The 72089-nt window shown below is 41.4% G+C and overlaps 2 protein-coding genes across 4 annotated transcripts; one reads left to right on the forward strand and one right to left on the reverse strand.

Moving 5' to 3' along the window:
- Window positions 1–1538: 1538 nt before the first annotated feature.
- Window positions 1539–44062, reverse strand: LOC147205526 (protein crumbs homolog 2-like). The gene is made up of 13 exons (XM_086111798.1): window positions 43701–44062; window positions 30330–31025; window positions 27318–27513; window positions 26326–26465; window positions 24939–25124; window positions 24749–24862; window positions 13801–14754; window positions 13026–13567; window positions 12554–12719; window positions 10953–11814; window positions 9096–9212; window positions 8549–8675; window positions 1539–6482 (listed from the first exon to the last, which is right to left on the reverse strand). Exons 1-13 carry the CDS (start codon window positions 43768–43770, stop codon window positions 6261–6263), a joined length of 4392 nt encoding a protein of 1463 aa, XP_085967924.1. The 5' UTR covers window positions 43771–44062; the 3' UTR covers window positions 1539–6260.
- A 16454-nt stretch (window positions 44063–60516) lies between these two features.
- LOC147205527 (Golgi-associated plant pathogenesis-related protein 1-like) lies at window positions 60517–66731 on the forward strand. Of its 3 annotated transcripts, none has more exons than XM_086112130.1 (6): window positions 60517–60742; window positions 60904–60930; window positions 61019–61228; window positions 61408–61485; window positions 63756–63920; window positions 66235–66731. In XM_086112130.1, the coding sequence occupies exons 2-6, from the start codon at window positions 60924–60926 to the stop codon at window positions 66291–66293; spliced, it is 519 nt and encodes a 172-aa protein (XP_085968256.1). In that variant the 5' UTR covers window positions 60517–60742; window positions 60904–60923; the 3' UTR covers window positions 66294–66731. The 3 variants fall into 3 exon arrangements, with proteins under 3 accessions (XP_085968256.1, XP_085968255.1, XP_085968257.1); XM_086112129.1 differs by having other exon boundaries at window positions 60525–60770; XM_086112131.1 differs by having other exon boundaries at window positions 60541–60770; window positions 63771–63920.
- Window positions 66732–72089: the final 5358 nt, after the last annotated feature.

Genomic DNA, 72089 nt, shown 5'->3' on the forward strand with positions numbered 1-72089 from the left:
TATTAAAAATAACTTGTCAGGAACTGCTCCCACGGCCAACACTGATTTCATGAAAATAATTGTACATTGCAAAACACACACACAACAGGAAAACCCCATGAGCACATTTGATTCCTCCTATGTGTACATTCTGTGCAACTAAGGGGTCTAGTCCCACCTCTGATTGATTAATGAACTACTTTATTATGTTGATATTCCTAATCATTTGTTTTCCTATCAGTGAAATTAGAAGACTTAAATCAATCAGCTGTCTATTTGTGGTCAATGTTGACCTCTGGAGGCATTATTGTTATGGCAGCAGGAAGTCTGTCTGAGTTTGCCAAAATTGTGGAATCACCAGTCTCAGAGGATGTTCATTCAGTGAATTCAATTTGTAGAAAAATAGCAGATCACAGACGTGACACAAGGCTCAAGTCATTTCAACTTTCTGACATCAAGAAACACAAAAAGAAATTAAGGGGGGAAATGTCGTAGTCAATAACATTTACATTTTAAAACCAAGCAGATGAAAAAAAATATGGAATCACTCAATTCTGAGGGAAAAATTTGCAAAACACCCTGTAATTTTCCATCCATCCATTTTCCGAACCGCTTGATCCTCACTAGGGTCGCGGGGGGTGCTGGAGCCTATCCCAGCCATCTTCGGGCAGTAGGCGGGGGACACCCTGAATCAGTTGCCAGCCAATCGCAGGGCACACAGAGACGAACAACCATCCACGCCCACACTCACACCTAGGGACAATTTAGAGCGTCCAATCAGCCTGCCATGCATGTTTTTGGAATGTGGGAGGAAACCGGAGCACCCGGAGAAAACCCACGCAGGCCCGGGGAGAACATGCAAACTCCACACAGGGAGGGCGGAGCTGGAATCGAACCCGGTACCTCTGCACTGTGAAGCCGACGTGCTAACCACTGGACTACACCGGGCCGCCCCCTGTAATTTTCTATTTCCAAAATTAATGCCTGCAGCAGATTAGATCTGCTCATTAGTTTGGAGTTAAACAGGATTGCGCACACCTTGGAGAGCTGTTGCACCAAGTGGATTGACAAGACTTGTGGCTCCAACACGAGAGATGTCAATTGAAACAAAGGAGAAGATTATCAAACGTATTATCAAAGTAAATTGTCGTGGAATGTTGCAAAAGATGTTGGTTGTTCACAGTCAGCCTTGTCTGAATTCTGGACCGAGCGCCAACAACATGGGAAGGTTGTTAAAGGCAAAGAATACTGCTCAACCAGGAAAGACATCTGAGCATCAAGAATGAAAACTAAAAGCAATACTGTATGTCTTGCAAACAGAAAATGCCCAGAAAAACAAATGAGGAACACGTAAGAGGAAACTGGAGTCAATCTCTGTGATCGAACTGTAAGAAACCGCCTATAGGAAATGGGATTGACATGCAGTAAAGATAATAGAAAGCCAGCATTAACACCTAAACAGAAAAAAATGAAGTTACAACAGGCTGTGCCCTGCGATTGGCTGGCAACCAGTTCAGTGTGTCCCCGGCCTACTGCCCGAAGACAGCTGGGATCGGCTTCAGCACCCCCTGCGACCCTTGTGAGGATAAAGTGGATTAGAAAATGGATGGATGGATGGATACAATGGGCTAAAGAATTGCGATTGTGGATTGTGGGTGACTGGATGAAAGTCATATTCAGTGATGAATCGCGAATCTGCATTGGGCAAGATGCTGAAAGTTTCGTTTAGTGCCATTCCAATGAGATTTATAAAAATGAATGAAGAAAATGTCCACAGTTGTTGATAGCTACGGGAAAATGGCTGTCATTACATCTTCAATAAATGCACAAGTTTACATTGGCATTTTGGACACTTTTCTTCTGCCATGAATTGAGAGAACATTTAGGGATGATGAAATCATTTTTCAAGATGACAATGCATCTATCCATAGAGCAAAAACTGTGAAAACATTCCTTGAAAAAAAGACACAAAAAGGTCAATGTCAGGGCCTGCAGATACTTGCAGTTGGGATCTCAATTTCGATTGAAACTGGTCCGTGACAAGGCTCCAAACTCCAAAGCTGATCTAGCAAAAGCAATCAGAGAAATTTGGAGGCAGATTGAAGATGAGTCGCATTCACTCATAATGTCCATGCCCCTAAGACTGTGTGAGCTGTTATAACAGCCAGCGACGGTGCAACAAAGTACAAGTGGCATATTAAAGTGTTCTTTTGTCGTTGTTGTTGTTTCATGAGTCCAGACTTTTTTTCCTCAGAATTGAGTAATTCCATAATTGTTTCCCTCCGCTTGGTCTAAATACAAGTACATAACTGTTACAACCACATTTTCCCCCTGTTGTTAAAGCCAGAAAGTTGCCATTTGAAATGGTTTTAGTTTTGTGTCATGTCTGTTAAGTGCTTTTTTTTTCATTCATTCATTCATTTTCCAAACTGCTTTATCCTAATTAGGGTCGCGGGGTGCTTTTTTTTTTTTTCCGACAAAATTAAACAACTGCATGAGCATCCTCCGAAACTAGTGATTCCACAATTTTTTGCGAGGGGTTGTTTACATGTTTCATTAGGCCAAACAATAACTGACAATCAAACAGCTGTTTGGTTTCAAATTACGTTTTTTCCTATTTGAATTAAGCGTATATTTTTGCTAAAAACAATAGATTTCACATATCACCCCTGATTTTTTTTTCTTTTAAGTACCGGTATGTACTTTTGGTCGGCAATAAATAAATTACTCCAGACTGAGTTGCAACTAAGTATTAGTAAACCAAGCCAGGACTGTGGTACAGTATGCTAACACTAACTCTTAACTTCCGATCTGTATAACGCCAGAAAACAGTTTCTGAAGAAAATCAATGCACTCTAATGTGTTCTTTCTCATGAAGGAAAGTGGCAGTGAGATGTGACGACGTTAAATTTCTGCGATGAGTCTTTCAATTAAATACCATCCCCTTTGAATGTTACAAAAATCAGTAAACACAGGAATTGCGGCATATGACAAAAAAAAAACACCCAAAACACAAAATTTTCACATCATACAGTATATACATACATTATTGAGACCACATAAGGCTGCCCCCCGTAGTCATGTTACAGCAGTTCTTTACACATCAGTATGTCAAGTGTGTGTATCAAAAAAACCCTCCTTCATGAGTTTCACAAATTCCTGTTTTAAGACACATTAGACGATGAAAAACAGCTAAATGTGTTCTGAGGGATCATTTTGAGGTTTAAGTCAAGCACAAGTGATTTTTCAGACAATATACAGCTGTCTATGTCAGTCACACAGTTTTGTTTTGTTTTGTTTTTAGTTTGACAAAGTCAAAACACCCTTTCTGTTGGTTGTGGCATATTTGAACATTAAAAAAAAGAGTGGAGGGAGAATCTGTACTTTGCATCCGACAATTCTCATTGAGCGTAACGCACGACAAACAAACCAAGTGACATTGAATAAAGTGGAAATGTTGAGGCAGCCATGTCATTCCGACGAGCCACAACGTTATGACCAGTGACAAATGACATGTATCCATATAACAAAGAGCTGTCTTAAATATTCTGCCTTAACAAAGTTAATGATGCTCAACTTTGATATAGACACTGCCCTATGTCGGGTATTCGTTTCAAAATTATTCTCGTGAACTGACCATGTGATCTTTGTAAATATTTGGTGTTGCCCCGATTGTGAATCATATATTTCCAATGGTCATAACGTTACACCTGGTTGGTGCAAACAAGTATGTGTCTGTGCAAGTCTTCTCATATTTTCATGCCATACCATGTAAAAGGTAACCATAATGATACATTGGTTGGAACAAGGAAATGCCACTTTGGGTGTGATGACCTCTAAAACTACACATCCTTGATTTTCGAGCATATTGCTCTTTGCTCAATGGTCGTACAAATACAAAAATCCCACATAAAGGACACATATTAAACAAAAATCCAGTGTCACTTCAGTCGTAGTTCAAACAATGGCCTGGTCAGACCTGGTATAATTATCCATCCTGAGTCATCCGATCTCAACTGGAATTTTCAAACTTGTCAACATACGCCTTAAAAAAATAATGCCATTGTCGGTTTTCTGTTTTTCGTTTGTTTGTTTTACATTTGTTTGTTTTAAATGCCACGTACTAAAGATAAAAATAGAAAAAACAATGGGCCCTATTTTTGTAGACAGGTGGACATGCGTTCAGCATCGAAACTGATGCATCTTCGCTTCAGGCCACGTTGTGCCTCAGTGGGCATAGAAGCGGACAGAGGGTAGTTTTTATTTGACACCTTGGCGCAACTGACGATTTAGTGACAGAAAGTAGATCACAATTTAGACCAGCTGAAAGCAAGTCTAAGTTGTGGTGCAGGTGGTGAAACATGATTTTGATGGATTTCATTGAGGTGCAGGCAGACAGATTCAGAGCTCTGCGGACATGTGTGGTAGATATGATTCATAAATATGCCATCAGCGTGGGACCATCCCTCTGAATCATTGTAGAAATCAATTAATTGAATGAATTTATCTTTGTTACCCTCTTAAAATTATTTTTGAAAGCACCCCGCTGACGGCGGCATAACTATGGTTAGGGGGGCATTTTTCACGGATGCACGATCAAAGGGTAGTAGGCAGTCTCCGAGTGCCAATTTTACATAATCCGCCAGTGGAAATGTTCTGGTAGTTCTTTTTAAATGTACTTTGTGCGTGCCTAGCTACATGCAACATGGACCGCATATCTCTCCCAGCACTGAATTTCAAGGGAATGAAGGGAGCTGCTCCCACTGGATGGCAAACAAGTCAGCTATGTTTCCTCCCACTACGGCACAGATGCCCGCTTCTCTCTGCACCCGTCTAAGAAAATACCAAAATAAAGAAAAGTCCACCCACATGCACAATTAGCCTGCGCTTTGCCCTGGGCACGAAAATAGGGCCCATAATCCGTCAAAATCATATGAAAATTTCTCAGTACATATTTACAGAGTCGCGAATCTGTGCCTAATAGAAGCTATAATGGGTACATTCAGTGCTTACGAGAAAAATCTAAATAACCTTAGTAATTAAATCCTTATTCGCTAATACTGATCTCTCACTTGTAACTTGTTTTTTTTTCCTTTCATAATGTGGTAATATGAATAATATTTAGGCCAAACATATGGCAGGTGGCATACTGATGCCAGATATATTAGTTATTGTTCATAGCAGTGTAGCATTAAAAATTTTTTGAAGATGCTTGCTATCATTTCCTATGTACAGTATTTATACTTGGTGGTTAATTCTATACTAAATTGCCTTCATTTGATATTTCTGGAGTACAAAAATCTCAATACTCTTCATCTACAAATAATCACAGTGGAAGTCATTCATTTTATTTAAATTATAAACTGGGCCCGAGTTAATAATTTAAACTCGCGTGACAAGAAAGAGTCAACAATCTCAAATCAAAGTCTATTAGTTTGAAAGTCAACGGTCATGGTTTACAATCCAAAATGAAGTAGCATACTCACTGTATGTATTATATAGCTTTTAAAAAATATTGTGGAAAAATATAGTATAGTAACACTGATATCGCGTAATAAATAACATAAGACAGCTATCCACTTGTGATCGGATTGTTCAGGACAAGTTTGAACCAGATGGAAAAATGTAAAATATCTGGAAGCAATTCATTCAGTCTTTCTTTGACAGCAGGTCATTTTCTTTCTTGCTGATGCCACCACTTTTGTATCTACAGCATGTGGGCCATTTTCATATCATTCGATCAATCACATTGAAGGCATTTTCATGAAGCAGTTTATGTCTTTCTGAAGAAGCGAATTTCAGTGTGTCGCCAAGATTTGATCTGGCAGTTAGGATTGCCTTTATTATGAATGCCTGAAATTTGAAATCATCAATACAGTTTTCAAAATAGGACTTTAATAGTGGCTGTTTCATAATGGAAGACAATTTCAAAATTTGAAAAAGTGTCTCAAATTATATGAAAATGACCCACGAAGAAAGTGGTTTAATCAGCTGATGAATGAATTGCGTTCTAAAATGAGATTGTCTTTGCAACTTTTCACATCTTTGCAAACACATCTTTGTCATGTCCTCTCTTCTGATTGGATTTTACCTTATCCCAAAGCTTCAATATCAGTAGTTTTCCCAAGGTGGAGCCATCAGTCTAGAAGATCCATTGGGCATTTCCATGTTTTTTTTTGTTTGGGTTTTTTTGTGCTTTTTTTTGGGGGGGGGGGGGCAGTAAGTCCCTTCAGAGTCTGCTCTACTAGTTCCACACAACTTTGAATATGAGGCTGCAGGCCTCAGATTAGCCTCTCCTCAGGAGGCACTTTGAGGACACTGCCCATCTCCAACCTGGCTCCAGCCACCTCCTGTGAGCTGGGACTGTAGGTGCCCTCTGACTGACGCTTCTTCCGGGCTGTCATGACAAGGAAAAATATAACTAAGATGGCGAGTAATAAACATAATGTGGTGAGGGGGATGGTCACCGCCAGCCAAGGGATCCGCTCCTTTTGCTGATTTTTCTGCAAGGGGACATGAGAGCAACTGTTATTCATTCATACCTTTTCGATCACAACCCACAAAGCATTCAATTTTCTCAAAAGCCGACAGTGTGTCCTTATAATTCGATGCGCCTTAAATATGGATCAATATTCTGATTTCTTGGATGTAGCATTTTAAATGTTCTGGAAAGCGCTTTGTTACAGCTGCAGCAGTTGTGAAAGCTCTATAAATAAAGCTGTATGATAATGTATTATATTCCCTTTAGTGTAGCTCGATCTAATGGCTGCATAATGCAACCGGAGCCACTATTGTAGCTTGTATTCTATGCACCTTATAATGCGGTGCATGCTATGTATGAAAACAATTTTAAAATAGGCCATTCATTGAAGGTGCACCTTAATGGTCACCTTATAAGTGCCTTATAGTGAGGAAAATGTGGTACTTTCGGGCAGGATCTCATCCCAGGACAATGGTCTCAAATTTGGAGGTGCTGATTTTCATCCCAACCGTTTTACACTCAGCTGTGAACTGCTCCAGTGAGAGTTGGTGTCATGTTTCAGTTTGTGACCAACAGGCGGCACTGTGGGGCTTTTCCCTGCAGCTGCACACCTGTTGGTCGTTAGATAATTAGTGGCTTTAAACTCTGCTTTTAAAAGGACTCCCAGCCCGAACACTCAGTGTCGGGTCATTGTTTGCTCTTGGCTTCTGTCATGTTTGTTTCAGTCATGTTTAGTTCATTGTTATGTTTTAGCTTCAGTCATGTTTTGGTCATGTGTTTGTTATTGAGAGTTTTTAGTTTCTGCCATGGTGTTTGTTTGTTACTTTGGATTCGTTTTGTTTTCATGACTTTGTTTTGGATTTAGTTTTCTGTGTTTTATCAATACACTTCTTCAAATACACCCTGCTCCTCCCTCCTGCCTGGTTTTGGGGTCCACCACCACCTTGCTACGTGACAGTTGGAGATTGCGGGTTGATGAAGCCAACACTACCACATCATCTGCAAAAAGCAGAGATTACAATATGAGACCACCAAACTGGAACCTCTCAAACTCCTTTGCTGCGCCAAAAAATTCTGTCCATAAAGGTTATGAACAGAATCGTTGACAAAGGGCACTCCAACCATCCCCGGAAATGAATCAGACTTAGTGCTGACGATGCAGTTCAAAGATCGGTTGTGCAGGGACCAAACAGTCTGTATCGGTACTCCGTACACCCAAAGCAGCCTCCACAGAACTCTCTGAGGAACTTAACTAGTTGTGCGACCTTGCATTCACCCTCAAGGATCCTGTCAAGGGTGTAGAGCTGGTGCATTGTTCTACAGCCAGGACAAAAACCACACTGCTCCTCCTGAATATGAGAACCCATGAACAGGGGGCCCTGGTGACCCACAACAAGGCATGAGAGAACATAACCCAATTTTCATCAACATCAAAAGGAATTTTGGAACTTTTTTCTGGACCCTCACCTCGGACTTGTTTGCCATGGAGGACACCGGCAGGGGCATAAAGCCCCAGACAACTTAGCTCCTAGGATCATTGGGATACGCAAATCCCTCCACCACGATAAGGTAATGCCTCAGGGAGGGATACAGTAGTTTTAAAACATATACTAGGAAAATCTATCATTTATGTAATATGTTTATGTTCAAAGATCAATTGATTTTTTTTTTTTTTTAATGGACCGGGACCGGGACAAATATATTTCTTGACTCCTTTTAAACCAATTATACCAAATGTGCTGTATTTCTTTTCTTGACATTTGTCATTTCTTTACACGTGTGTATTAGATTATTATTAATGATCACAAGAAAATGAAAGTATTACATTCATGAGGAACAAAGCATATATTTATTCTACCCACTGTGTGTAGTCATAGAATGAATTAATTTAAACAAAGTGCCAGTGTGTGTGTGTGAGTGAGTGTGTGTACAAATATATACATATATACATGATTCATATACCGGTATATATATATATATATATATATATATGGGGGTGGTGGGCGGGCGGTGTCCCACCTGCCCCCCATGCCATCTGCGCCCATGCTCAGGTTGATGAATTGGTGCAAAGATTTCATTATCACTTACATTGCTTTCACACAGGGAGCCACTATAGCCTGGCACACATGCACACTTGAAGTGGTTGAGTCTGTCTAGACAGGTGGCACCATTAAGACAAGGACTGGACTCACATTCGTCTATTTCTGTCTCACACCTGAAAGACATCAGCAGGGCTTTAATACTACATGAAGTGACACACCTTCACAAGCAGGTCTCACCAACAAACACTCTCCTGACCTGACATGTTGAGACAGTCTAAGCCTGTCTCAACAGCATGTTTGGAGAATTTTCTTTGTATTGAGAAAAAGAAAAAAAATGACAACAATTGTAAAATACATCATGTCACATTTTTTTTTTTTTTTAATGATGAACCTTTTCTCTATTTTTGCTGACCTTCAGATTTTCTCTGCATGAATTCTACCAAATTAAGATGAAATACATTCTGGGAAGTGTTACTATATAAAATCCAGTGTAATCTGAAATGGAACCTTGATTGGACAGGTGACTTTCTACAAGAATATCAGTTCAGCTTTCAGACTAAGCAAGTGTCGGATGTTGAATATGTGAGACTCACCTGGCACCAGTGTACCCTGGCTTGCAGGTGCAGTTGCCGCCAGTGTCTCCTCCTATGCAAACCCCTCCATGAAGGCACTCTGTTTTGGCATCGCATGCCACTGGAGGGAATCGCCGCCTGTTGGGCACAAAAATAGGATGCCAAAGTCACTCGCTGGTGACTTTATGCTTCGTGCTTTTAATTCGTGAAGTTTTGCTTACAATATTTAAAAATCAGTTAGCAGGCGAAGAAATGCACTGGCATTGATATTAATGATTTTTTAAAAATTGACCAAAGGTCCCTATGCAGTCTGTAAAGGTCACATGGAGTGATTATAATTAACATGTTTGAGGTATCACAGTACTGTAAGTTCAAATTTGAACACTAACAAAAAAGAAATTGAGGAAGAAATGTACATCGCAGCTTCCACAAAATCCGTTTGGGTTTATGTGCCACCACAGAGAGGGTACCGGTGGCAAGGAGACAATTCTAAAGGAGGAAATCAAACTAATTCCTGGCAGAGCAGAGGCTAAAAATGATCTCTACCTTTGACGGTTATTTTGACTGGTATAATATGGTAAAATCAGGAAAATAAGTTACATTTATGGATCCCACCCCGGCCCATTCGGACACAACACTAGCGCAATTCCCGGCAATAAAGTCACGCGATGTCGAGGTGGTTTGTTTTCAAATGTCACGAAACAAGTTGTTCTTCACACACATCTCTATGTAGGCTGCTCGGTGCAAAATGATAATAATAATAATGAACTAATAATAAAAAGACAAAAAGTAACACTTGGAAGTGAGACACTGTACATGTAGGCCTTCTGTGGAGCGTCGTATAGCGATCATCTGTTTATACACAAAGACATGGGTGAGTACATAATATATTGTTTTTATGTCTCATTATTAACATTACACAATCCTATACATTTTAGAGTTCTTTTTAAGATCCTATTATTCGTTTTCAAATCTTTAAATGACCTCGCTCCACCTTACCTCTCTGAGCCCCTCCGCCCCAACACACCTGTTTCTCAGGTCTGCGGACCAGACATTATTAGAGGTACCAAGAACTAAGCAGAGGCTCAGAGAGGATCGAGCCTTTTCCGTTCCTGCTCCCTCTCACTGGAATGACCTCCCACTGAACATTCGGCAAGCCCCCTTGCTGCCCATCTTTAAAACTCGTCTTAAAACTCATTGTTATTCTTTGGCTTTTGACTGAACATGTGACTTGATTTTTAGTTTTTACTGTTTTTGTGTTATCTACTGTCTTCGTGATTAATTTCTTGTTTTATTGTTTGTTGTTATATATATAATATTTGCTCCATGTACAGCACTTTGTATACAGCGGTGGTTGTTTTAAAGTGCTCTATAAAGTCAGTTGAGTTGAGAATTAAGTGCAGAATTATTAGATGGCTTGCAAAAAGACTGGTATATGTAACTGGTATATGTCTACTTAAAGAGTAAAAAGGAGGGATGTCCCGATCACATTCTTTTGCAGCCGAGTCCAAGTCACTTGATTTTAAGTATCTGCCGATATCCAGTCCTGATCCAATATGTCTGCAATGCACCGGGGAAGAAAAAGAAGACAATATTCAAATTATCTTTTTATTCTTATTTTTACAAAAAATTTTAAGTATCCCAAGATGATACCTTTGTAATCGGCAGTAGTTCAAATCAAGTGAACTTTCAAAATTAAGAATCCAATTATTTTTCTGCCGATACCGATCAGCTGAAGATTATGTGTCCCACCCTGATTTGCGATCCTGTTGATCGGCTCGGGACAACCCTACTGAAAACGGGTTTAAGAAGTACGATAAGCTATATTAAGTCTCACATGCTCTAAAATTATACGTAAGAGAGAGATGAACAACTTACTGACAGCGTTTGCCCACGTATCCAGAAGGACATACACAGGTATGAGTTGCCTTTGTTTCCACACAAGTCCCCTCATTTAAGCAGCTAAACTCCAAACAGTTATCCACCTCTTGCTGACAGTTTCTCCCTATATATCCAGGCTCGCAGTCACATTGGTAGTCTGCCAGAAGGTCTTCACATGTCCCATAGACACAGGGTCCAGAGGAGCACTCATTTATTTCGGCCTCGCAAAGTTCTCCCTCCCACCCTGGGTTGCAGCTGCAGTTAAACTCATTGAAGTGGTCCTGGCACACACCCTCATTGAAACACGGCTGAGAGTCACAAACCGGGGCACCCTGGCATCCCAAGTTTGGCTCACGTCCACTCAGTCTGGAGAAATGACTTGACTGAGGGGCATCTGGGACACTGAAAATTGGAAGGTAGATTCCACCGACTCGCACTTCCCCCAAACATCCGGAATATTTTTCCGCCAGCCAAATTTGGGTATCATTCAGGAAATTGAGGTTGCCGCCAACTCCAAGGCTACAACCTGCTATCTGCCCATCGACAGTTAGACGCCATCGGGACACTGACTGTGCAGGGTCCATCATGGTCAACTGGATGCGATGCCACGCTCCATCTGCGACGGTCCTGTCACTGGTAAAAGCCAGCAGCTCTGCACTCGTCCCGGTGTCCATTTTGACCAGAAGTGTAGAATTAAGGAGGCCCAGACAGAATACCTCAGCTCGGTTCTCAGCCCTCAACAAGATTCCGTTGTCGTCCCGTGTTCTAATGTCCATCGTGATGTTTGTTACTGGACTCAACAGGGAGTTGTTGGCAAAATACTCAAGAGCATTGTCCTGGAAAATGGCTTCAGTCAGACCTGTGGGAGGCAAAGATAATGAGTTTAAGATGCTATTTTTTTTTTACCTTGAGTGGAGATCAGCAATTTTAAACACTGTACAGTCTTCATTTTGTGGCCTTTATGGAAGAGCTATTTTCGCATGTATTTTTTTCTACTCAGGTATCATTGACGGGTGGCCTGGTGGTTGACTGGTTAGCATGCCGGCCTCACAGTACAGAGGTGCGGGGTTCGATTCCAGCTCCGGCCTTCCTGTGTGGAGTTTGCATGTTCTCCCTGTGCCTCCGGGTACTCCGGTTTCCTCCCACATTCCAAAAACATGCATGGCAGGTTAATGGAACACTCTAAATTGTCCCTAGGTGTGAGTGTGAGCGCAGATGGTTGTTTGTCTCTGTGTGCCCTGCAATTGGCTGGCAACCAGTTCAGGGTGTCCCCCGCCTACTGCCCGAAGACGGCTGGGATAGGCTCCAGCACGCCCCGTGACCCTTGTGAGGATAAGCGGATCAGAAAATGGATGAATGGTATCATTGACCAGTAGTTATTTTTCATAGTGACGCTAGTTGCGTCGAGAATCTTTGACATTACAGAATGTCTTTCACCTGGAAGGTAAAAGAAACACAATGTCAATTTCTTCCTTGGATGTAAATCATATCCGATCGGTGGGTTGTCTAAACCACTGAATGCTGATTTGACCCTTTTCTAACACTTGCCCTCAAATGACTTTTATCTTGAATGAAGGTAGTGACAAAAGATTACTTACATTCATAACCATCCCATACGTCGACACACTGGCCTCCTTCAAAGCAAGGGTTTTCGACACACCACAAACGTCTCTCACACAGTCGTCCAGAGAAGTTAATGGGGCAGTCACACTTGAAATCATTCCAGGTGATCTGACACTTTCCACCGTTGACACATGGCTCATGCTGTGTACAGACAAACACAGGTGCATAGATTAGATGCTCACTTGTAAAATCTCTAACCCAAGACGACTGCAGGGGTTCAGAACGAGCCGCAGAGGAGATTAGGACGTAAGAAACAGATCAAAGGGATTCACAACCAGATCAACGTCAGTTAGGTTGAGGCAGCACAGCATAGCACAGCCCAACTGTCAGAGTGCACGGAAACATTGCAACACAGTTCCCTCAGTTTAGAAATAAAAGCACCGGTAAAATGGGGGGATTTGTCCTAAAACTGCTTTGTGGGGATCAGGTGTAGTGTTTATGCCATACCTTGCATGTATTGTCACTTTGACATCCTGGGAGAATATTCTTCACATCAGTTGCCTGATAAATGTCCGCCTCTCCTTCATGGTCCATGATGGACAAATGCTTGTCATCCAGTCGAATGTCTTGTAGGCAGCCCTTAAATTTTCCACCCCAGTTATTGAAATTTTCACCTCCAGGAAGTCCTCCGACATACACAACATCCCCTGCTTCTATGCTCACATTCCCTATGGCGCGATGGTTCCTCGCTATGGGGAAGAACACATGGCCATAGTTTACTTTTAACGTCACCAAATTATTTTTCCCATCTGTGACAAACTTAGCTTCCGACAAGAGTGTGGTGTAAGGGCTGTAGATGGCGACTGTAGCTTCCTTCAGGTAAATTGTCAGGTAGGACTTTTGCCCTCGGCGAAACTGCAGAAGAAGGCCATTTTTTTTAAGAGAGCGCATTATAAAGGAGATGGTAAAATTTTCTCCGTGGGTTTCTGTGATGTTGAAGGCAGCGTAGCTTGTAGTGTTCTCATGACCAAAGGTCCAGGATGGGTACTCTACAAAGACAATGTTGAAACGGATTCATTATACAGTATCAGGTACATGCAGTGTCTGAATGACTTGTTTTTCAAATTCCTGCAGTTTTACGAATCTAAAGCTGTAGCTTGTCTGTTTTAGCAACTAAGTAAACTGCCTGAAGTTGCATTACCAGAGCTATTCAGGCAGATAGTTTGTGGGAATTCAGACAGCTTCAAATGCAGCGTAATACCACAATTCAAAGAACTCTCACCTCTTTCACACGTTTCTCCAAAGTATGGGCGGTGACACTGACATTTGGCCACAACCCACATGTCCAGGCAAAACCCAAATTGTTTGCAAGGGTCGTCGTGGCACACATCTTCTTTGACACAGCCCAATTCCAAGCCTATGTTCTCCTCCCTCATGAGGTCCTGAGGCAGCAGCAATTTATTGTCAACTCGAAGGTCTTCCATGCAGCCAATGAAACTTCTCCCACTTATCGTGAGTGTCAAATATTCCTTTGGTGCTCCTCCTACATACAACTGTTGAAATGAATTTGACTGGAAGAAGATCAGATGGTTGTACACTTGATTTTTCACTTGACATCCTTCATCACAGCCAGGTCCCTCGACGGCCATAATCAACCGCTCATCCATAGTCACAGTGACTTGGTACCATTCTCCGTCATTCACTGGACCTGGATAAATGACCTGCAGCAATCGCCCAAATTTTAACTTGGCCTGGAGAGAACCCCGCACTAACTCCAGGGAGATGAAGTGTTCCATGGTACCGCGATGGTACAACAACATGTCAGGTAGAGTGCTCCTGAATCTCAGCTGCATATGGAGTCCATACATGTGGTCATCAGTAACTTGTCTAGCTCTGTTTTTCGAAACAGGCAGCTGCATGTGGACGTAGCCCTGGGAGTTGAAGGAAAAGGTGGTAGAGGTGTTGCAGAGTCCTCCTGTCCAGCCCGGCCCACAGAGGCACGTGTAGCTATGCTCGCCATACGCTGTCAGCAGTGGCATGCAGATGCCGTCATGTTGACATTGGTGCTGCTGACAGCCAATCAGGAAAACATCACAGTTGCGCCCACCCAATGGCTCTTTATCAGGTTCTGGTTCAGGACACTGACATATATAAGAGTTGGCAGCATCTTCACATGTGGCACCATTCTGGCAGGGATTGCTGTCACACTCGTCAATATCCACTTCGCAATGCACACCTGCATGGAAAGAACCACCATTGTAGTCATTCGTACCGAAACACTGATCCATCATCACATCCTCTCATAATGACCACAAGCGACATTGGCAGATATCATCAACTGATTTAATCATATTAAGCAAGTTGATAACTAAACAACGTTGGCCACTGTGCTGGACACTGGTTGTTCTGACTTCCTTAATTAGATGCAGACACAAGTGCGCCTGCATGCAGCCTTCTCAGTAGATTTGATTGAGGCAGTGAATTATTTTGTCATTTGGCAGATGAGGAAGCTGGGAGAGGAAATTGTGACTGGGTCAATTAAATTTACAATATTCCTCAACTTTGAAGGAAGGCCAGTGCCTTTGACTTTAAGGGCATTGACTGTCATACAACTATTACGGTACGTGCTGGCTGCTTAATGATGGAACATTCGCAGCTGTAAAAACTCTAGAAAAAGGAGGAGAAAAGCAGTCACGTACTGTATTTGAAAACCTTCTAAATCACGAAGCTATTTGTAGAATTGTATGTCAAGGCTATGTCGTCTAATGCAAGCACATATTTTTAGAGCTACAACACATACAGTACATTAAAAAAGTGCTGTACCATGCTGTACCTGTCAGCTGCCATGGCCCACCGCAGAAACAGAGCAGCAGCAGTAACCTCCTTCCTCTCATGTTCCAATGAGTTTACAGCCAACACAATCACTCTCTCACTGCCGGATGACACAAGTGGCACAACCGTGTCTTCTCTGTCTTTGTACTCCACAAGCTTAAAAAAGCACAAGTGTCTTTACTCCTCCACTATGCTCCATGCGGGCAGACAGGAGTGATTACAAGGCAGCCCTGCCCACCTTTTCTTTTTTTTCTCGCCTCCTCCATCCCTCCCTCCCTCTCACACATCCTGTGCTCCTGACCGTCTACAGCCCATCCCGAGCTAAGTAATAAGCCTCCAGCTTCCAGCTGGCTCCTGTCAGAATTTGACAAGAGGAATGTGTTCCTGATCCCTGCACTGGCCTGTGGGTGTTGGGTAGTGGCAGGTGCTTCTGAAATCAACCTGTAGGTGGCACTACAGGCCTATGGCTCCTGAGGCTCCAATTGAGCCAACAGAACTGAAGTAAACGCACTTCAACACACACAAGCACACACATATTCAGTTGAATGTAGACAAGTGTTGCGGGGCTGCGGACGCCAATTGAACTATTCACATAATATAATAACATTAAAGATACACTGTGTCGAATTTAGTGCCATCTACTGGTCAACAAAAAAAATGCAATGACCTAAGATTGAAGCACAGGCACTCCGGTGCCTCAGGGAGACCATACTTTACAAGCCTCCCACGAATTTTTTTCAGTTGAGATGCGAGCAAAATGTTATCCCAAACGACTTCTAGTATACCCTCAAGTGACGGAGCAAGCCATGGCATTTATTACACATTCTGTAGTCATGATTTTGAGGAACGGTCACTAAGTTTGTTTCCTTCAGGTATCCGTAGCAGAAAGATGGTGGCGAAACACGGCAGTCTCCTGTCGGGAAGGAGCGCCTTTTGTAATATAATTAGCAATTATTTCACCTACAATTCCAGAAAATAATACCTAGAACATATATTTTGCATATTATTGAAATTAATAGTGGGTTTTTGAAATTATGAACATGTAAAAATGTTTCCGCACTGTCCCTTCAAATGCAACAGACCAAGAAAAAAAAAAAACAGGCATGAATTTGGCGCTGTGGTCAAGATGCAAAAATGTGTTTCTTTGCAAATTCGTTTGAGTTCAAATTTTGCAACTCATGCCACACGTTTGCATCACGCTGCATCGCAACAGCCAGTCGGTGTCAAAAATGTTCTGCGAGTACATTATGTGTCACATACAACGTCCTGGACTTATTGAGCAATGGCTTTATGTGGCCAACTGAACCGATTTAATAACGCCTCTCGGAGCGTTGCCACCTTTCAATTCTGAACGAAATTTGAGGGTTTAGCTCCCCGAAACCCTGAAATGCATAGAATCACATCTATTTTTTAAACTAAAAAAACAAAATGCTTTGATTTAATTGACATGATTTAACATGTCATATTAGCTTCTGGGCCCTGGGGTCACTTGGTGGTCAGTAAGGAAGGAGAAGTCAAGAAAGCATTTAGACGTATTTAAAGTTCAAAGTGATTTATTAGCAATGTGCATTGTTATTTTTTTATAGACTGAAGAAGCCTGAACCTGAGCATAGGCTATGGCTTATTAAAAAGTGATGTAAATTAAACATTTGTATTTTAACACTTTTAACAATTATGAAAGACTTATTAGCCCGAACTTGAGTATATAGACCTGGCCTACTGTACTGTACAGTGAAACTCCTCTACAATGAAACCTACATGGGCGAAAATACACCCTCGTGTGAAAAAATCGTCATGCATTAACACCATTCCCATTCTCCTGCCCCCATACAACGAAAAAAAAAAGCGTTATACGAAATCTTTTTCTCTGCTCTTGCCTCGCGAAGAGATTGACGACAACGAAGTCTAATCCAACAGCGACCTCTACTGCTTCGTTCGGAAACGGCAACAGCAACCACCACACTGGTTTACATACTGAAGGATTTTTATTTCGTTCACAGCTCCGAGTTTCCTGAATGCAACATAGTCATAGCTGCTCTGCCATTGACTTACCGAGCATCATCCTGGCCTCCGATTGGCCAAGAGGGACCTCACTATCTATGTATATAGATACTGTAGCTAGATCCGTGGAAGATAGAGTGGAATGCATCCGATTAGGTGCTCAGAGTAAATTGCTTGTGGCTCGACGGACAGTCAAATAAACGAACTTTTCCACGAATGCTTTATTTGTTATCATGCTAAAAACCTTACGCTAACTGGAACGCTAATTAGAGAGAAGGCGAGTTCCATTACGCTAACTATGGCCATCGAGGACTACGAAGTGTCTCGTGGCTGGCTTTAAAAGTTCATTGCATGACATCAGCTGAGCAACGCTGTCTTGGGTGGCGATCGAGGGGAGGTTGAGTTAGAGACAGTGAGATAGTGGGGAAAAAAAGCCACCGGGTCCAGGAAGTATTTGTTATTGTTAGATTCAGACACAGCATGAACGTTGCATTGCTAAAATGGCTACAAAACGGACCTTTGGATGTCAAGCAGTTAAGACAAGAAGCGCTGTGACGCTGGAAGAGAGGGTGAAAGTGACCAAAAAGAAAGACGGAGGAAGCAAAATAAAATACATTATCCAAGAAATTGATGTAAGTGAAAGTGAATGCTGATCGTAAATTTTGCAATATCCTTCCCTTTTTTTTCTTTCTACACCGACTATATGAAGTGTCAAATAAGTGTGTGCTCATACTTGCACAATTGGAATAAAAATAAAGAGTACACATACGTTTGTGTGTGCGTGTACACATTCGTTTGTGTGTGTGTGTGTGTGTGTGTGTGTGTGTGTGTGTGTGTGTGTGTTTACATCTCAGATCAAATTTGCTACAGTGAAAAACTCCCTGTGGTGAAAAATGTCTTGCTGCAAACATGATTTCGTTGTAGAGGAGTTTCACTGTACAGTATACACATAAATTGCTGTAAATTAAATAGAGCCTGTCTGGGAACACTTTTACTGAAAGAGGACAATACTTAAATAGCCTATAAAGTCCTGTAAACATAACAACTGGGGACAACCTTTAAGTGGAAGAAAAAAATGAAACAAAAATTGAAACACTTGTAAACTTGTGTGTGTACATGTTTTGCTGTAGTGGACATTTTTTAAAACCCGTTGTTCAGCCTGGTGTTTCGTGTGCAGTGAGCGCATTTCGAGGCAATGATCATGGCAGGCAGCGGCAGCGCAAAGGGGCTGGGCTGCGTGCGAGCTGGCAGACAGACAGAGGATTTGGCACAGAACAGATGACAACGCACCAGATGTAGGCTACCGCTCATGGGTTCGCAGGAGGTCCTGTGTACTTAAAAAGTGTGCGGTATTGGTTTGGGCCTGCGACAGGTGCCTTTAAAACAATTTCAGCTTGGTCCCAAAGGTTTGATGTGTGAATATAGTTGTCTTATGACTGTGTCTTTGTAATATCAACTAGAAAACCCAAATCAGCCAGGGGTGTCCAAACTATTTGCCAAGGGTGCCAGCTAGGTTGTCCCTTTTCTGCCAAAAACTCTGATTTGCTGCCTAAGAGAGTAGAAGCATGAAAGTGCAGAACCTCGACTGAGCCATCGCACATCAGTGTAATAGACAACATCTCCATATTCTGCATGAATCTCGCTTAGAAATTGTTGAAACTAACGGTGGAATAGCACTCTGGAGCGGATATAGTTCATAGGTTTTATCACCCGTTTCATAACATGTTTGTCTTGGAGATGTTTGGGACACAGGACTTGCTGATGAATGATGCAATGGAGTTTTACAGCTTCACCCTCTTCTTCACTTACTTTGTTACTTATTAGTGTTGCTAATCCACTTCATTCGCCGGTCATGGTGCGCCATCCGTAATAATCTCAGAAATTTTATTCCACTGGAGTTTTATGTCATCCACGGCAGTGCAAACAGAAGAGGAAAAAGTCTGTTCCTCTCGTTTGGGTTTTCAGGCTCTGGAGGTCAAATAGTTCTTCAGTAACGTTTATTTCATTGTCCACCACCCTCAAAAAAAAATCAGTAACTGAGCAGCATCTGAGGCGTCAAACTCTTGCTGCTTCTCAGGACAGATTTCATTACAGTATTTCATAAATTCACCTTTGTTGAAAGGTTAGGAATGCTTTGCGATCAGTGTTGCTACCTCGTAACTAGCCTTTGTCGCATTCTCATTTAACTCTCGGGCTCTTGCTAAATATTGCTGATGTGAGATTAAACTAGCTTCAAGAATCTTGAAGGGTGGGCAATTATTTTTTGCATAGGGCCACATGAGAACCAGAAAATATTATGGAGGACCGGATCAAAAGGGTGAACTAAATTCGACATAATATTAATTGGATTTCTTTATTTAAAAAGCAGTATTTTGCATTTTTTGGCACATTTTTCAGACTTTAAGAGTACATTATTCCGTCGTATCGAACGGGATTTGCTTGACTTGGCGCTACTGCGGGCTTCTGTATCGTCTCCCCCTTCCTCCCAATGCTCTGCAACTTCAAGTAACTGTGCCACCTGGCGTTGAAATGCCTGTCATTACAAGTCCAAATGAAATGAATGCAGTCATTGACATCAAACCTTAATTGTGTACCAACCTTCAGCGGGCCGGATTAAAAAGACCAACGGGCCGTACGTAGTTTGCCCACCCCTGTAAGATGCTTCCATTTCTCAGTGGGTTCCTTCCCTGTAATCTTGTCATACATGTCAGCGTGTCTCGTTTGGTGATGTCCAATTTCCATTCATCCCTAAAGTGTCGACCCTCGCAGTCAACTTTATTTTTTGTTGATTGTCGCCATTTTAAAAATTGGGGAATAAAGGTGCACACGTGGTGATGTCGCGACTTGTGCTGCTGCCCTACAGTGGGTAAATGAGTAACGATGTTTAGTGTGTTCGCTCTAAACTGTGCGTATTGGGCACAATCTGCGGGCCAAACATTACTGATTTTATGACAGAGGCCAAGGGACCGGATAAAATTCGACCATGGGACGCATTTGGCCCCAGGACATGTCTGAATTAGGGTATGTATATCTTTATATCCGACTCGAGATGAGTCAGTGCCTCAGCAGTCATGAGCCTCGCTGCACATTATTTTGGATAAAGCACCTTGCACTTTCTGTAGCCTTAGTCAAGTGGGTGGCAGCAAGACTATGTGATGGCTGGGCATGCAGGCGGGAGCACATCATGTGGTAACGACCCCTTGCATTTGGCAAGTCAATCAAGCACACGCATATGGAACTTAATAGGATTATGTTTGGTTCCGTATGCCATTTTCCATCATTTTTTTAATCCAGCGAATACCTGAGTGATTCATTCATAGCAAATTCTCATTCGAAACATGTTATTTCCAAAAATATAGCTCGAAAGTATAAAAAACAGATTTGCACATACACGCGTCACATAGGTGCCTTTGTCCTTTTGTTTTTCAGCAGATTTGAAACAGGCTCCTAAGCAGCTTTATCATAATCTCCTCTCCCCTCCAACAATTGCTTTGTGGTCCTCGTTTAATACCCAAGATGAACATATGGTACCATTTATTGGCTTTGTTGTTGTCTGCTGTTCTCCTGTAAACCATATGCAGCCCCTTCTGGCCCGAGTGTCCTGCTGGTACAAATTTGTCGGTAACGCTTGGCTTATTGCTTCCCATTTTGTTATTGCATGACTTTCTCGAAATTCAAATTTTTCTCAGGGATGTGAGGTTAGTATGGAGGGTCCATTATCAGTGGAATCTGACCATACTTTCCAACAACCAGTACAATTTTCACATACAGTATTTCAGTCCACAGCAGGCTTCAAGAAAAATGTGACAAACTGCATCACTGAGCGACTGCAAACCTATGACACTGAATGCTACGTCCATGTTGATTTGGTAGTGTCCATTTGGTATTTCAATTATTTGGTGACATTCCAATTGTTTGGGAGCGATGCAGTGACAATGACTATGACTTCAATGAGGAATAATAATTTGGCCGTGTTAAATTATCAGCCGGAATAACATTAAGACATGTATAGCGGCTGTATTACAACCACTTTGCACTTTAGTCGGGTAATGTGTGAAGGTCAATCTAAGACGTTTGACACGCCTTCAGGTTTAATTACAGGCATGCTTGCACTGGCATCGTCGTGATGATCTTATTCAGCTGTATATTTTCTACACTGATTATTCCTTGAAAGAATTGCCTATCCCGTCTGACTTAACAGTCGAGGGAAAGGCAGGATACACCCATGGATGATCATCAGTCATTCACAGGCCTGACATATAGAGGCAGAAAATAGGAATCGTTCCTATATATGGGCACATAGGAATCTTAAATTAGCAATGTGACAAGATTTCCCAAAATTGACAATCAGTCAAATTGCTGAGTACGTTCGAACTAAAGTAACACAGTAGAAGCTTCATTATGTCCCAACATATCTGAACAAAAATTGACACATGAACATCATCGATTGTCTAATGAAAATTGAAATGCCATAATTTGCAGATATTTGACATTTAGTCTTAAAGGAAAACATGAAGCTAAGCTGTTCAAATTTGCACATACTCCATGAACCCAAAAAGTAATTTTACAAATATAGAACATTTGAAAATGTCAGCAGAGTTTGTTGTGGGAGTAGGAATTTTGGAATAGAATATGTGATTTCACTTGTAGCACTATTTCGCAGAAACTACGGAATAAATGTCGCCGAATCTTATTATACACCGATGGTACTTTGAAAGTTATTGTGTGCACCTGTCAAATTCATTTTAGTAGATGCTAAATATGCCTTATGTTGTAAGATGCCCCAACAACGCTTAGTCCTTCATAACCTTGTCAAAACTATCTTGGGAAATAGTCATTATAAATAGTTGAACATTCTTATTTGCAAAAAGGAAAGTATCATACAAAAGCTGTGAATATTCAAAGCTGTTAACTTGAGCAGGGCGTACAATTTTTAGATTGTATAAATGTCAGTTTGAGGAATGGAGCTATGGAACATGGAATCCAGTAGGCTAAGCTTCATCATCAGTACAGTATCTTCAGTGGGTTGTATGACCATCTTTGACCGAGGTAAAAATATACTCAAAATGGCTCCGACTAACCTGCACCCAGACTTGGTCGTCTGGTCTAAATCCTGCTTGTCTGCATGGCAGGTAGTCATGGATAAGGAATTCAAAAGGAATAGGCTGTGCTTTTCCAAACTGGCAAACCAACAAGGAAGCCAAACTGACTGGAATGTCAAATGGCATCCACTGGAAGTGGACTGCAGAAGCCTTGTGGCCAGTTCCGCAACAAAGCTACTTAGGGACATGGGAATCTGAGGGCAGGCCCAAAGAAATGCCATTGAAAAGCAAGCCAGGGTACCAAAAGAAGCTGTCACTGGCTAGGGTTGCAAGAGAAGAAGAAATTGTGGGCTGCCCAACGCACAAACCCAGGTCTGATCAGACTGTGTGGAGCCAGTCTTGCAGTGGCGTTCCGTCAGGGCCAGCAAGGCCTACTCTGCTGGCCTAAACATTCTCAGAAAGGTAAATTTAATAAATTTACTTGACTGAGAATAACATAAATTTAATTTGTTATTTTATTTTCATAAATATGTCAATAAAATGATTCTTTGTATTCTTTACGTCATATTATTTCCACTTAGTCGAGTGGCTTTCAATGTTATTTTAAATAACATTGAAAGCCACTCGATAAATAACTTATTTATTATGGTAGAGTGAACAGGCACTACATTGGTGAGTAAATGAATTTTATTTTACATTTCTTCTTGTTATTTTATTTCATTAGTATTAATGGTCACAAAATAAAATGACAAAGATACAAAACTGTATCAAATAAATCAGCTCACCTGCAATTTATAATGGCGCATTGTAGTCAGCTTCGTGCACTAAAGTTCGTTCAATCTCAGCTGGTCAACATTTTCAGTTATTTGCTGTTGTAGAGCCTATTCTCAAAATGCAAATGATCTGTTAATTTTATTTTCAAAGAATAGTTTGGTTTGTTATTGTGTGGTTGGTGTCTTATATGAAACTGCGACATTGCGCAATTTATTGGACAGACTTGTTTATGATCACACAGTGTAATTTGGGTGGCATTTTATTTCGTATTTTTTAAATCTTTTTATTTTTGACAATATCTGGAAATTTTGTTTCATGCTCTTAATTGTGAATGCATACTTGATGGTTTTAAATGCTCCTGAAATTAAGTGCTGCCTGACGAGCCTATATTGTGTTAATGTACAGGTATGTGACGTCACTGAAGGCCTAAGGTTGAAATGCACGGCCCGCCACTGCAGTCTTGTATTGAAGGACTCTGATTTATGCTTCGCTTTGTCGGATTATTGACCTTGTTCACTGTTCATGCCCAAGTACCAGTTTCTAGACCTCATGCTCTCATTCAGAGTCACTTTTAAACTGAGGCTCAGAGGGGATCGAGCCTTTTCTGTTGCTGGTCCCTCTCTCTGGAATGACCTCCCACTAAACATTCGGCAAGCCTCCTCGCTGCCCATCTTCAAAACCCTCCTCAAAACTCACTTGTATTCTTTGGCATTCGACTCAGCATGACTTAGATTTGTTCTTGGTTTTACTGTTTGGTGCTTTCTACCGCCTTTATTACCGATTTGTCTTACTGTTTATTGTGCATGTTAAATTGCTCCATGTACAGCACTTTGTATGCAGCGATGGCTGTTTGAAAGTGCTCTATAAATACTGTTGACTTGACTTGACTTGACTTTTGTTTTGATGAATTTTGGTTTCACAAATATCCTTTTTGCCAAGTTATTTTTTTACTCTTGTCATTTCGTTTTGTGGATTTTCGGTCTCCAATTATTCCTTGCCGGTTGTTCTCGATTGGTTTTCCTGGCTGTTTGTCACTAGCGATTTCTGTTTATACTTTGTCGGTTTCCCGCTTTTCTTTCAATAAATATTTTTGTACCGCTATTTATCCGAGTCTGCCTTTTTCGGATCCACTATCCAAGTGGTCTTTGTTCACACCTTGTGAAGTAACTGATTTGACTAAAGCTGCTGATTCGGCAGGTTGTGCTTTCAAGTTACGTTAAAGAGTTCAGGAATTGTTTTGTTTTTCCTCTGCAAGAATTCAGCTGCTGTTATGCCAGATAAGGTGCCTTGGGACGACAAGATTGTGGGACATTTATTGGCAGGACTCGATCAGGTGTAATTTTGAACTGATTGCTTTTATTTCACGGGTACAGTACAACACACAATGTAAACAATTTTCTATAGAATTGTCAACCCTTTACTATTCTTTGGTCTGCGCTGCACCTAGTCAACCTCCGCCGTAGCTCACGAAATCATTTGACATTGTCACGCCAAGCAAAGTTTTAGAAAGCTACAGGAATAGTTGACGAGGACCCATATTGGTCGAAAGACTGCGATACAGTGATGTAAAAATGGTCATACCTGTGAAGCCATCGGAGCACAAACATTGATACGAGTTGACTAAATCCTGGCAGCTTCCTCCATGCTGACATGGAGCAGATACACACTCGTCCACGTTGAGAGAGCAGTTGTCTCCTGCAACAGCAACAAATGTGTCCAAAGCACGTTTCTGAGAAAACGATGTCAAACGGGTTGGAGCGTGCTTGCTTACCTGTGAATCCAGGTTGACAGTGACAGATGAATCCAGCTGCTTCTTCATAGGAAAAATTGGCCGCGGTGAGTTCAGGGAGTGCCCCGTAATTCTCCACATCTGAGCGCTGGAAGCATTCGCCGTCATTTTCACAGGGGTACTGCGCACACTCATCTTCGTCCATCTGGCAGTTCTCACCCTTGTAACCTGAAAACACGGACATTCATTGACACAACACACTGACTTCCTGTGTGAAAGGCGTCATTATATTTGCATGTCAAGGTATGTATAGTTGAAAATAAAGAACTGTTTCACACAATCATCCTATTTACCGTATTGGCCCAAATATAAGACGGTGTTTTTTGCATTGAAATAAGACTGAAAAAGTGGGGGTCGTCTTATATTCGGGGTCTAGACATTATACCCATTCACGACGCTAGATGGCGCCAGATATCATTGAAGCGAATGCTGAACTTGACTCTCCAGGCCAAAGCGAACCCCTGTCACGAAGAATAAAAATAAAAATAGCGGTAGCATGAAGAAGAAAAATAAAAAATAGCGGTAAGAAAGAAAAGAGAAGAATATAAAATAGTTTACATATTTAAATGGTCAGATATTAAGATTTGAATGAGGCAAAATAACATGCTTTTTCTCTCAAATATATTGTTATAATCATTTGTTTCAGATGTACTGTAATTATTTTCTCTATAAAAAATTATTTGGTGTTCAAAAAGTTTTTTTTTCAAACTTGAGTCTTGAAAAAGAGGGGGTCGTCTTATAATCAGGGCCGTCTTATATTCGGGCCAATACGGTATTGACTGCTGTTAGAGCTTTATGGAATTGTGTGCGTTTCAGTGTGCGAATTAGCTGCGTCAAAAGGTACGATGATGTGTTGCCCAGATGAGACTCGTAGTTGCAAGCTGAAATAAAGCAAAAACTTGATTCAAGCTAAAACCTTGCTTATAAGAAGTTTGAATACACCGTTATGATCAAGCAGCAACACTGAATACATTTGCAATCATCTTTATTCAGGTGTTATCTTGTTGATAATCTTAGCTGGATGAAGGAAGAACTGCATTACTGTTTCCACACAGTCGGACAACCTTGCTCTTTTGACGCCTTTCACCCAAAACTATTTAATTCTATCGTTGATTTAGATTTATGCATGGGAAACAGCCAATCCGCAGAGGTATTGAGCCACATTAGCTATAAACCTTTAATTACATATGCCATCTGGTGATTTTTTTTCTTGCTGTAGATGTGCGGTGAAATTTATAGTCAAAACTTTATATGGGTACATCACAAATGAATCTACAGTACAATAAAAAATGTGGAGTAGAACATGTTTATAAATTGGAGGTTTTGCTTCATTAAAAAATTGGAATTAATATCATGTTAAGTTGTATACCAGGCCAACAGAGGCATTTGTACTGGTTGATCCCCTCCAAGCAAGTGCCTCCATGCTGGCATGGACCAGAAGCACATTCAGGAATGTCCTCCTCACAGTTGTGACCTTCAAAGCCTGTCCCCTCACAGTCACACTTATATCTAAGGAAGGACAAGAAAAGGCACAAAGTCTTCAGAAAATGGATGAGATCAAAATATGGAGGACAACTTTGAAGAAATCAGATTTGGAAGCACAGAACTGCACAAAATGGCTTGGTAAGACTGAGGAGCATTTCACTTATTCACTGATCGAGTGTGTCCCTAGAAACACTTTGCATGATTCTCATCTTTTTCACTCACTCACGCAGTTAATCTGTGTTAGGTATTGCCAGCAGTTCGAGTCATCCAATGACTTGTTGAGATGGTGCAGAGAAATTGGGTTCATTCTTATCCCCAGTGAAATATCCACTGTGGCCTGTGTGGAACCACATCAGTGCGACACTTCATTCGCATGAAAAGGAGTGGATGTAAATGTAAAAAATGGGAACGTATACTAAATATGACTGACCATCCGATTTTGTTTTGTAAGATTATTACTGTTACCATAGCAGTGTTGTCCTGCATTTCAAACACTACATATGATAGAGGAGTTCCAAATGAGGAATGTTTCAAAGCTCTTTTTCTCACTCAAGCCAATTCTGGACAACATGCTGGAGTGACGGCTCCAGAAAAAAAAATCTCATGTGAACCACTACACTACCAATGACCCCAATCATTTGTGTCCCCCATACATTAAGTACAGTATAAGTAGTGATTTGAGTTGAGTAAACCCTTTTGAATGACTTGGATTTCTGCATAAATTGGTCATAAAATAAAACTATAGACTGCCTTTCTACAAACCCACATATGAACCTGAATAACATTAACTCTAGAGAGCCCTGTAGTTTTGTTGAAGAAAGCAGAACCATTTCTTATGAATGAATTTGCATGTTGTGCGGTTTTTAGTGGACCTACCTGTTGACACCATCAATGCACCTGCCATCATTCAGACACGGCATGCTGGCACATTCATCGATGTTGATCTCACAGTCTTGGCCCTGGAAGCCGTCCATACACTCACACGTGTACATGGCAACAAAGTCTCGGCAGGTGGCGCCGTTCTGGCAAGGCTGTACTTCACACTCATCAATCTCTACTTCACAGTTAATACCTAAAGAGACGCCAGTGGGCCAAGATGAGAGATTGGAAACATACTTCATTTGTCTGAGCGGCACCACGTTAAACTACTGAAACAATGTGTGTATACACACACACACACACACACACACACACATACGTGTGTAGATTTCTGCAGGAAACTGTCTTCACCTGAACCAATGAACATTCAGCATACCTGTCGACTTGTACGTTTTCCCCGTATTTTATACATTTTTTAAATCATTTTAAATCATGTACGGCAGGGGTGCCCAAACCTTTTGGACCGAAGATCTACTTTTCGATCAACTAACCTCACAGGATCTACCCTTACCGGCACCCGCGCGCGCACACACACACACACACCCCATGATGAGAAACAGCCTGAAACTGAGGCATGCGACGCACTTTTGCAGCCTGTTAACGATCGTAGCTCACACGTACCGTTTTAAAGTGCTTCTCTGGGCCCTCCTAGGTTCCTATTCTTTGCCCGTGCCCTTGGTGAATTGTACACAAAGCAAACTCTGAATGAGAATAATGTCGATAAAAGATAGAGCGCAACAGCTCTGATCACAAGCTGCAATTGCAGACTGCTGAGCGCTAACAACTTCCGGTGACGTCATCACGCGCCACCATAAATTCAAGATTTACCTGCTTTATTTTATTTTTTAAATATTTATTTTGTGAAAAGGAGACTGATAGGATGATTATGGTGCAGTGTACATTAACACAAAAAAATATATTACTAACATGTACAAAGACACACAAATGGTTGGGGTTTTTTTTTCTCCTCGACACTCTTCGGATCTACTTGGGACCTGTTTTAGATCTACCGGTAGATCAGGATCAACGTAATGGGCACCCCTGATGTACGGCATATTACAACTTTTATACGGGGGAAAAAAAATTGTGAACCGATCTCACAAAGACCATTTTGGAAAAAATCCAGATCGTCTCACCTACAGGTAGCCAACGACAATGCCGTCGTCGATCGCTACTATTGTCACGGCAAACCAGCAAAAGTAATCCTCAATCATACATTTTTTTTCATCGCTGCGTACAGTCGGATTGATAAAGCATAATGTGTGCATGCGCGGTAAGCCATTGTAAGGGTTTTTGTTGATTTGTAAGGGGATTCGTAATCATTTATAAGGGCAGCTATTAGCCGAGGTTGACAGGTATGATTCAGGGTACGGACATAGAGAGGGTGACCTCCTACAAGTACCTGGGTGTTCTTCTCAAAAATAAACTAGACTGGTCTACCAACACGGACTCTCTGATCAGGAAGGGGCAGAGAAAACTGAGGTCTTTTGGAGTTCCGGGGTCATTCCTTATGTCCTTCTATGACTCTGTGGTGGCCTCAGCCATTCATTATGACATGCATAGTCTGCTGGTGAGGCAGCATTTCAGCCTGGGACAGAGAGAGACTGGACCGACTGGTCAGGAGGGCCAGCTCTGTCCTGGGATGCTCCCTGGACACTCTGGAGGAGGTGGGCAACAGGAGGATGCTATCCAAGCCAAAAGCTATGTTGGACAGACCCTCCCACCCCCTCCAGGCCACCCTGGCAGCACTGGGCAGCTCCTTCAGCCAGAGACTGATACACCCGCACTGCAAGAAGGAGAGGTACCACCGCTCATTCCTGCCGACTATTGTCAGGCTATTGAATAGACAGACCTGAAAACCTGGACTCACCCCCACTCACCCATTCTGAATACACTTGTATTTATATTTTAGCATTTATATTTACTTATATACTTTTTGTTCTTCTACTTCTCCCTTTCATAATTTTTGCTGCTGTAAATTGGGAATTTCTCTGTGAGACAAATCAAGGTTTTCTTATCTTATGTATGTATGATGGACAAAACACAGACAGAGGTCGGTTTTTCGTCCGTCAGTGTAATCGTCATTCACCAGGTGAAGTGCTGACAGACCTCTCAGACTGTCACTGATAGAAACACGCTGCGGCTGTTTTGTGTGTTTGTTTGCGGGGCTGAATACAAGCAGGGTTGCTTCCATTGACTATATATGGAAACGCTTTGCACTTCCTGTAAAGTAGGCGCAGGTACGCATGGACCAAAGAGCTGTGATCCACCAATGAACCAATATGAAGGAGAAGAAAAAGAAGATGATGACAATGAGCATGTATAGACAGGAGTAGGTTCGAATTGGATTTTCCCCTTGGCCACAATGCGGAGCGAGAGTGTAGCCATTTTCAAATTTAAATGAAAACCTTTCAGGAGTTAAAACAGCTGCCGCCAGCCACCAGTGTAGCAGGTCAGTATATTGCCAAATAGGATTATGTAAAATGTTTGTGAAAGGTTTGTGTAGAGCTCTTTGGAAAGTCACCATGTGATGTGGATACACTGATGTGTAATGCACTCGATTCACAATTTTAATCAAATTTGATTTTTCTTGTGTTGGACTATATCATGTTTTATTTCATTTTTTTGGACTGACGGGCTGACGAAAGACGGACTTGTTGACAAGTGAAATTTACTGACGAAAGTGTGGTTAAAATAACATGGCTGACTGATGACATTTACATTTTGTTTCAGCTTGAAAAAAATGACAGACTGCCAATGACGGACGGGTGCCCAGGCCACTGACAGATGACGAATGATGAACTATCAAAATTTTGTAAATTGCCCACCTCTCTCTAATTTATACATTTCAAGATTTTACTCAAGTACGTTACATGCTTTGTTGAAAATAGTAATTAAAAAGTGTGATTAACTAGTTAAAAGGGAGAGGTTGAGAGAGAGAGAGAGAGAGAGAGAGAGATCGCGAGAGATGTGCAGAGATAAGTAATGTTCAACTCATGTTTTCCCTACCTTTGAAGCCTTCAATACAATCACAACTGTAATTGTCCACCTCATCTGAACATGTACCATTATTTTGACATGGTTGGGAGGCACACTCATTTATGTCCAAGTCACAGTGGAAGCCCTGAAATCCAGGCACACAGAAACACTGGTAGGCATTGACGCCATCTTTACAGATGGCGCCATTTTGACAGGGTGCAGATTCGCATTCGTTGATGTTTTCTTCACAGTTGGCGCCTTGGTATCCAGCATCACACTGACAATGATGCCCAACGTCAGGAATATCTCGACAGGTTCCGCTGTTGTGGCATGTTTCCTCTGAGCAAGTGGTGACATTCGATTCACAGTATTGGCCTCCAAATCCATGGGGACAGTGGCATGAATAGGCATTGATTCTGTTGACACAGTATGACTTGATACCTTTGCAGGGGTTGCTTTCACACTCATCTACATCCTCTGTGCAGTTGAGGCCTGTGAAGCCATCCGGACAGTGGCATGTGAAATTGTCAGTTCCGGGACTGCTGGTGCAGTTGGTGCAAGGTGCCAAGATGCAAGCGTCATACAGCTCATCGCAGTTTTTGCCCATGTACCACACGGGTCCTTTGGGGCAAAGGCACACGTAGTCACCCAGATGTTCAAGGCATGTGGCGCCATTGTTACAAGGTGATGAGAGACACTTGTCTGCAGCTGCTGTACACAGAAGACCTGCGGATGAAATGACACAAGAGCTCAAATTTGGATGCAATACAACAAAACGGAGAGTGACGCACAACGGAAAATAGTTTCAGAATTGGGGAATTGAGTGACTCACTGTTAAATCAGCTAAAACAGACAGGAATCAGTAGTATGATAGTAACATTGTAACTGGGGGCTGGATGTCGAAGGGTATGGATGTAGAACGAAACATCTGCCGGGTTACATACAGGGGCGGTTCTGGATCAATTTCACTGAGGGGGCCGGGCTGGGGCCAGGGGTTTTGATGGGGGGGCACATTCAACCCAGGGCTAAAAAGACAGATTCGAAATCTTATTTGACTTTTTATTTCTTCAGACTTTGAAATTGTAGTCATAACATTACAGTGATGAGAAAAAAAACAGTATTAGGAGGGCTAAAATGTCTGCAAGCGTAACAATACGCCGTGTCCATCTGTTGAGAATATTCAAGCCAGGGGATGATATGGTACCAGCCTGCCGGGGACAAAAATTGCAAATACACTGAAGCTAGATGTTTTACATGCATATAATTATCCAAATTTTAAAAGGCAATGTCTTATATATTGATCCTGTTAAATAAAAATTAAAATAAAAAGGGAGACTTAAAAAGTTACACACACACACACGCACACACAAACACGCGCGCGCACACACACACACGCGCACACGCACACACACACGCACACACACACACGCGCGCGCGCACACACGCACACACACACAAATAGCACTCGTATCTTGGTAATTTCCTTCTCTGCGGACTGCTTCTCATTTTCCCGCTCATTTTTAAATGGCGCAGCGCACTAAAGGGTCCGACTAGAATGTTAAATCACGCCTTTTGGTTCCACCTTTCGCGTCGGCGACTCGGCACGACTGCGTAATCTGCGCTCGGAGGGGGGGCCACAGGGGGGGCCAGAATCGGTGCTACAGGGGCACTGGCCCCCGTTGCCCCCCCCCCCCAAAACCGCCACTGGTTACATATGCTTGCTGGTCGTGTGAACATGAAAATATGTCACCAGCTGTGACATCACAAATGAAACCAATGTCTGGAGTTTCTCCACGGCACACTTAGGCATACAAAATGGCAATTTTGGTACTGTACACTACATGAATGTTGGCACTAGCGTTCACTTAGACCAGGGGTGTCCAAACTACGGCCCGAAGACCATTTGCGACCCACCATCCATTTTTTAGCAGCCCGCAACATGACAAAAAAAAAGAAGACAACTAAAATGACATTTAGCATGGCCCACAAGGTTAGGTGAAGGTGGGCAGCATGAGAAGGTCAGAAAAATAGGTGCCATTACTACAAATTAATCTGTTTCAATACAGCAGAACTTTTCTCGATATTCGAAGATACAAATAAAGCATTTATGATGACAAGAATAATGTATCTTCAAAACACTGTAGTGAATAAAGACAATTCGATTTTAGAGGCAAAAATAGTTTCTTCCACTTTGTGCTCTATTGCTGATTTATGAAGACATCACATGAATGGGGCTCAAGTAAGTGTTTGAAAAATGGTCACTTAACTACAATTTGTTTTTTGTTTTTTTTGGTTCTAAATGTGGAGATGGGATTCGGCTGCTGTTAAGTGCAGACTGGTATCTATTCTGTGAGATAGACGGCTGTTGGTAACCCCAAAAATCATCAACTCTTTTCCTTAGCGCCTTTAACAGAAAGCTGATGAAATTACCGAGACAATATAAACAATACATCCTGGTAATTGGTTTCTTGACTGACTTTAGCGTGTTTCAAAGAGTTGAAGAATTGAAAAGTGGCTCTTTCTTCCTTCCATTTTTCTGTATGCTGCCCTCAAACGAAAACATTTGGACACCCCTGACTTAGATTGAATCAAAGATGTTGCACAGGCATTATTTCACTCGAACCCAAGTGCAAACGAGCTCCCCAAAAGATTTCAGAAGCACATTCCAGTTTCAGCATGTTTAATCGGATATTTACAACTACTGTGCATGTAACAAATCATCAGTCATTTCAAATGACTGATGGCATAGCTTTCCCAGTTGCAAGAACTTATTGGAACTGGAACAAAATGTTACAAAATAACAATATAGTTTTGATTGACACAATAAGAGAAGTATTAAAATAACAAAATATAAAACACTTATTATACTCTATTCAACATGATGTAAATCCTGTGTTTGTATCCTGTTGACTGAGAATTTCCCCTGCGTGTTTTGATTATGAAGGAAGCCTTAAGTAAAAAGGGAAAATTTTATTTAGGGCAGCTGTAACCGACCACTCATTCATCATGCCACAGATCTATTGCTCCCGCCTCCCTGTGTGGAGTGGGTTTTCTCCGGGCACTCCGGTTTCCTCCCACGTTCCAAAAACATGCATGGCAGGTTCATGAAATACTCTAAATTGTCCCAAGGTGTGACTGTGAGCGCGGATGGTTGTTCGTCTCTATGTGCCCTGCGATTGGCTGGCAACCGGTTTAGGGTGTGGTTTATAAAACCATGTGGTTTTATAAATAAATAAAAAATTGGAAAGAATTTGTGTCTTCCAACTGCAGCCACACAAAAAGTTGCACTTCATAAAAAGCATATTGATCGTGTTATGTTTAGCAATGGGGTGTTATTCTATCCATCCATCCATTTTCCGAACCGCTTAATCCTCACTAGGGTCGCGGGGGGAGCTGGAGCCTATCCCAGCCGTCATCGGGCAGTAGGCGGGGAACACCCTGAACCGGTTGCCAGCCAATCGCAGGGCACACAGAGACGAACAAACATGCGCGCACACACACACACCTAGGGACAATTTAGTGTGTTCAATCAGCCTGCCATGCATGTTTTTGGAACGTGGGAGGAAACCGGAGCACCCGGAGAAAACCCACGCAGGCCCGGGGAGAACAAGCAAACTCCACACAGGGAGGCCGGAGCTGGAATTGAACCCGGTACCTCTGCATTGTGAAGTCGACGTGCTAACCACTGGACTACCGGGCCACCTTGGGGTGTTATTTTGTCTATTTAATTATGACTGGACTGTGTCTTACCATCTGAAGTGTAAATAAAAAAAGAAATGACAGGGAATATACTGCAATCTTTTTGCTTAAATTAATCCCGATTCATCCACCCATCCATTTTCAACACTGCTTATCCTAAAGAGGGTCACGGGAATTCCTGGAACCTATCCCAGCTGTCTTCGGGTAGTAGGCAGAGGACACCCTAAACCGGTTGCCAGCCAATCGCAGGGCACATAGAGACGAACAACCATCCGCGCTCACAGTCACACCTTGGGACAATTTAGAGTATTTCATGAACCTGCCATGCATGTTTTTGGAACGTGGGAGGAAACCGGAGTACCCGGAGAAAACCCACTCCACACAGGGAGGCGGGAGCAATCCTGATTCATGTTTGCTGCAAATGCCTTGCAAGTCAGTAGACTAGAAGCTTTCACGAACAAAAACTGTAATTCTATCTCAATTGCGTCTCAACTCAAGGTTCTTTATCTGCACTTTTACGGCACTTATATAAAAATCATAAATAACCAAACTAAATTTTCATTTCTATTCAATATACGCCGTCACTCCCTTCACATGGGCACGTTGCATGCAGCAGTTGGAAACGTATTCCCTCTTGTTGTTTGGTAGTACATGAGAAGAGACATTGAAGTTTCTTGACCAGTGTGAGAGCGCAAGGGATCATATATGTGATCACAGCATGCAGGACATCAATCACAATTGCTAAAAGGATAACTTTGAAAGTAATGAAGAAACTGTAGCTATGTAACAGCTTAGATTTCATCCATTGGCAGACATACAGAAAAAAATGGTTAAATTCTCCGGATGCAAGCGAAGCAAAAATTTCAGTCACAAAAAAACAAGCCCCGACATACCATCAGGGTCAAGCACCTACCTACATTCTCACAACTTTCAATGAGCAGTTTGAAAGCTGGGGATTTTACTGTAAGTGATTGTCTTAACTTTTGGTCAACTTCTCTCATAAGCTTTAGCTGTATTACCATGTGGCTTATGCAGGGCCTACCTGAAACTGTGACCTTTCGAGGTGCTTAGGAACCAATCGGGTAATGAAAGGAAAAAAAGCCTTCCTTTCTTCTGGATTTAGGGTCAAGGCAGATGGTGTCAAAAATAAACGTATTAGATGGCTAGAGATGGCAGCTGTCACTGTTGTCTATGAAAGTTACACGCAGTGGTATTAACTTGTAACGCAAAGGGCATCAGGTTATATAGTCACTGTGCGCTGCATTTGGTTTGCTGGCTCAAATGAGGTGTTATCATACTTTGCAGTCGGAACTGCTGCATATTCTTGAAAACACTGTTGATACTATTGAGGGCTGCGCATGAAGGTCACTTGAATTGAGTTGTGAAGTGGCCGAGTCAGAATATTTGCATTTCATTTGGATCAGAACGGGTCATAGTATATTGTCGTCAGAGAGGAATGTTTGGATAGCAGTCACGTCTTTGTGTGTGTGTGATGTAGCTATGTGGGGTGTGCACGTGTGTGAAAGCTGTGTCAGCGCTATGTTCAAGCGAAGTAGTCGTGTGTCTACGCCAGTGCTTCTCAATTATTTTCTGTCATGCCCCCCCCCCCCAGGAAGAAGAAAACATCTCCCCCCCTCGCCCCGTGTGACTAAAAATAGTATCATTTGTCTAAAATTGTTATAAGTACACCCTTGCATAACACTGTATCCTTATTAACGTATAAGACTCGACTCAACTGTATTTATAGAGATCTTTCAAACAGCCATATAAGAGAATAAAAAGAAAGAAATATGGACCAACCTACAACAAAGAATAGCTTTAGTAAGTGTAACAGAAAATATTTAAAGTGCATCTGAAATTCAAAAATAAAATCCTTAATTAAACTATAAACATTTTTGACTGACCATGTCAAACCATACAATACTGAAAAATAAAATTACATAAAATCAATAAATAATAATGCATTCAAACTGATCACCAACATTAACTCAGGAGCACAATATTTTTTTGTCACGTAGCGAGGTGGTGGTGGACCCCAAAAAGCAGGCAGGAGGGAGGAGCAGGGTGTATTTGAAGAATTGTATTTAAAACAAAGAAAACTAAATCCCAAACACACAAAGTCCAAAGTATCAAACAAAAAACCATGACTAAAGCTAAAACATAACAATGAACTAAACATGACATAAACTAAGAGCAAACAGCAACACACATGACAGTAGCAAGAAGCAACACAATGACCCGACACCGAGTGTTCGGGCAGGAACTAATTACCAAATGACCAACAGGTGTGCAGCTGCTGGGGGAGCCCTACAGTGCCACCTGTTGGTCCCTAAACCGAATCATGACATTTTTAAAAACTTTAACCTGCAAAACAAAAATCTATAAAATAATTTGTGCAGATTTTTTCAAATCAAAGATGATGTCTGGATTAATGGCTACAAGTAGCATGCACAAAGCGGGATGATTGCTGCCAATATTCGGCACATTTTCGCTGAAAAAAACTCAAGCGGCTTATCAGAGTGATTGGGGTGTAATGGCTTTAAGTGACACCTTTATTTGGCTTCATGCTGTCCGCTGCCAACATCCTTAGACACAGTAATAACACCGGTCTTTCCTCGTCTCTCACCGTAGTCACAGTGAAGCCAAGTGCTGCATACGCTTCGTCATATTTCCTCGTCTTAGCTTTCGGGAGACTTTCGTTTTTCTTTATCTCCATCTCTCTCCGTCTGTCGACACTTCATATTCATACTCTGTGCTGTGTGCAAAGCGCGCATGCTCAGTGCAAACAAAACACCGAGTGAATGCTCCCTGTGCACACTCTGCCAATGAGAGCGCCACTACCCCCGAATAATGTAGTGGAGGTGCAATTGCACTTTATTCTAGGACAGTAAAAAAAGAAATCAAAATAAAAATGCATTTTCCCCGAGGTCAAACGCGCCCCCCTTGACGGAGCCTCGCCCCCACCCACCATATTTGAGAATCACTGGTCTACGGGAACATTTGGCCAGCTAATGAGCATTCAATTCAACTGTTAAACAGTCAGTTATGGGCTGAAACATGTTTCACCAGAAACCGAATCGGAATCATTGATATTCATATATGAATAGCTAAACTTCCATAATTGCATTGAAAAACTGAATTTGGATTACATAAATTGAATGTGTATTGTTTATTTCAAAACATCACATTGAAAAACTGAATCTGAATTGTACAATTTGAATTTGAATTCAATAGTTTGGAATTGAAGCCCAACACATTTCAAGCTAAATGTAAACCTACTGTATAAAATGTGTTTGTTTTTGTTTTCTCTGAAGCTGCTTTTGGTCCTCACTGAAAATTCTGTTCTGTGTATTTTCACATTCTGTCTTACATATTCACATGGATTGAGTTCACTTAACAGACATCTGGGTGCTTTTTTCCCCCTTCAAACCTTAGCCTTAACGCCCTGATTTCGACATTACTAACACCAAGGGGTAGAAACAGCACATAGCACACCGAGTGACAAGAGGGGCTCATCTCAAGTCTCTTTTAATTAGAACCTGGACATCAAATGTAATGGCTAATCAGCAGGCTCTGTCAGTCAATAATTACTTTCAATTGAATGGGCATATTTTACTGAGTGTTTGTTCTACTTGGGGCAGTTTTTGATACCAGGATGACTGGATAATTGCTCCACCAAACAAACCACATTTTGAGATGATGAATGAAATCTATCCTTGTGGTGGTTTTCTGTAACCGAGGTTTAATGTAGAGCATAATTGTTTGTGGTTTTTGCAGTGATGATTTAGAGATGGCCCGGTAGTGAGGTGTTTAGCGCATCGACCTCACAGTGCAGAGGTACCGGGTTCAATTCCATCTCCGGCCTTCCTGTGTGGAGTTTGCATGTTCTGCCTGTGCCTGCGTGGGTATTCTACGGGTACTCTGGTTTCCTCCCACATTCCAAAAACATGCATGGCAGGTTGATGGAATACTCTAAATTGTCCTCGGTGTGAGTGTGATGGATGTTTGTTCGTCTCTGTGTGCCCTGCGATTGGCTGGCCACCTGTTCAGGGTGTCCTCCGCCTACTGCCCAAAGACAGCTAGGAAAGGCTCCAGCACCCGCCGCGACCCTTTTGAGAGGTTAGAGTGGATCAGAAGATGGATGGATGATTTAGAGACTTTACCTGTACGGTTACCAAGGTGCTTCTACTCTATCGATTTTCAGTATGCTGAGCACTGTTTTACCCCTTGGTGTCAGTAATACCGAAGGCCTCTTACGCCATCATAGCAACCTAAGAGATGAACTCGCTTAGCCCTAGCTAGGACAAGGCCAACTCATCACAACGGGGATGAATATAAAATGGAACCAAAGAGAAAAACACATCCTGATTTCTGCCGTTGGGCAGGATATGATGTGGGATCCTTGAGATTAAAGGAAGTTAATTTAAACTAACAAGGAAAACCTTACGTAGGTTGACACACTGCATCAATCCGTCAATGTAGGCTACATAAAAGATATAGCGCAGCCATTCTGGCATTCATAGTTTTTCTCTCAGGAGGTAGTGGGCAACACGAGACATTTCATATTGAACAAGACCACAACACCTGCTCTGTAAAGTATAGTGTCTCTGTTTGTGAACGTTGCCTTTGTTTTGATACTGACAACTGGCCGATTTGTTTCATCATGATCATGTTTTCATCACCTGATGGCTGTTCAGATGTTGAGTGGCCTTGAAGAGTCTTTGGGCTAAGTTCAAAATACCATGGCAGCAAAACAGACAAAGGATACGGACACAAAACAATTAACATGACGTGCTCAAGTGAAATTCCTGTTGACTTAGATGGCCAAATGAGAAAACCCAAGACGTTTGTACAACTCAATACCCTCATAACTTGTTTGTGAGACCCCGACACTTTTCAAGCAGCTAACAAATGACGCTCTTTGGACTGAATGCAGTGAGTTGGGTGACTCGCCAGAGTACAGACAACTCATTGGTGGGTTGGTGTGCAGTACAGGGTTCCTACATGTTCACACCTACCCTGAATTCAATATGAATCATAATTTAAGCAGAGTGAAAAGTCACGGAAATATGGTTGACGAAACCAACTATATATATGTACAAGTATGATTGGCCAAGTGGCCCAGGTGACCGACACACATCTTTTATTTTAAAGTACTGTAAAGACGCACTAAACATGATGTGGAATTTTAATTATTGGCTAATGAATGTTTTCTGCTTGAAACAACAGGAGACAGAAAACTAAAGTGAAAACCTAGTGAGGAGGCAAACCTTTTTTCATCAAATGCCATCATGTGAGAGTTGTGCATACTTGAGGGGAGTTTGATTCCGCCTTGCAAGCGAGGGGGAAAATGATGTTGAAGAAAACGGTATCGACTCCAACCAGTGAAGTTCAATCATTATGTAATAGTGTGGTTCCAATTTCAAATCGACACCAATCAGTGTCAAATCCAGCAAGTGACACCCCATTTTAACAACGTACCAGTGTTACATCTGAGACTATACAGTCCATTTAATTTCGGACTGGTGTTTAAATGCAACACCCACATTTTTTAACAGTATCCTCGATCCTTTAACACTGGTCGATTTGCAGTATCGTTAGATTTTTGTTTTATTTTTTTACATTACTCTCGTTTCAAAATGCTTTGTTTGGATCCAGAAAAACACAAAGAGCAATTTTCTTCCTTTACATTGCAGATGACACGTAGTTGGCCAGTTGCAACAAAACATGTTCAGTGGGATGTTGCTTACGAAAACCACATTGGTGAGCGTACAGAATGTTAATCGTAGCTAGGTACTGTGTTAGTCTTACATTTATAGATCACTTTCTCCAGGTTCTTACTTTACAGAGCAAAATTTATTTTGGACGGTAATGATCAAAGACGTTTGGATAACCGGTTTTAAGTATGAGCATAGCAATTTCGAGTTCTTGAGGGACTTTCTCAAACGGGAAAGGTGAAGAGTAAATGTGTGTAAGGGACAAATGACATAATCTATACTTTCGTTGATGACATTTGATACCATCATTAAGTTCTAGTCTGTAGAAAAATGATGAACTACAGATCTTTTCCTGAATGCATTGACAGCCTGCTAGAGGATGATTTGTGCAAATTTGGTGGAAACAGACCGTTTACCGGACTGTTTCAAATTCCCGTTTAAGCACTTTTCGATGAAAAATGTGTGCATAAGGGGATGATGTGATTTGTTTCACAAATTCCAAAGCCTGCTTTTTTAAATGATTACAACTTTGCAGGTTTAAATCTCATCTTAGGCCCTCCTGTGCTGTGTGGAGTGTGCATGTTCACCACGTGCTTGTGTGGGATTTCTCCAGGTACTCTGGCTTCCTTACATGTTCCAAAGACAAGTGTGTTACATTAATCAAAAACTCTAACTTGTTCGTCGGTGGGAATTTTACTGTGAATTATTTTTTTTTTGTACTGTATCGTATCTGCCTGCAATCAACTGGCCACCAATCCGGACGGGGTATATACAGCATATCGCTCATTGTCAAATGGGCTCGATTCCAGTTTACCCGTGGGCCTGATGAGGACAAGCATTATAGAAAACCGATGAATTGATGAAAGGATAAAGACAGGCCGCAGACAACACCCCCTATTACCTAGCAGGTGTTCAACCTCAATGAATAGTGATACATAGTTTGTTTTCGAGTCACTCTGGAAAGTGCTTAATGGTACTTGATATAACTGCAAACCATTCATCACCCCTCCCCCCCCAAAAAAACGGAATAAAATGATTTCATTCTGTATCTTCCGATAAACACATACTTTGATGATTTTCCACTGCATCTCCCCACAATCCCTATTACGTTCTTTATCTGACGCACCGCCTCACATCAGATCCTCCCCTGCACTTCTCATGCAGGGATCCATCTCACGTCACACGGCTCCTAAATTAAGTTTGAATCCGAGTGCTGCGCAGGAATGTGTGGGGCTGCAATATTTCACGAGTGAACTGAATGCCACCTTGTGTGTTAGTTATCTAGTTTTGAGGGTGTTCAATTGTTTACGTTTCTTCCCGTTTATCTCAGCTTGAGGTTTTAAAGATGTGTCATTTCCTTTGCCTTGCATCATTTCTTCGCAATCATGCTAAAGACCACCCTGTACACCTGTACAAAGGAAATTCTTTGGAGTAACGTCGACTTTCAACTGCTCCACTTGTAATGTCATTGATCTCTAGATAGGGGAGAGCTGACAGTGGCTCCTCATTCTACACCCCGCCATCCAGACCCCATCAACAGCTCACACATTCCAAGGAGATGATAACAGCACCTCCTAAACATAGCCCAACCCCCAGAATCACAGAACACGCTGTAGATCATGGTTACGGTGAGACAAGCTTGATCCGTGGCACTGACTGGTACCACTATATCAGCACACTGATAAAACAGAGCACAGCTGGTCACTGAGAAGCAGGCACAAGACGTTTGGCGACTGACACTGTCCAGACTACACTGTGTCTTTGCTAGCGATTTACAATGACCGCGGATCACCACCCACTGCTACGTAGAATGGAAATGTTTCTCCCCTTTGGGCGTATTTGCTAGTTACCCAAATATAGTTGTGTGTGTGTGTGTGTGTGTGTGTGTGTGTGTGTGTGTGTGTGTGTGTGTGTGTGTGTGTGTGTGTGTGCGCGCGCGCGCGTGCGTGTATGTATAGATAGATAGATAGATAGATAGATAGATAGATAGATAGATAGATAGATAGATAGATAGATAGATAGATAGATAGATAGATAGATAGATAGATAGATAGGCGGCCCGATAGTCGAGTGGTTAGCACTTCGACCTCACAGTCGTGGGTTTGATCCCGGCTCCAGCCTTCCTGTGTGGGGTTTGCATGTTCTCCCCTGCGTGGGTTTTCTCCGGGTACTCCAGTTTCCTCCCACGTTCCAAAAACATGCATGGCAGGTTCATGAAATACTCTAAATTGTCCCTAGGTGTGAGTGTGAGCGTGAGCGTGGGTGGTTGTTCGTCTGTGTGTGCCCTGCGATTGGCTGGCAACCGGTTCAGGGTATCACCTGCCTACTGCACAAAGACAGCTGGGATAGACTCAAGCACCCACCGCGAACCTTGTCACTTTTACTTTTGGTCCCTTAAATATTACCGACTGTGCTGACTTGATTTGGTTGTGAAGCTGTGATTCTGAAAGTCTGCACAAAAAGCAGTTTGTTCACTTCAATTCAACTCCATTGTGGTGGTGTTTCGCACAAAAAAATGTCCCACTATTTATGGACCTGACTATCGCTCCGCACATCCACATGCATTCCGAGTTTTAACTGATCATTTGTCAGACCAAGCAGCAGAGGAAACAGTGGTACTGTGACTCACAGAGAGGGGGAAGCCCCCAGCCAACAAGTTGAGCCCTGAGCCATTTTATTCACCATCAGACGCTGGCAGATCTTCTGGGTTCAGCTTTGTGCTCCAAAGTCTGCCCAGCAGGTGGCTGCTTTGCTTTATACAAAAATGCCCAAATCCTCTGAATCAGTCACGGTTACACATTGAGTCAGACAGTGGCATGCATGCTTTTGTTCCTTGTGTAAACTGCACAGTCTATGTAATTCCATATCTAATCTTTGTGTCAAATTCAAATAAAGCGCAACTGGCAACATACAGTGAATTCACCTTCAACATTTTCAGTCTTACATACCTGTTTTTGGAAAAATAGCAATAATTTCTGACACTGTTGCTGTTCGTCTGTTCACTCTTTTAGCATTGGATAGAGTTGTATAAACATTCTCCTCGGATCCACCGGTATCTCATTTTTTTTTTTTTCAGAACATTCAATTTGGATTCGTCAGAGTTTTATGCAGAAAGGATGTAATGCGCCTGTGCTTGACTGAGTCATCTGCTGATGACAGCCATAAGAGGTCCAAAGAAGAGAGGGAGGTTTGTGTTTTATAGCATCTTTCGTCAAGGAACATAATAATGCCGGGGTTTTTTTCTTTTTTATCATGTATGTATGTCCTGGCAAATTTTTCCTGTTGTGTTGGTTGTTTTCACGCTATTTGTTAGCATAATCGAAGACATTTCGAGGTTTATTCTCCCTTAATTTCTTCGTAGCTGGGGGTGCCAGGTCACTAGCCAAGCGCCTTAATTCCCATCACCACCTCCCCCGCCCCCGTCCCCTTTTTAACACTGAGACCCAAAAAAAAAAAAAAGTGCAGCAGTGCAGCCGAACGCTCAGCTCGTTACCATGGTGATCTTGAACAATGCCACCCAGCTCCCTGCCTTCGATTCGCCACCGTTTAAATGAGCTTCAGACGCTGCACACAATTGAGGGTCACGGGGAAAATGGGTCAGCGTGGTATTCAAAGGTGGAGGGGTCGCCCGGCAAAGTCCCACCGCCAACCCCCGCACACACTGGTTGGGGTAGTCCAGGGGAAAATATTGCTAATTACAACTTTTACGCGGCCGTTCCTATTTTGTTCAGACACGAATCATTTGCCGTTACAAATGAAATGTTTTCACGACAGTGTAGTGTGACGCTGTAGTGGGCTGTACGCAAGTGCATCAATGACAACAGTGAGGCTTGAACACATTTGGATTTCTGATAGTGTAACGTATCTTTGAGTAAAATGTACCAAGTATTATTTACGAAGCAACCGAGAATGACTACAGTGTTTGTTTTCGCGCTTAGATGGAAATGAACAATTCAAAAAAAAAAAGTACACGTGACAGCCTTACCCAGTTTGAACATCATCATGGTGATCAGCAGTGTCCTCTGATGTCTGGACCAAACTTTTCCTAACTCCATGGCAATGCAGGCCGCCGAAGTTTCCAGTCAGTGTCGCACTACGCTGTCACTCCTCAGGTTCTCCATCCAGCACACTGCAGCGCTCCATCCGTGCTGCTCAAAGTAAGCTGAGAGTGAGGACCACTCCTTCCATATCCGACCACCTTGGGAACTGGTGTCTGTTTTGTGTTGTATTTGTTTGCGCGAGTGGCATGTGTGCACGAGTAGTCTCTCTGGGGAACAAACTGGGACAGAGTAAATCAGAATAATCACCCCAGCAGAGAATGGCTGAAGGAAAACATGAAATGGCTCTCGGGACTGAACTCCACCCACTGCGTGAGCATTCAATCAACACAAAACTCGCTCTCCGCTATTGTTTTGACGTTGTCCGTCTTCAGATTTAATTCGGCTTTTTACCTCTTTGCGATACAGAACATGAAATGAATGAACAAATCGTATATAGCCTGCGTCGAAATATATTTGTATTCCCTTATGCGCAGATACAAATCATATATCAAGTAGTGCCGATCCCAAGCACTCACAATCTAATAAATTGAGTAACTGTTTTACAACGTAAATTGAGGCATGGCAACATAAAGTCAGTGCTGGTGATTATATAGGACGCATGAAACATTATATTTCCAAATCCATCGCTTCTCAGGAAACCAAGAAAATGGCATGTTGGTTGAGCCATGAACATTGCGTAGAGCAGAGGTCACCAAACTTTTTGAAGATGACAACTGCTTCTTGGGTCCCGATTAATGCAAAGGGATGCGAGTTCACGATACACACCTATTACTCAAATTACCTATTAAAGTTATTATGACATGTTTTTATTAATAATGTATGTCAGTCACTTAAAAGAACACTGATCATGTTTGTGATTTTTCACAATAATTAGCAAACATTGAAATATCGATCTTGACACTTTATTTCTATAAGTCTGTACAAAAGCTCACATTTTCAAATGATCACTTTTCTAACATTGCTCGGAAATCACAATACCCTACGGACACCACGTTGATGACCCCTGATATAAGCTGAAGCCATTTCCAACACTTTATAGTGGTCAACAATTCGAAGTAACATACACGTGCGGGCACTGACCAGAACTGTTGATTTGTGAAAAAATATTGAATTGACCAAAATTTGACAGAGCGTACAAGCCCGCTGCCAGCGCTGTTTTTGTAATACAGTATTGAGTAAGCCTCTTTGTGTATGATCAAAGCATTGTACTTTCCAACTTGTACCCATCCATTTTCTGTAACTGCCTCTGCCTTTCAGGGTCGCAGGGATACTTTCAAAAAAGTCCAACATAAATGTCCGTTTAAATAATACATAATATTTTCCAAGGATCACGCTGTTTTCCTCACGGATGTCAGTATGCACTCCTGGCAGCTTTTTGAGGTGATGTGTGCTCACTGATGTCCACAGACATGTTTGTTCTGGTGCGGCAGATCTCACAGGACCTGGGCCAGGAGCCCAGTTCAATATTATCACTGTAAGAGTGTGAATCTTAGATCAATGGATCGTTGCTCCATAGTGCACATCAACAGCGTCCCCCCCCTCCCACCCGCTTTAGAAGAGGGTGGAGGGATTTATTTGGTGGAACCGACTGCGGCACCCGCTCACTCCTACCCCCAACCCCAGATTTTAAGCCCAGCATTAGACTTAACTCCACCCTGCCGCGTTTCACGACAACAAAAAAACTTAATTAAACATCAAGAGAGAAGCAGGCGTTTGGGAAAGAGACGGCATGCCCACTTCAGCGCCTTCAACAAGTGGCATTTCAGATCGTGGGGTCACAGCAGTTCCACATTCCTGAGAGAAAGGCTGCCCCATTCTACGAGGCTGTTGCACAATAGAGAAATAGGCCGGCTGACATGTTGTCTCAGCCAGGTTGGCTTTCAGCAGAGCAGGCCTGAGGAGCTTGATTAGGACAATGCAGGCACACAAACGTGTTAAACAGACTCAATTCTATTCATTTAAAATGTGATCACGTGTTTTTCTTTCTCAACCTTTTTTCCATCACTCTCTCATGGTTAATCTTTTACAGTCAGTGTGGATTTCTCAGAACATTGAAAAAAATATCGGATTAGTTTCATTTTAAGATAGTCATACAGTAACTCCATATCATTGGGGCAAAAATGGGGTTGTGAAAGGTTAATGTCAACAGAGGTCAAATAAGTAGTTTTCTCCCAAATACAAATTTCAGTCTTCTTCAAATTACGGCATATGTTTTATTTCAAAGCAATTGAACTATATACTGTACGCTTCAGGTCAGCTGAGGTCAGTGTGTGTGGCCACACCCAAATCCCTGTTTTTTCCCCACTTTACGTTCATTATTTTGGATTTATTTCATTCATTAATAATACCACAAACAAAGTGTACTGCCTATCCGTCAAAGGATTAGTCGATATTAAATATATTGTAACACTCGATGAAGACTCAAATTTCAGATGGGTTTTTGTATTTAATCCGCAGTGTATTTGTTTTCATCCTGTTGATTGAAATTGGATTGTAAATGTTACCTTTATTTCACTTTTGGGACCTGCCTTCTTTGTTTTAAATGGTCTCCGCACTCACATTTCTTTTGTGCTAAGTGGACAATTTACGGTCTTACCATGAGCACAGCGCGATGACGTTCACGTGAATGAATGTTCTATTCTTCTAGGTGTACTATTGGTCATTAATCCCGCATCACAAAAGAGTATGTTTGCTTTGCCAAGAGAACTGACGCAGTTCCAAACTATGACTCCAACTGACTGGCCACACAGGATGGGGAATCAAATTTTTTTTCTGAAGCTTGACAAAAAGTTGACTTTAAGAAGAGTAGCTTTCTGATTTAGGGTAGTAACTATATCTTTGCCAAAATAATGCATAAAATGGGGTTATTTGCTGTGGTGGAATGATGTTTCTCAATGTCCTCGAGAAGTAATTTAGAGGATTGTCGATTATGAAAAACGGTGCCATTTTATCCCAGATTTGAAAAAACAAAGCATCCAATCCCTTCAAGTCACTTTCAAAACTGACCCCGTTAGACTAACATATTGGGCCAGTGACCTGTCTCATTTGACTGGCAGCCAACAGAAACCCATACATGGACTGACCAACAGCGTTCCATTGAGCTACATTGTGACCCGTTCACCACTTAACTCTGAGAAATCTTGTTTGGCCAACAAGTTTGAAAGCGGGTGAGGACTCCACTGCGCCGTCTTTCTCCATCCATCCATTATCTGAACTGCTTATCATCACGAGGGTCCCGGGTGTGCTGGAGTCTATCCCAGCTCTCATCAGGCAGTAGGCGGGGGACACACTGAACTGGTTGCCAACCACTCGCAGGGCACATATAGTCGAACAACCATTTGCGCTCACAATTGCACCGAAGGACACTTTAGAGTGCCCAATCAACCTGTCATGCTTGTTTATGAATGCACTTGTAATCCAATCACATGTTTTTGTCAGTAACTGTAACAGAACAAACTACAGCTACATTTTTTAGTATCCTGAATACGTAATGCTGGAACATGTATTTTGTTACTCCCCAAGCCTGTGTACAGAGCCACAAAGAAACACAGCGGCATACAAAGTTGTGTACATAAAGTAAAAGAGTTTTATATCATACTATGTTTGCTGTGCATGTAATTCAGAATGCCCAAATCAATAGGCAAACTCACTCTAATGTATGATAGTGCAGTTGGTATAGGTCAGACCACCCTGTTTGTAAAGGAGCCAAACAAAAGGGGTTTATCTCTCTGGCATAAGGGAGTCCACCACCATCACAACAGCAGCTTGTCTAAGTCCCCATACACATTTGAGACGCTATTAACGTAATTGAATATGTCCGTGTTTTTGGAGGACACACGGGGCATGACTCCACGTGTACTTAAAACTAACCGTCAATGTTTTTTGCAGGAGGAAAAAAAATCGCTGTGTACATCTGCTGAGATTGGCAGCTCTTTACTTCCCAGCATGCACCGTGGCATCTAATGCTGAACCTTTTCCGTAATGATTATTATCATTGAAGTGTGTTTATGTTCGGCATAGTTCATTGAAACTGTGTCTTAATGATCAATGTGCTATTCCAGTTGGGTATAGTAAAACCCTCCTTCATGTTGAAGCCTGCAATAAAACCAACCGAAGCTGAGAGTATGTTGATGCTCTTCTCTCTAATGGAGCTTCACCCGCGGAAGTGCTACAAAACAATGTTTGCCATCTAGTGGTGAAAAGTGTCATTACAACTTAAAACTGATATGGGAGAGCAAGCAGTTTTTAAATGTTTCGAAATCAATCAAGTGGCCACTCAGGAGTTGCCCACCCTTGCCGTAAGTGGATGTCAATTAATCTTCCTTATTTGCAGCTCCAATGTACAATTTCCGATGAGGACGGGAGATAATTTATACATCTCGATTTGCATCCAAATTTTAAACAAGATGAGAAGAAAAACCTTGAGCAACCTTCTTTTCAAGACGAGAAGAATGAATTCAACAACAACACTCATAGACAACAATAACAACAAGGAACATTTCTAGAAGAAGTCGCTGATGGTGATGGTGGTACACTCGCCTGACTTGTGAGCGGGCAGCGTGGTATTGGTTCCCACCCATTGACGGTGTGGATCTGGGTGTGAAGGGTTGTGCGAGTGACTGCCGACCAGTTCAGGGTGTAGTCCGCCTTCCGCCCCAAGTCAGCTGGGATAGGCTCCAGCAACCCCCGTGACACCGTTCACTGAACACTGTTACAGTGTTCACGATAAGCAGTGTTGAAAATGGATGGATGGATGGATGGATGGATTCTCCAAGATGATCTCCACTACATGGTATTCGACAAACCTGAATTTGAAAAATAATTATTTGAAAATTGGCAAGGTCCACCCTGTAGTTAATTAGGAACTTTTTCCCCTACAAAATGGACTATGCTGCACTGTGATTGGCTGGAAACCATTTCATGGTAGAACCCGCCCTACTGTCTGAAGACGGCTGGGATAGATTCCAGCACGCCTGTGACCCTTGTGAGGATAAGTGGCTCGGATAATGGTTAGATGGATGGATGGCTACATTATAATACTTCAGGCCTTCTGAGATAGGTATAACGTATTCACTTTTTACGCACTTTCATTCGGTGATGTGCGGTCAAAGGTTTCTAATGTTCGGATAAATTATGTCTCGGCTCAATAAAGGTTGGGAAAATCTGTTATATATGGTACCAGAGAATAGCTTTGAACTGAATTCTTTTTCAGTGTCCAGACATGTAGTGGACTTCATTGGAGCTCTTTTCTAAATTGTGTAACTGGCTCGTCATGGGGAGCCAACGCTAATCTATCTATTGAATGGTAATTGTGTTTTATGGCAGCCTGTTACTGCCCACTGAATTGTGTCGTTTCGCAACTGTTTGAGAAGTTTGAGTATTCTGTATTTTTTTTTTAACATGGGTAAAACAATAAATAAATAAGGATATTTAAAAGTTTACCAGTTGACTCATGTCTTTCGTGAGTTTTACAACAAATAACTATGATTTTAAGAACAGGACATCTATCAAATCTGTCTAGTCGTCAGGAAACCTCTTAACCAGCATTCCCGTAGCCTGAACTTTTAATTTATGACTTTCCTTTTTTAAAGTTTTTGCAAAGGGAGTTGCTTTGAGTTGTTTTGGGTGCTCAATCCCAACATTTCCTTTCATTTACTAATCTCTTCCCTATGTTCACACAAACATATGCACCCACACTCTTCCCTCCCCTCCACATCTTCACATTCATTCCTGTCTGGCCCTTCAACAACAATGACTTTTCAAAAGAGCTCCAATTGCCTTGTGACCCCTAAAGTTCCTCATGACCCCTTCTTAGAAAAAAAAAAATCAACATAGAATGCCTCCAGTGCGCAAATGGTGGGCACAACACCATCACGTTTAAACAATAACAACATAAATCATACTTTAGATAAAAAGGTACACTACAGCTCCTACTAATAGTATTCTTCCAGCTAGTAGTGTATTACAATCACAAAAACAATAACAAAAAGAATGAACATTATTTATGATGATTAATATGATTATTGTGATCCCTGTGCCTCTGAAATGGAAAAGTGGCTATCCCTCGTGCCCTGCAGGTACACATCATGTACACCTGACATGCGTTGTGTTGCAAAAAAAAAAATGCATGCCATGCATGGGTTTTAACGTTGTGTTGCAAAAAAAAATGCATGCCACGAGTCTTTTTTTTTTTTGCAACAAAACGCATGTCACATGGTGTGTACCTGCAGGCCACTAGGGTTTTAAATTTAAAAAATGGATGGATGTTTGGTTGGAAGTTGCAATTAAAAGTCGAATGCTGACAGGGAAATACGGACCATTCTGATCGCAACTACAGTATGTTGGACCACATCTAGTTTGCAATTTAGTACCTGAAATGCTAAAACTGCATTGAGTTGACATGTGAACACACATATACTATTTGACAATTCTCAAGAAAGGGTGAACAGGATACACTGAGGTTTGTGTGAGGGACTTGAAAAGAAAGCGTTTTGAATGCAGATGCTTCAGACCATGAACAAATTATGAAACACCTTGCATTCACGACAACTCCTCATATTCAAATACCCATCACGGAATCATCTTCAATGTCACAGGGAATTGGTCACCGATAGTTCAAGCCACTCTGGTACTGAAATTTTCACTGAGCAATGTACGCTTACCGAATTTTGTGGGTTACATTAATGCAGCTGGAACAAAATGTCACAATTGCTCTCACTCTGCATTACAACCGCAAAAAGGCATTGTGGGTGATTGCTGAGCAATTAAACAATCTCTTGACGCAATAGATCCATATGACAAGTTTTTCCACACAGATTCTTCTCGTTTGACACCACAACATTAGAATAAAATTAATTTAGTTGTCGTCTGATAATGCTATGACAATATGGCAACAAAACTGCAATATTATAGAAGTACTGTAATTTGTTTTAAGCAAGCTGTTAAAGCTCGCATATTCCAAATGAGATGCGGTGGAATTTTGCATTTTTGTTGTAGAAAATATTAGTGTCAAGTACATGATCACACAATGTTCCATTATTTGTTACAGCAGATAAATGTATCCATTTTGCCAATGCAGGGCATGTTGCCAGGCAAAGCATCTCCCTAGGTCACAGTATTCTATGTGGGAGTCAAGTGGTGTCAACAGGCAATTCAGAGCTCGCAGGCAAACAAACTCAATACTTAGAGCAAATATTCAAGAACAAAAATGGGGCAACATACAAACAGCAACTCGGGCAAGACAACAACAGATACAGGTGTGTACAACACGATGGCTCAGACAGAGGAAATTGGGTCAGCAATTAAAAACAGGACAAGGCTGAGATAATGTCAAAGCCACAAAACTGTAAACTCAATCACACGAGCCCAAACAGAAGCTGAAAAATCAACAGCCCGAAACGAGCCTGAGACATCCTGCGCAAATCTGTGTTAAAGCGCTGACTTGACAGCTGAAGCCATGATAAGAGAATGTGATGACTTACAGTACTGCAGTTCCACTTCCTCCATGAAGGAATTAGTGTGGATAGTGGGAGTCCCAGTAAGAGGATTCTGGCCTGTTCAAGCATCTTAGAGTGAAGCGGCACAGGACACCTGATCCCTGAGATTTCTCATTCAAAATGATGTTTCCTTGCTGTGGTTCTCCTGAACAAATCTCTTTTGTGACTTGACTAATTGCCCTAGCTGTCGCTAATACCTGATTAGCACAATAAAGTGATTTAGATGCCAACTGGGGCCTTTCTCACTGACTGTGTCTCTGTCTGCCTCCATGAGGCCCTTTGCTTTCTTCTGCCTGCTCAACAAGTGTCGAAAACGAAGTGAGCAGCAGACTTTGCTGTTGCTCATTTTTTTTATCACAAGGACATGTATAGCTAATGCTCATTACTTACTTCAGACAAGCAGCTTCCTTCTTATCCAGTCATAGTTTCTCTCTCTGTATGTTTAAAGAGATTGCCGGACCTCAATCTGTCGTCCTATAACCTGGCCTCCTGTTCAGTGTAATCTTGACGAGGGGTTAATAAGCCAGAGAGCCTCGGCAGTGCTCCCAAAAAGGCCCCCGTGACCTTCAAAAACATCCTGTGTTAACCCTTCATCGCCTCCATCAAAACATTTCAAACCTGGCCTGAAGGATGCCCACTCAAATTCTCAGGTAATGAAAGGGATTTGAGCAAAGCTCTAAAGGATCAAAGCGAACTTCCCCAAGTAATATTTGGAGAGTAAATCTAATAGTAAAACAAGGCATACCACTGAGCCTTTCAGATTGTGTCTGTCTGTCAGATTAACTCTGCCATTACGACAGAGAATTCACAGCAGGGGACACAAGGCGAACCAGACAGAGAAATGTTTTGCTGTTCTGGCGGAGCAATCCTAACATATTACACAAATATGCCTTTTTCTTTATGAAAGTACCTCAGTATCATCTACCTGAATATAATGCATTTGGGAACTTGTGTGCCTTTGCAGCTGTAAACCAAATGCAGTTCAACAGTTGTTTTATGTATGAATAACTGCAAAGGTACGAGAGAAATGTAAGTATGGGAATATCAACAGTCTGTTAGTACAACACGTGGGTCCAGACTCTAATGATATTCTATTATGGTTTCTACAGCTTTTCAAAATGTTAACTTTAACTGCGGTGCTCCCAACAACACATTTATCATGAAAAGGCAAAGACAACCGCAAATTATTTTTCACAATAATATGTTCTTATGCGCCTTTTCTAGTGTACACATTCTGATTCATATTGCGCTTGTGGAACATGAGTTAAGCAGCTAAATCCACCCGATTTTAGCACTCGCAGGGGCGGGCCATTTTGATATTTTCTGTTGACTGAAAATGGCATCACAGCTGCGTCATGTAGCTTGGAGTTCAAGTTCAAGTCAAGTTCATTGTCAAATGTGCTACATGTGCAACATACAGCACAGATGAGATTTCTTTCCTCAGGAGAGAGAGGAGCCGCTGCGGGTGCGGTTGACTTCCTCTTTAACTACAAACTGCAGAGACCTCATAATATCACAGCATGTGAGCAACATAGAACTGAATTACAGACTATAACTTTGGTTCATGAAGTGCTTCTCAAATAGTGGGGCGCCCCCCCTCCCCAGAGGCTCCGTCAAGGGGGGCGCGTTTGACCATCCAGGAACATGCTTTTTTTTTTTTAACTGTCCGAGAATAAAGTGCAGTTGCACCTCCACTACATTAGGGGGCAGTGGCGCTCTCATTGGCAGAGTGTGCGCAGGGAGCATTCGAAGGGAGGAAATATTACGAAGCGTATGTCGCGCTTGGCTTCACTGTGACTACGGTGGGAGACGAGGGAAGATCGATGTGCTTACTGTGTCTAAAAATGTTGGCAGCGGACAGCATGAAGCCAAATAAATTAAAGCGTCACTTAAATACATTGCACCCCAATCACACTGATAAGCGACTTGAATTTTCTCAGCGAAAACGTGCCGAATATTGCCAACAATCATCCCGCTTTGTGACTGCTACTTCAGTAAACTAAAATCCCCGCTACACATTGAGCAGGAGCCGAGAGTTGCTGTGTCTTGCTTCAAACCTCACTTCGAAAAGCTGTGCATTGCAAAACGTGCTCATTGTAGCCATTAATCCAGACATCATCTTTGATTAAAAAAATCAGCACAAATTATTTTATATATTTTTGTTTTGCAGGTTAACGTTTTTTTAATATTGTGCTCCTGAGTTGATGTTGGTGATCAGTTTGAATGCATTATTATTTTTTGATTTTATGTAATTTCATTTTTCAGTGTCATATGGTTTGACATGGTCAGTCAAAAAATGTTTCCAGTTTAATTAAGGATTTAATTTTATTTTTGAATTTCAGATGCATTTTACATCTTTTCTGTTACAGTTAATAAAGCTATTCTTTGTTGTAAATTGGTCCATATTTCTTTCTTTTTTTATTCTCTTATACGTTAATAAGGATACAGTGTTATGCATGCAGAGGTGTACTGCACTTATAAAAATGTTATAGACAAATGATACGATTCATAGTCGTGCGGGGGCGGGGGGCAAGATGTTTTCTTCTTCCTGGGGGGGGGGGGGGGGCATGACAGAAAATAATTGAGAAGCACTGGGTTAATGTATCTTGGGGGAAGGTTTGGAGGTACCAAAATGGCATAGTTGTGCCACACAGTTGTCTCATGTATACTTCAGATTGGAAAAGGTGTTGCCTTTAATTCACTTTTGACACTCCTCATCCACACACACACACACACACACACACACACGCACACGCACACACGCACAAACACGTGTCAAACAAAGGTTCCAAATGACTCCCCTTTCAAGCACACGGGTCACCTGTCCTCAGACAAACTTTCTGAGGCCTCCCTTCGCACTGGCTCTAATGCAGTAATCCACTTCTCGAGGGCACCGTGGATTAGACGTTGACACCAATGCTGTAACTTGCCTAAATCACCAACAGGTGGCAACATTGCTGCAACAATATTTGTGATCTTCACAGACGTACGCAAACAGGAGGGAGGGTGATTTCCATTAAGATGTGCCTTTACCTTTGTCAAAGCAGTGATATGGTCCAAAACCTCACAGCACGGTTTGACTGAACTAAGAAAAAAGTAATTCGTTGTAAGCGTCCTTGGCTCTATTATAATCATTATTTGTAGTAGTAGTCATAATAGTAGTACAGTAGTAATATAAACCAGAGACTACCTTTCTGTTTGTTTGTTTGTTTATTGAACATAAAACATATATACAGTAATAATTTGACAGAAAACAAGGTAGATAAAAAAAGTAAAAAGAAAGAAATCAATCTTCATTCAACACAGTTATTATGTTCAAGGGAGTAGGAAGAAGTAAAAAACTTATCTAGTCCTACCCCGTTATGTGTTTATATCTAATAAATCATTTTTATATCAATCAGAAAAGAAAAAAGTAAGAAGAGAGAAGTCTCCATTAAGGCTCATACTTTACCCTTAACCGTGATATTTTTACAACTTTTGGTTTGTATCGGGGTTATATACTTCCACACCCTGACACTCTTGTGACAATTTTCTCTTGTATTCATAATGGATATTTATATACCTTTCTCTATTTATCAACTTAGTTCTGATTTATCATTATATTTAATGTTTTGAATTGATCATTTTAACTCTGATTGATGTAGGTTGTTTGTACTATTTTTTTGAATTTGTTTTTGAACTCAGCAAGCGATTTACTCATTTTCAGGTCCGTTTCGAGATTATTCCACAGATTAACACCTTTGATAGATACACTTCTTTGCTTGATGTTTGTTCTTGTTTTGAGTTTTTTGAATAAGTTGGTACCTCTTAAATCATAGCTGCTTTCTTGAATTTCGAAAAACCTCTGAATGTTTTGGCAGAGCAGGTTATTGTGTGCTTTGAACATTAATTGGGCGATTTTAAAGTCAACCAGGTCATAAAATGCCATCGTATTTAATTTGATAAATAGTGGATTTGTGGGTTCCGTATATTTTGATCTATTAATAATTCGAATTGCTTTTTTTTGTAGTTTTAGAAGAGGGAGTGTGTTTGTTTTGCAGGCATTTCCCCATATTTCCACACAGTAGGTCATATATGGTAATAATAATGAAGTGTATAATGTGTACAAAGATCTCTTATTTAGCACTTCCTTGGTTTTGTAGAGGATCCCTACGGTTTTGGCTATTTTTCTTTTTACGTTATCGATATGTGGCTTCCAACATAGTTTTGAGTCTATTACTAATCCGAGAAACTTGGTTTCATACGCTCTTTCTATCTCAATTGAGTTGACCATAATTTTAGCTTGGTGTTTGATTGGTCTTGTGCCAAAAACAATTAACTCCGATTTTTTCAGGTTAAGTGACAATTTATTTCTGTCGAACCCGTTTTTTAATTTGTTTAATTAAAAACTTTCTGGTTTACATTACTTAACTGGTCATCAAATCAATAGTATTGTCAAAGATTCGAACCAGCAATGGCTTTCTTTCAACCTTCTGAACTAGACTACATTTTGATTCCAGTGTAATGCTCGTAACTCCTTTACATGGTATACAGCTTTTAAATCAACGATCCTGCTGATAAGGACAAAGTGCATTTAGCTGGAGTTGTTTATCAAATTTGTCTTGAGCTTGAGGGAACAAAAGCCAACCAAACTGACAAAAGTATATTCGAAACTAGTAGCAACAGAGCTATGGGTTGTGATTATTATTATTATTATATATTTTGCCACTTGCTGAAAATGATGACAGTTTTCACAGTGATTGGTCATCACCTGAGCCCTGAGCAACTTTGATGTCATTTTCAGTCGACAGCATGTGGCAAAATTGCCGCACCCGAGATGTATGAATACGGGTGGATTTTGCTGCTTAATTCATATTCCGCAAACGAAATGCTGCATCGAACATATTCTTGTAAAGAAAATGTTTTGACTTGACTTGCCCAAGGAAGGCCTATATGTTGTAAATGGAAAGGCATTTTATTACTTACTGTCAGAGGTTTTGAAAATGTTTTTGAATTCTTTGGATGTAAGATTCAGCTCCATACTTTGAAGGCTGGAGCCCTCCGCTTCACATGCACAGCAGGTTACATTCCAGGAGTCGGACAGTGCCTGACAGCCGATTAAATAATATTAGTTTTGTCAGAAGTGTTTTATTCTTATTTTCCAGAGAGAGAAAGAGAATCACTTACAGGGATTTGAGGAGAGATTTGCAGTGAAGCAAGAACAAGTTTGCCTCAGGGCAATAACAGAGATTAGTCGGGTAATCCTAATACTTGGTGTCTGCAGACTGGTGGAAAGCTGCAAGAAACAAATTCACACAGAGGCGAAACGTACAAATTGCGGTGAGAGCCTCCGGTGGATCCAAAACTGTTTTTTCCATCATGTAACATTACACAGGAACTGTTAGATTATAAAGCATGTCCTTCAATGTAGAATGTTGACTTTATTGAACCGTGACTTAATTTTCCCAACCTTTATGAGTTCTGTAAAACGAATGTATCTGTGAATAAATGAAAACAATTTAAATGCAATTAATATTTGATATGCAGCACATTTAAACAGTGGTTTGCTTCAGGCTTCCCTTGTGGAATTCACACCTTCTCTCTTGACTTGCATGGCCTTTCTCTGGGTACCACATTCCAGAAACTGCTTGTTTGGTTAATTGAAGACTCTCAAATGTCCACTTACCAGTTTTTATCCATCTCAGGATTTGGGTGTTGCTGTTGACCGAAAATGACATCACAGTGCTTTAAGGGCTCTGTGCGAATTTGTTTCTTGCAGCTTTCCACCAGTCTGCAGACACCATGTATTAGGATTACACGACTAAGGTAACAACCATCATGGTTCATCCATTTTCTGAGTTTCGCTCATGTAACTGTCATGTCACGTGAAATGTCGTTTTCAGTCGACGGAAAGTGGCATTACAAGGCAAAATGGCAATCTACTGAGATGGATGAAAATTGGATTTTTCATTTTAATTCATTTAAAAAAATGTAATAAATAAAAAATAAAGCAATAATTGGAATGCCATGTTTAGACTAGCCCAACATTTGTTAAGGCCAAAAAATGTACATACAGAGACATGGACTGAGCCATCGATGAATTTTGCTTTAGAATTTTTCCGAAGAAAAGGAAGGCTCGTGAAGAGTTCTCAAGCCACACAAGTGTTTAAATTGAGTTAAAATACTCCCATTCTCTCGAGAAGGACACGTGACAGTCGGCTAAACTGCTAAACTGCTGCTGCTCAATTTTTGAATTGGTAGCTGCTTCTGAGAACACACTAGGCAAGTTCTGACATTCCTTCTTTGGCTTTGTGTTCATTTAAAATGATGTGTGTGTATGTGTGGAGGGGGGTGGGGGGGTCATGTTACTTTTACATTTATGTTATGGTATTGCACCTCTGGCACATTACAAGCATGCTCCATGCATACACTTTGTCTGGTTTTACCTGTCAGCAGACCAAATTCTTCCAGGTCGAATTGAGCTCGAAGAATTTGGTTGCCGCCTAAACTGAATGAAGTGTCACTTTCCATCAGACAGGCTCCCTCAATATTAAATGTTTCCAAATTCCATTTAAAAACATATCTCATGATTTGATTTTAAACCTAGCATAAACTATCGATTTTTATCGCCCAGTATGTCTTTGTGTTACTTGGATATTCGAACCCATTTTATTAATTTCGTTCCAGATCTTTTAAGTAACCCCTTTTATTTTTCTTGTAGCATACTTTATATGACACCTGCTATGCTTCATCAATTAAAATGGATTGACTGATTGAAACTTTATGATGATGGGTGTGTCCAACCTAAAGGATGAGGGCTGTTGAAGACACACTGAACTTGTTTGACTATCTGTGTGTATGTGAGTGAAAATTACGTACATGTGTGCAATCATTACAAAAACACCAAGTTGCAGCTGTTGTTGACAGTTCCGTCCACGTCCGACCTTGCTCCTGTTTAGTCTTACTACTTCTCTCTTCCCAACCACTTCCTCGGAAAGGTGCTTGCGTCCCTCAACTGCCACACAGTGCACTAAGCATTCTTGCTTATAAAGGTGAGTATATAATGATTAAAAGCATTATATCTTTATTAAAAGCATGAGCGTTCTTCATTGCAGGCATAATCAATCTATTATTAATAATAAGCAAATGTATGATAACTAAAAACAATCAACCTAACACTCTGCTACTCAGTGACAGTACAACTGGAGATTCGTTGCTTCGGTATTTGCATTGATGTTAAAGTGGTCTGCTAGTAAATGGATGTCATTCATCCAAGTAATTTCATTCTCAGGGCATTGAATCCACCGCAATTGGACTCTTCTGGTTGTCTCAGAAGACGTTTCACCTCTCATTCGAGCAGGCTTCATCCGTTCACGCAACAAGGCTTGGTTGGGACTGTTCCATATGCACCTGTATTAAAGGGGTCACAGATTACGGGTAAGAGTTAAGGAAGATAAGATATCCTTTATTAGTCCCACACTGGGGAAATTTACAGCCTCCAGCAGCAAGAATGTAGGCAGAAAGATGAAAAAACAAACACCGTCCAATTAAGTGCAATATAAAGCATACACAAAGAAATTACTGACGGCAATCATATTTGTTTTACTTCATTTTAATTTCAATAAACGATTGAATGTACTATTGGGAACACACACCTGTGTCCAATGGATGACCTGCACCGCTGTTGGTATGCCTCTTTGAGTTAAATACAGTGCATTTATCCCTTTCAGGGACAGCGGTTACTACAGTGGACAGTTTACCATGTTATCAGGTTACAGGGTGCATGAAAGGTTAAAACAACAACAAAGGTGAACAATTGGGCAGTCGGGCTTAATTCTGTTGAGGGGCTAAATTTAGCTTCTAATTCTAACTACTAATGAGGATATATTATTTTTATACAGTAATGAATCATTGACGTTTTAGAAGACAGAGCTGCACATGCACAGGTTGATCATTTTGTTGAATTACAGAGCTTGTGATGGCACAAGTCCAAACACACTGCTAAATACTTTTGACATGTCGAGACCATTCAGTTGAACAGAATAATATTCAGTGTTGACAGTTGGTAATGTGTCAGTATCAAATAGATATGTTGAGTTCTTTCTGAGCACAGATCTGGAGCATGATCCCAAAGGAGGACACTTTATGTTGGTAATTATTTTATGTGCACATTTTTTTATTTATAAGTTAGCTAATTAATTCTTGTTTTTGTTTGTTTGTTATATCTTTTAATTTCCTAGTCACTCTAGAGATAGCATTTCAAATGAAGCTGCAAAGTATAATAAATTAGACTAAAATAGTGTTAATATCCTAAGCAAAAATACTTTTGTCAACGCAAAATTTTCACTGGACGAAAACTAGACCAGACGAGACCAAAACCTCCCTTAATAAATGATGACTGGGACTAAATCGGGATGCATTTTCGTGGACTCGTGAAGACGAGACGGAGACGGAGTTGATTAAGTCAAGACTGGCCTAAACCCTATGGACAAGTTCATTCACGGCGTCGACTTGCGTTTTCTCGACCAAGTTCTCGTGCAATTCGCGGCAAAGTAAATCTATGCGGTGAGTTGCCAACCGCACGCCTCACACCTTCCACAATGTTTTATGGGTATTTATTTTGTGTTAACAGCAATGACATAACAATCTCACAATTAAACTAGGGGAGGATAAGCAGAGTAGAGGATGGATACAATGAAAGAATAAATGTGTAGATAATTAATTTGTTTGGAATAATTAGTTTCTGTCTTGGGTTGGTTTTCCACAGTAGGGTGAGGTCCTGGCATATTGTCAGTCCAAGTGTTAATTAAGCACAGTGTTTCAAAGTGAATTATTGAAGTCTGGGTGCCTTGGAATGTTCTGTATGCATGCTACATTCAGGTCTTTGCATGTCAAACCCACCTCCAACACAACAACTACTCCGGAATGATATGTTGAATTTGTTTTTTTTTTTTCTTTTGTAGCAGTGTTTGCTCTGCGGCATCTTCATTCATATGTGTGTCGGCATGATATTGTTTGCCAAAAGAAAGGCAGAACCTGTTTTGCGGTTGGGGAACTCGTGAAAGCCAAGGAGGGGCGGAGCCCAGACAAAGCCAGAAAACTTGTTTATATCTGTGGTTGTCTCTGTCACATACAAATGCCTAACAAAGACCCCAAAATGGAGCAACAGCTTCTTTTGATCCACCGTTTGTGATTTCCATATAGAAAAATAAATGCAGTATAAAGTATACATGAGGTTGTCCCACCTATGATTCGATGTACATTGCTGGAGTGTAGTGAACTGAGTTACACAACAGGAAGCTCCGAAACGGAACAAGACGCTAAGAAGCCTGCTGTATGAAGCCACTGAGGTCATAACAAAGCAAAGGCTGGGTTTCTGTCTCCACCTCCACATCTCAAGTATATAAATATCAAGACAGATGATTTTGTCTCAAGCCAGACGATTTTGAGACAGCAGAGGAAGTCTATCTTTACAAGTCATTTCTCCAGAGGTAATTTGTGTTCGCTGCTGTTTGACAGGCAAGTGTCATACTCTCATCACCAGATTCTGACTAACACACTGACTCTATCCCTTCTTCCTTCCTCAATATTGTTGTGATGGATAAAAATAGCGGCGTGGTTTGTTTTTTAACTATTTCCTTTTTTTTTTCAGCGTTGTAACATCAAACAACAATGGCAGGTGAGTGCGCTCTTCTTCCAGGAATAATTCCGGCAGCCATGCCAGCCTGTTTTCTCATCACAAAGATCATTTATAATTTGATCGGCAGATGCAAGCTTTCAACGGGAGTTCCTGGAATCTCACAACACCTACAGAGCTCAGCACAATACACCGCCTCTGACTCTTAACAGCGAGCTTAATGCAGCGGCTCAGAGATGGGCGGATCGCTTACTGGCTTTGGGTGTTATACGGCACAGCGGCAGCAGTGATGGCGAGAATATTTATTACAAGTGGAGTTCGGCGCCCATTAAACTAACAGGTGTATTTCCCTTCTCAAAACAAGTGTTACTCAAGATTTTAGCCCGTATTGTTCTTCTTTTACTTCATGTGACTCGATGCAAACATTCATGTGTCAGTTGTTTGATTTTACTTCTTTCCCAGTCTTATGTGCACATTGTTTGCACGGAATTGTCATGAGATAACGTTTGTCTTGTCTAGGGAAGGAAGCGGTCGATTCGTGGTATGATGAAGTCAAGCATTACAACTGGAGCTACCCAGGATTTAGTGGCAACACAGGTAAAACAACACTAATTGAGCTCAGATATTGCTTCAACAAATATCCATAAGGAACCAAAAGTAAACATTATGGGCCCTCTTTTGATAGCCTGTGTGCTCAGCAGAAAAACGGGTGCATATTCATTCTGGTGGCGGGGCAAGTCCAGTCTTGCATGTTTGGGACAATGTGGCACCTCATTGGCTTGGTCTTGATGCACCTGACAATTGGGACACAGAAAGTAGACTTTGCTTGGAGTAAAAATGGGCGCATCTCTATTTTCGTTCTGGCACAAGTCTAGTTTACCGTGTCTGTGAATTTAGTTGATGCGCTAATCATCGCTGGGCGTTCCGGGTGAATTTGGTGACAAAAAGTCCACGGACCCCAATGAGTCTCTGTGTGCGCTCAGACCGCCGTGATTTTAATGCAAATGAGGGATGCCACCACGATTGGCCAGAAAAATGATACATTCCCGGCCACAAGGGCGCCCCGTTATGCCCAAATTCTACCTGTGCCAAGTCTAGCAAAATATGTACCCCATGAAATCAAATTCCACTGATTGCGCTTTGCACTAGAGTTGCGCTATTAACGAAAATAGGGCCTGATGTTGTCTTTGTGCATAGATACGTACCTCAAGACTCAATGACCTACAACCTAATGAGGTCCATTGCAACAATGATAGGCTCACACTGAAGTATTACTTTCAAAATATTATATTTATTGTGAATATTTTTGTTTCCTTGGGTTAGATGAGAGGAGCATGTAGGATGCAGTGTATTTGTGTGTGTGTGTGTGTGTATATATACAATAATGAAACAAAAAACCTCTTAATATCTGCTTACTGCGCATCATCATGTTGGTAGAGTCCGTTTTTGACAAACAGTACCTCTTATTTCTTTTTCCAATTCTACACGCTAATGAATTTATGGAAATTTATGGTGAATTTATGACTGTTTTTATAATGATTGTAAAATACTGTAAAATATTCATCCATAGCATGTGAATCTGTCAGTTAACAAGAACAGTAGATAATTAATTTAACAGCATAAAACTATGGATTTCTGTAAATTACTGATGTTATAATCTTACTGTATATTTTTTATGTGAAATACCATTAAATATTAATCTGCATGTAAATTAACAGTGAATGCTTGGTTAAGAATAACAAACTGTAATTTAACAGTATAAAGAGTATTTTCTCTCAAACACTGGAGATCGACAGCAAATACATTCCACTTCTTTGTTAATTGCCCTGCATTAAAATTAACCACAGCACCTTGTTTTAGCGACTACAACACAATGTAGACACAAAGATGGGAACACCAGTTATCATCAATGCCTCCAAATGGGCCGTCAGAGATACACCTTAACGCAAGGGTGTCGAACTCATTTTAGTCGCTGGCCACATTTTAGTTACCATTTTCCTTGGAGGGCCATTATGAGTGAAACCATATGAAGAAGTCAAGAATAACGGTTTATTCACCAATTGTTTAAGTTACTGTAATGAGAAGTTTGGTCACAAAAAATGCTTAGAGTATGAATCTTATTCATTACAAATGAGGATTTGAAGTGTTGGTAGAGATTTTAGCAAGCATCATGAAAGTTGCCATCTTTGATTTGCTTTCACGGGCCACAGAAGATGATGTGGTGGGCCAGATCTGGCCCCCGGGCCTTGAGTTTGACACCGATGCCTTAACGGCATGCTTTTTTTCAGTTGACACAGACAGCCGAATACAGTAGTATGGTTTGTTGCTGGATGTGTTCATACCGTTTGTAAAAGGCTTTAGAAGCAGAAGAACATACAAATATTTAGTAAAATACAGGACCCATCAACCAGGTTGTGGCTCAAGAGGCAGAGTGGGTCACCCTGTGACCGAAGGGTCGGCTGTTCGAATCCTGCTCTGTCTGAGTCATTTGTTGTGGCTATATAAGTAGTTTATCCCCACCAGAGTGTGGATTTTAATATGTGTATGATAGAAAAAATATACATTTCGATGGGGATGTATTATTTTTTATAAAAACTGGCATGCACTGTAAAAACAAAACACAACTATCCTACTGTCATATAGTGTAATCCAAAATACAGTAGTACTTACTGTATACCGTTAAAATAAATAACAGTAGCTGCAGTGTAAAATCGCCACAACACCCATACAATTAATTACAGTAGGTGCATTGTGAAATAACAGTAAAATACTGGCGTTCATGCTGAAAGCAATTTACTGTTTTACAGAGAAAGTCTTTACAGTGTATCCTACCAGATTTTACAAGTGTACTTTGTAAATGTTTCTAGCCTTTCTTCTTCCAGGTCATTTTACTCAGGTTGTGTGGAAAACAAGCACCAAACTTGGAGTGGGGATGGCCACAGATGGCAACAAGGTTATTGTTGTTGGGCAGTATCGACCAGCAGGCAACATCAGCATTAGCCAATACTTCAGGGAAAATGTCCTCCCACGAGGTAATTCATGGGTAACTCAGATTATTGACCAAAATGACTTTTACAGTTGCATTTTATGGCTTTTTTTTTATTGCACCTATCCACAAAAACAAAAATGGTTTGTGGAGTTGAGCATTATAGACCGTGCTGATTAAAAGCACTTTATTGTCCCAACTATGAATCACTTAATTTTTGAGTCATACAGAACCTTTATTGGACTTCGCATTAGGTTAAATACTAAATTACGTCAATAGTATTTATTGTGCTTTTTATTATTTATGCTTTTAACTCAAACGTGGTCAGGACAGACAGCAGTTTTTCTCGAGTCAACCCATCAGTTTCATGAAAGAAATGAGGTGGGCTAGCCATTTTGTTTAAGAACAACCTCCAATGCAAGAAAATATGTAAAGGAAAGTTTGATTCTTTTGAATGTTGCTCTTCAGTCCAAATTCTCTTGTCGAGCAACATTTGTAACTACCAACCTCACAGGTACAACACAGATTTTTTTTAATGACTTTGCAAAAGTATTGTCAATTGTGTGCACTGATTTTGACTATGTTGTTTTAGTAGGCGGCGGCTCAGTGGGTCCAGTGGTTAGCGCGTCGACCTCACAGTGCAGAGGTTGTGGGTTTATTCCAGCTCCAGCATTCCTATGTGGAGTTTGCATGTTCTCCCCGTGCCCACGTGGGTTTTCTCTGGGTCATAAATATGCATTGCAGGCTGACTGAACACTCTAAATTGTCTCTCGGTGTGAGTGTGAGCACGGATGGTTGTTCGTCTTTGTGTGCCTTGCGATTGGCTGGCAACCGCTTCACGGTGTCCCCCACCTACTGCCCGAAGACGGCTGGGATAGGCTCTTTCTGCAGGAGGTCGGTGATCCACGAACACAGTTTGGGATGTCCCTCACATGGTGTCCTGGGGTTCATGTTATCTTCTCACAAGCAACAGTTAATTTGAGCAGAAGCCGTTAACTTAACAACAAGATATTATCTTAAAAGCTAGAACAGGAGCAGCCTGAGCTCTCCCGGTCCGACAAGTCTCCCATTATCAACCTACCCCATTGTATATGAGATATTTGCGAGGTATCACTCTGAAACAGGTTTTAAGGTTAAACAGAGAGTAAATATGGGATAACAGAATTACATTTATTCCAACATTATGAATTCTTGAACCGCCTGGAAAATGTGGGGCTTTCTCAATATGTAACAGATTCTAGGCGTATTAATGGGCAAATGTTGGATAGAATTATTTACAAAGGTTTTAATATTTTGGAGTTTGTCATGACTATTGCTATTGTGGCCCTATCCGATCATTACTGTGTATTATTTAGACCAACAGCTCATGCTAATTTTAACAAAGGTGGAGCAGAGGTTATCAGAAATGACAAATGGCAGACCAGCAAAATTTTGTAAAATGTTCACCTCTGCATTTCAACCACACCACATCTACTGCTCATGCTACCTTTTGCTCAGATTATGTAGCATTATATCATCTCATTATAATAAGGCAAATGACACGCAACTTTACATTTCAGTGTCATCACATGACTATAGTCCCTGACTTTCATTAAGTGTATTCATCAAAACAATGATTGGATGCACTAAAAATTCCTCCAGCTCAATCCAGACAAGACGTTTACCTTGTCTCTGGGTCATTGAAAGTTACAAACCAAAGCGAGAAATCTTGGTGTAATTATTGACTCAGACCTGAATTTAACAATCATTTAAAAGCAATAACCAAATCTGCCTATTGCCACTTGAAAAACAAAGCTCAAGAAGACAGAAAATCTTGCTCATGCTTTTATTTCCAACAGGCTTGATTACGGTGATGTGTCTTTATAGGTCTTTTAAAAAACGTCACTCAGGTGGCTGCAGCTGATCCAAAATGCTGCCACCAGTCCTTATAAACACGAGAAAACTGGACCACATCACACTGGCTTCCTGTGAGTCAAAGAATAGATTTTAAAATCATGCTGCTGGTCAATAAATCTCTCAACGGTCTTGGACCAAAATACATGCAAGATTTATGAGTACCTTATGAAGCATCCAGACTCCTCAGGTCATCTGGGACAGGTCTAAAGTGTATTTCCAGAACCTGTGCCAAGCCGAGTGAAGCGGCATTTAGGTATGATGCTCCTTGCCCTGGCCTGAATTCCTGTCAATTCATTTAAATCAGGGCTGAAAACTTTGTGATGATTTTTGCAATGTCTTATTGAGAAAAATCTTTCTGGAATGCTTTTAATGTTTTATGTGAAGCACTTGGAATTGTCTTGTACATGTAATGTGCCGTACAAAAAAATCCCACCTTTACAGCATAAAGGATTTGTATTATACAGATGGTGGAGAATCCAGTGGAGCAGAAGAGCAACCAAGGAATACCTGTTCACCGTTTTAGAAAACCTGGAGCACCTTGCACTACTGTAGCTGGACATAAAGTCGGCTCAATCAGGATTATAACCTAATGCTTGTACAACTTGGTATAAAGACTTGTTTTTTTGTTCATAACATGTATTGAAAATATATTTAGTAACATTACAGTACATCTACTTATTGGAGTTTGAGAAATAAATCAGCTCGAACAAACTGTACAGAATAAAGTGGACATTTCGACAACTGCAGACTCACCCATTGAAAGATTTTTTTTCCAATATTTTTAGACGCTTTTTCGAGGATGGGGAACCAACCCGTTTTTGTTTATTGGCAGTATATCACAATGTTGGCGGTTTAATTGTATGAATATTTATTGCTGTGGTATGAATTCGGTATTTTCTGGCATCACACTGTTTTGTGTTTTTAAATATTTTCAATGAATAAATCCTTGTATAAATTATAATCAGCCTATGCTTTGTCTTATGTTCCTATGTCATGTTTTCGAATATCGTGTTCACAAGTGGGGATTGACTTACGAGTCACCTAAATGTTTCACATATACTAGGGAGAGACAATCAAATCTCTCTAAAGCCTGGTGTACAGACATTTAACATTTTAACCTATTGTATAAATGAGAGGGACCCCACACGTGACAATAAAAATATTGCCATGTGTGTTCTACTGCTCTTATAGTGTGTAGTGTACTCAAGATGACCAAGCAACACATGCAACAGTGTCGTGCCCGTGTCGTGACACATCGCCATGTTAGAGGTCAGAACATTGCCTGATCTCAACCACAAATTGTCGGACAAACAAATACTAATCAACTGAAATTTGAAAATAATAAATGGATAAATCGTTCATTTGATAATTTGTGTTACACTCTTGTGACAAATAAGTACAGTACAGTAGCCCCTTGTCGTGTTACTACTCATAGTGCTCTGTGTGTGTGTGTGTGTGTGTGTGTGTGTGTGTGTGTGTGTGTGTGTGTGTGTGTGCGTGTGTGTGTGTGTGTGTGTCTAACCAGTCACCGGGTAACATCAATCTTAGACAGGGGTAGGGAACTCCGGGGCCTCCTGCTGGTGAGACATGCCCGGAACACCTGACCAATGAGGCATCCAGGAGGCAGTTTAATCAAATGCCTGAGCCACCTCATCTGGCTCCTCTTAACGTGGAGGAGAAGCGGCTCCACTCTGAGCTCCTCCTGGATGACCGAGCTTCTCGGTTTATCTCTAAGGGAGAGCCCGGTCTCCCTGCGGAGGAAACTCATTTCGGCCACTTGTATCTGGGATCTCGTTCTTTCATAGGTGAGGGTAGGAATGTAGATTAACTGGTAAATTGCCTTTGGGCTCTGCTCCTTCTTCCCCACGACAGACTGATGCAAACTCTGCATCACAGCAGACGGTGCACCAATCCACCTGTCAATCTCACGCTCCCTCCTCCCCTCACTCATGAACAAGACCCAAGATACCAAAACTCCTCCACTTGGGGCAAGATGTCATCCCCGACGCGAAGAGGGCACTCCAACTCTTTTCTGACTGAGGACCATCGTTTAGATTTGAATGTGCTGATTTTCATCCCGGCCGCTTCACACTCGGCTGGCTGCTCCAGTGAGAGTTAGAGATCCCGACTTGAAGAAGCCAACAGCACTACATCATCTGTAAAAAGGAGAGATGCAATACCGAGGCCACCAAACAGACTCATCAACGCCTCGGCTGCACCGCGAAATTCTATCCATAAAGTTTATGAACAGAATCAGTGACAAAGGGCAGCATTGGCCGAGTCCAAACCTCACTGGAAAACGATTCAGAATCACTGCCGGCAATGCGAGCCAAACTGTGTTATCGGTGGTATAGGGACCGAACAGCCCGCATCAGGGGGTTCGGCACCCCATACACCCAAAGCACCCTCCATAGAACTCCCTGAGGGACATGTTGAACACTTTCTCCAAGTCCACAAAGCACATGTAGACTGGTTGGGCAAGTTCACATGTACCCTTATTTAAGGACCCTGCCAAGGGTGTAGAGCTGGTCCATTGTTCCACAGCTGGGACGAAAACCACACTGCCCCTCCTGAAATCCGAGATTTGACTTCCTGACGGACCCTCCTCTCCAGGACCTCTGAATAGACCTTATCTTCGACTGGCTGGCAACGGGTTCAGGATGTCTCCAGCCTACTGCCCGAAGACAGCTGGGATAGGCTCCAGCATGCCCCGTGATCCTGGTGAGGATAAGCAGATCAGAAAATGGATGGATGGATGGAATAGTGCTGGCTTTTCTCTTAATCTTGGAATCATGGGCATACGGTGGTACATTCCATTTTGTTTCATGCTGGGGGGGTTTCGTTTACATAGATTCTCTTACATCTTAGTATCTCATTTACATGTGCACGTTTAATATTTTTATGAAAACGGATTCTGTAGCTCAAAAAACATCTATTTTGGATTCCACACCCAAAAGTTATGTCAGTTCGAACTCAACAAAAATGTCAACAAATTTTTCTCGAGTGTCATAGGCATATCTCGACTATTTTTTGCGCTGCTGAAGCACCCTCAAATAGAATAAAAGCACCTGCAATATATTAGAGATCTTTATTTATATGTGTTGTTTATAACATGCTAGAAAATTGGAAAAAAAACACAGCACAAAGTTAAAGTGCAATATTTTAATTACAAAAGTAGAGTTCACTCACTTTTGTTTCAAAAATGGTTTGATCCACCTCACCATTCCCACCTCTGCTTTGATGCCTCGAGTGAGAGCACCAGCGGTGCGTGACGACCGCCCAGTTAAAAGAATCTGTAAATTTTGTCTTAACCAGGACATGTGGCAAATTTCTTATCTTCAGTTCAATACCAAGACATTATTTTCATTCCATGTACTTAGCTGCTTTGTGTTTGCTGCATTTACTGTTCAATCTGTCAGAATCTGACTTATTGCCAAGTATGTAAAACACAAAGTGTAACTTTCCCAGTTCCAACCCGTCCAGAGAGAAAAAAAAACTAAAACAATGACCAACAGGGGGAGACAAAACAGGAAACCTGGCGGTTCGCTGTTTAGCGCCCCGATAACTTAACGTGTCAAAGGAAAACAAGAGAGGAGAAAAAACGGCAGGCTCTGACGATACAAAGGGAGCATGGCTTGAGCCTGAGAAAAAAAAACTCACATGCAGCGTACGTTTAAAAGACATACAACAGATCTCAGGACTTTATATGGAGGATGGAAGGTGGGAAGAGGGGGAAAGCGACGCATCACTGTGGCGAGACAGAAGCATTGTGTTTTAATGATGCGTCGTGATTACGTTTGTTGGAGCGACAACTCCGAATCTGCCAATCTTTTGTTACCTTTACCGGACTATTCTGAATAACATTGGTGTGCAAATTGAAATAAACAGAATCTGCCAGCAAATTAAAGAAGCAGCCGCGCAAAGAAACGTTTATAGTAATAGCAACAAGTTGACGAAGAGTACATCTAAACGTGCAGCTGACGAGCAGCCATGACTTCCAAAGACGAAGCTATTTTGACAAGAGAAGTTCCTCCCCTGGTTGTAGCTCCACAGCGACAGGAAGCTGTTGTGCATAGGATGTTGTCAAAACAAGACAATACGAGAAACCTGTTGAATTATTTGAACAAGTTGCAGCCAAGTGATCAAGTGGAAAGCATGAAAAAGTAGGCAGAGTTTGCACAGCCGGACCACGGAAAACATTAGCACTTTAGTCGCCAATAACTAGCCGGCAGCCATCGGATGAAAGAAACAATCGTTCGTGTCATGTTTTCATCAGTCACATTTTCAAATAGCAAAGATGCTAACGCCGTATGTAGCATCATAACCGAAAAATTATGTTTATATTATAAGGCGTATTTATTAGTCGTTATTGGTCAATTTTTTGTCGTTTACTGCGTTATTATTTTATGTAAGATTTTGTTAAATTGTTAATTTTATCATTTTATGTTCGAATATTAGAGTATTGTCTTTGATGTTAAAGTTACCTAAATTATATTCTCGTTGATAATTTCTTAAACATGTTTGTTGAGAGAGTCTGATTGGCTGAAGGAAAGAGGGAGTGTTTTAGTCGCGGAAAGAGTTGTGCTCTCGAACGTGCTGCGGTGCAGACGTCTTTTTTTTTCTTCTCAATGAAACTGCATTCAAAGGATTCCATCTCTCCTTTTGCCTTTCGTACAGTAGAACTATCCACTAAAAACAACGAACCCCTCAACTTACATCTGTATTATTCTTAAATGATTGCGCCGACAAATCCGAATGTGCCAATCTATTGCGAATTTTACCGGACTTTTCTGAATAAAATTGGTTTGCAAGTTGAAATACACATAATTCCACCAGTACATTAAAGAACCAGCAGTACAAATACAGTAATTGTCACAAATTGGCGAAACGTACATCGAAACGCACAGCTGATGGGCAGCCATGGCTTCCGAAGATGAAGCTATTTTGACAAGAGAAGTTCCTACCCTGGTGGTATCGCCACAGCGACAGGAAGCTAATGTGGATGGGGACGTAGTCGAAACAAGACGAGAAACCTGTTGAATTATTTGACCAAGTAGCACTCAAGTGATCAAGTGCAAAGCATGAAAATGGGAGCAGAGTTCGCCAGCCTGACATACTGAATTAGTAACTACAGAGGAATAAAGTTGAACCATACAATGAAACTATGCGAAAGTGTAGTTGAAGCTAGACTAAGAACAGAAGTGAGTATTTGAGAGCAGCAGTGTGGTATCGTGCCCCAAAAAAAATGAGTACAACAGATGCAGTATTTGCTTTAAGTATGTTGATAGAGAAGGACAGATGGAACTGCATTGTGTCTTTATAGATCTGGAGAAAGTGTATGACAGGGTGCCCAGAGAAGAAATGTGGTATTGTATGAAGAAGCCTGGGGCGACAGAGAAGTATGTTAGAGCGGTGCAGGACATGTATGATGACTGTAAGACAGTGGTGAGGTGTGCTGTGGTGTGACAGAGGAATTCAAGGTGAAGGTGGGACTTCGCCAGGGGTCAGCTGTGAGCACCTTATTCGCTATGGTGATGGGCAGGCTGACAGACGAGGTTAGACAGGAATCTCCATGGACTATAATGTTTACAGATGGCATTATGATCTGTCGTGAAAGCAGGGAACAGGTGGAGGAGAAACTAGAGAGGTGGAGGTTTGCCCTGGAAAGGAGATGAATGAAGGTCAGTCGCAGCAAGATGGAGTCCATGTGTGTGAAGGAGAGGGACCCAAGTACAAGAGTGAGGTTACAGGGAGAAGAGATAAAGAAGGCGGAGGATTTTAAGTACTTGGGGTCAACTGTCCAGAACAATGGAAAGTGTGGAAAATAGGTGAAGAAGCGTGTACAGGCAGGCTGAAACGGCTGGAGAAAAGTGTTAGGTGTGATGTGTGATAGAAGAGTTTCAGCTAAGATGAAAGGAAGGGTGAGAAAACTGCGGTGAGACCAGACATGCTGCTTGGACTGGAGACAGTGCCACTGAAGAAAAGACAGGAGGCAGAGCTGGAGGTAACAGAGACGAAGATCTTGACATTCTCTTTGGGAGTGACCAGATTGGATAGGATCAGGAATGAGTACATCAGAGGGACAACTCATGTCAGAGGTTTTGGAGAGAAAGTCAGAGAGGCCAGACTGGCCGAGAGGAGGACCAAAGAGGAGGTTTATGGATGTAGTGAAAGAGGACATGAAGGTAGCTGGTGTGAGAGAAGAGGACGCACAAAACAGGGTTAGATGGAGGCAACTGGGGAAAAGCCGAAAGGAAAAGAAGTTTAGTCAGCCATCTGTTATGTCTCGGATAAACCGAGTTTAGGGGATCCAAAAAGC

This window comes from Hippocampus guttulatus, chromosome 5 (assembly GCF_054856545.1).
Source record: "Hippocampus guttulatus isolate MCC_2025c chromosome 5, RoL_Hgut_1.0, whole genome shotgun sequence".
In the NCBI taxonomy this organism is placed as follows: domain Eukaryota; kingdom Metazoa; phylum Chordata; class Actinopteri; order Syngnathiformes; family Syngnathidae; genus Hippocampus; species Hippocampus guttulatus.

Excerpts from the sequence above, each read along its gene's own strand:
- LOC147205526 (XM_086111798.1), bottom strand. The coding sequence starts at position 43,770 with ATGGAGTTAGGAAAAGTTTGGTCCAGACATCAGAGGACACTGCTGATC. Across the intron at positions 27,514-30,329 it reads TTGTATTGAAGGCTTCAAAG|GTATTAACTGTGAAGTAGAG; the intron begins GTAGGGAAAACA and ends GCGTCTCTTTAG. Across the intron at positions 12,720-13,025 it reads AAAGTGACAATACATGCAAG|CATGAGCCATGTGTCAACGG; the intron begins GTATGGCATAAA and ends GTCTGTACACAG.
- LOC147205527 (XM_086112130.1), top strand. Across the intron at positions 61,229-61,407 it reads GGCGCCCATTAAACTAACAG|GGAAGGAAGCGGTCGATTCG; the intron begins GTGTATTTCCCT and ends TGTCTTGTCTAG. Across the intron at positions 61,486-63,755 it reads AGGATTTAGTGGCAACACAG|CCTTTCTTCTTCCAGGTCAT; the intron begins GTAAAACAACAC and ends AAATGTTTCTAG.